This window comes from Panicum virgatum, chromosome 3N (assembly GCF_016808335.1).
Source record: "Panicum virgatum strain AP13 chromosome 3N, P.virgatum_v5, whole genome shotgun sequence".
Lineage (NCBI taxonomy): Eukaryota > Viridiplantae > Streptophyta > Magnoliopsida > Poales > Poaceae > Panicum > Panicum virgatum.
In genome coordinates, this window is record NC_053147.1 from 17,513,445 (window position 1) to 17,579,666 (window position 66,222).

The following is a 66,222-nucleotide window of genomic DNA, read 5'->3' on the forward strand; positions in this document are numbered from 1 at the left end:
CGATTAGAGATGCTCCACGAGCTAAACATATACAGAAGCTAGCTACTAGGATCCCAACCATTCTAGGGCCAATAACAAATCGTATCCACGACCTCTTTTTTTTTTTGGACAATCACCATTCTTCAGGGTCTAGAGCCAACGCTGTTTTTTTTATATATACGGAAAGACTCGCCTTCAAACTACATGTGCTAGATCGCGCGAATATAGAAGTATAAACAATTAAGCTGAATGAACGAGTGCCGAAAATGTAGGACCCGATTTTTTTCTATTTTTTAAATTCTTATACGGAGCAAATACAACTAAAAGATACATGTTGACATCTTGCGGTGCGTCCTTGCCACTATAAGACTTAAAAGGAAGGTTAATAATACAGCCGGCTGCTAGCTGCAAAGATCCTTACATGCTATCTCTCAGCTCAATAGTTAGTCCTTCATCATTAATATATAACTTATTTGTCTCTCATAAGTTTTTTTTAGTTTTGTGTCAAAACTAGCTGCAAACTACTTAGTTAGTCCGTTTTTCTTCTCTCTCCTCTCTCTTCCACCTCAACATTTAACCTATATATAACCTGTTATAATAGTTGCTCTTAGGAGTGCAACTACAACCCTATGTACATCAAGGAACGAACGGTGAAATAATCAATGGCCAGGAAGAACCGCAAGGGCAGTTGAGGGATCATCAGTCAGAGTAGCAGAGGAGCATGACGACGCATCGCCAGATGATGTGGAGCCTGGTCATCTCGTCCCTCGGCACCCGGCTGAGGCTCTCCGCAGTGGGCTCTGCATCCCGCTCTCTACACGTTTTAGAGTTGAAGATTGGAGAAAAAAATCCCCGCAGCGGCACTCTGTAAACGGCGCGGTAAGTTAGCGAGGCCAATATTTTGCGTCAAATCCAGCGCGGTAGAGAAGGAACTCCACAGCCGACGTGGTGCGGGGCCCGCGCATCCGCGCGCCGAGCTCGGATCCCGCCGCCGTCCGCCGGCCGCCCGCCATGGCCGCCAGATCCAGCCGAGCTCGAGCGGGCCCGCCATGGACCCGTGCAGCTGCGCGCCTCCGCCCCACCTCGCGCTCGAGGCCAACGCCATGGACCCGTGCTCGCGCTCGAGGAGCAGAGCAGAGGAGGGCTGCCCGGCCGCTGCTGCCTCGCCGCGCGCGCGGTCCGGGCGCCTAGCCATGGCCGCCGGGGAGGGCAGACTAATCGAGCCGCGGCGGAGGGGAGCTCGGCCATGGCCTCTGCCGCGTGCGGATCCGCGCCACGGGCCGCCGCGCCTCGCCATGGCCCGCTCCCGCGTCAAGGTAGGGAGGGGGGAGGGGCATGCGCGCGGCCCCGCCGTGGCCGACCTCGCGCCGTCCCGCCCTGAGGCCGGCGCCGGCGGCCGGGGACGCGACGGCGAGCGGGGGCCGCGCCGCGCCGCGCTCCGCCCGCCCCACGCCAGGGAGCCGAGGCCGAGCTCCGCCCGAGGCCTGAGGCGCCGCCGCCGCGGGCTCGAGGTCGAGGAAGAGAAGCGCCGCCGCTCGAGGTCGAGGAACAGGCGGCCCCGCCTCCGAGCGCCAGGGCCTCGCCGGCGCCCCTCGATCCGTGCCGCGGCCGCCTCACCGGCGTCCCTCCGCCCTGCAGAGCTCCCTCCCTCCCACGTCTCCGCGTTGCCGAGCCGCCCCGCCGCGGAGCTGGTGCCTCACCTCGGTGCCGAGCAGGGTATGGGGCGGCGGCGGCCTGGCGTGGAGCAGGGCCTCCGCCTCTCCGCTCGCCGCGCCGGCCATGGGAGGCGAGGGAGGCAGGGGGGCGAGGGAGGCCAGGGGAGGCGAGGGAGGCCGGGCCGCTCGGGCGGCGGCGGCGAGCTCGGGAACGGGCGGGGCGAGAGAGAGAGTGGGGAGGGAGGGCGGGGGGTAAAAAAAGAAAAAAATAATTATGATACGTGCGCCCACTCATGGTAGTTGGTATATAGTAGAAATTTAGAGAGTGAATAAACACGGAGAAACTGAATATAGAGAGGAGAATCTTGATGATCAAGTAGGAATATTCCTTTTAGAGAGTGACGAGTGCGGAGAGCCTGACGCTGTCTGCACGTGGTCCTTTATATCTCTATTTTAAAAAGAATATTTTTATTTGGTCATCGAAATTCTCCTATCTAGTTTCGATGTACCCGTTCATCCTCTATATCTCTACTCTATACCAACCACCAACTGCGGAACCCACGCATCAGATTTTTTTTTAATCCCCCATCCTCTCTCTCCTCCTCCCCCGCCGCCCTCTGCATCTCCTTCCCCCTGCGCTCGAGCTTGCGCCGCCGCCCCTGCAGCTCGCCAGCCTCCCTCCATCCTCGTGGCCGTGCGCCCCTCCGCCGCATCCCCGCTGGCCGCCCGTCCTCCCTCCCCCGTCGACGAGGCGTCCCTCCGCCCCAATCCCTGCTCGCTACGGCGGCTGCAGGCGGCGCGGCGAGAGAGCGGCGGTGGATCCGCGAGCTGCCGCCCGCCACCTGGAGCCGCCCCTGCTCCGGCCCTCCTCCGGCCACGGTGCACACCCGTGGAAGAGGCAGCCCGCGCGGCGGAGTGGGCACTGCGGGGCGAGGGAGGAGGGGGCTGCGCGCGCCGCCGTTGCCGCCATGGGCCTGTGTGCGTGCCGCCGCCGCCACGAGGAGCAGAGCGCCACGAGGAGGGTGGGGCACGAAGGAGGACCTCGCGGCCGGAGCTCTTCGGCCGCCCGCTGGGAAGGTGGGGGAGAGGGAGAATGGCGAGCACAGAGCCTCGCCGGCGGTGGGGCAGAGGGTGCGCGTCGGTCCGCGGCCGCGCCGCCCTGCCTCGCCGTGCGCCATGCCGGCCGCCGGATCGCGGAGGACCCGCCATGGCCGCTGCCCAGGAAGGAGGGGGGAGGACGAGGAGGCGCCATGGCCGCGGGATCTGCCCAGCCGCGCGAGCGCGCGCCGCCGCGGCCGCCCCGCCGCGCACGCCGCGCCACGCAGGCCCAACCTTCACAGAAACACCATCAGAAATTCTAGGAAGTGTTCTCTTTTTTTGTTGTTGCAGTACTTTTAATTTCTATTTATGACTAGTGATTTCACCATATATATGACACTGTACGAGCATGTATCCCAATTATGAAAAGGAAAAAAAACTATATTATTACTAGCTTCAGTTGCGTTGTTCATCATTTATGTGCTTCGATCCATGTGTAACCTTGAAATACACTGAACATTTAAGTGCCGAGCCAGAAGAAGATATTTTGGTCTAGTGCAACAGATTGTCTAATAACTTTGTGAATAATTCTAAGGCATATAGTATTCGATTAAAGCTACATGCTAAACGTATAGGAGTATTCTAATCATCCTAGGGACAAGAAATCATATCCATGATACCTGAAACAATAGTATATGTTCCGTGACAATCTGTTGGGACAATCTCCAACCTCAGGCTCTAGGGCCAAAACTATTATCTTTTTTTTTCTTGCTACTGTGCATTATAGACTTAGGTGACTTTGTGACGTAGCTGATGAACAATACAGCTTTGGAACCTATGAATATGAACACCCTCGAGATTTCCTTCCATGTAGTGTGGGAGAAAACATTACAAATTACTTGAGGGTTTGATGCCCCCAAACTAATTAACCCCATGCGAAGAATGCATGCCTGATGCATAAATTGGAGAAGGATAATTAATCTCTCTAATCACAAGCGCTTGAGTTTTTAACAAGAATGTGTTTTCAAAATGTAATATAAATTTGACCTCTATTTCCTACTCAAATATTTTTACAAAGTACAATAACTATCTTTTCAAGACAACTCTAAAAGTACACAGCCCATGACATTAAAGATTAGTTAGGTAGATTGTCCTTTAGGCCTATTGTCATTCCTGTTTTTCTTGAATCAGTATCCATCCCTTTCCTGTTATGTGTCAGTAAACAGCAAAAACATGAGAAAATCTCAGAACTAGAAACTTTGGATCAACATAATCAATGATACCAACACACCAATTTGAATACAAGACCCACCACAAATTGACCCGGTAGGATTTCAAAGAAGAAGAAGAAGAAGAAGAAGAAGAAGAAGAAGAAGAAGAAGAAGAAGAAGAAGAAGAAGAGGAGGAGGAGGGAAGGCCTTCTTAGCAGAGATTCAAGCACCAGGCAGAACTTACCTAAGATCAAACGTTTCATTGATGACATAGAAGGCTGAGGCTCTAGAAAAGCATTTAGAGTCATGATGGTGGGCAATGATATCATTTTTCTCACTGTCAGCTAGATATTCACCATTCGATACATCTATGATTCTGGAAGAACGTTTTCTGCAAAGCTAAAAAATGTTGACAAATACTACTGTGCATCAAATATCTGTGTATTTTAATCTAAATACACAAACATAACATTATAAGTACATTCAGAGTGATATAGTTAAACAAGCAAGGCACATTGGACTTGTGCAAGCAGATGAAAACAAACAAGACGTGTTTGTGGTATTTTCTAGAGACATCTAGCATAGAAACGGGATGATTGCATTATGAGGGTAATCTTCAAAATTTATGAAGATACTATTTATGAGTTTGTACCACTGCAAAGGACAAGTTTGTTATCTGCACAAAAAGGAGTGTCAATTGAGCCTGCTGTAATGAAATATACTGAAGGAACCAAGTTGCTTGGATTCTGAACATCAAAAGTGAAAAATCTGTGAGAAGCATACCACAAAAAGATACAGGAACCACACCAAAAAGTTGGATCCACCTCTAGCTATCAGCATGCCAAAATAAATTACAGATATGCCAAAATAACAACAAATGTTAATAGAGTACTGATTTCAAACACAAAGTTCAGTGCCGTATTTCAAATATAAGTGTAGAACAGCAAAATGTTCGACAACATCGTTTATGTGTTCCTCACATTTTTTATCATCTTTAAGTCGTACACAAAATATGTGCATTCCCCTAAATGGCCTGACCACTAAAAAAGGACGTACCCAGTGCCGTAGGCTCCCACTCATAAGAGAAAATTTATAGTGCAGTGGAATATATGTTGGTGAGGAGTTATGACATATTTGATAAGAAGTCTGAATGATATTACATCACATAAAGCTGCAGCATAAAGCTAAAAAAGATATGGTATAAACGCAGAAAATTCCCATGTTTGACATCCCCTCATCAACTAATAGGGAACCCATCCCAGGCTTCCAGATCCTATAAGTTTGGAAAATGGAAAGTTTATTTTATTGGTTAGCCTACTCTCACTTGACATCATTATTTTAGCAGTTTAATGTCATATACATCACTACATCAGTATGTGCAACATTTTGAATATAATGAAGGGAGTAGGAACTTACTAGTTCAGCAAGGTAATTCGCGCAAGACACATGACTAAACCAGTCACAGCATGGAATTACATATTCATCCGAATTTCTTTGTTCACGCAATGATCCCTGTCATGGTAGAAAAAATAAACAATGAAGTCCAAATGCATAATTAACTCTGCAAAATTGTCATTGAAGTTTGAACAGTTATTAATATCTAATAAGCTTCATCGTTACACTAAACATTTATCGTTTGCAGGTTCAACATTGCCATATTTTTTATACATATCCATTGCTGTTGTGTATTGTTCACATTTTTGTATATGCACAGAACCAGATTGCAAGTGGCAAGCTTGTCGTCGCTACCACACCCACCATGTAAAGATGCAAGAAGAATTTTTGTGGAATGGTGAACCTCTGCACTTCTGGAGAAGAGTTTTAAGTTTGAGCTTCTGAGAGTAGAAAAATTTTGATGTTCAAAATAACTGTTTGAGGAAAATTGATGTTAAATCTTACTGCTGACATCATGCAGTATCAAATTTTTGTCATGGAACTAATTCAGCATGTGGTTTGAATATACCATATAGTCAAACTATCATACCAAACCTCAAAATTGACATAATAATCGCCTACTAGCTAGTTAACAGACGCTAATTACCATGTTTTAGAAGTGCATGTCTTAGAAGAGATCCCTAATTGACAGGTCACAAAGTGTAGAATGCAGCAAATTCTCGAATCTGAACTACATTAGGTTAAATTTTACCAGTTTTACACTGTTATTCAATAACAGTCAGGTTATAGCAGCTGGAGATCAGTAATTTACAAGGCAATACCACCAGTCACCAGATATCATCAAAGCAATCTAAATTTGCTTGAAATTCTATCATTTGATCTGCTATCCTGCAACCTCTAGCCTGCAACAACACAGCTATGTAGCATATAGGGGCATGGTGATCTACAGGTCAATTGGTCAAAAGGCACCACCTCTAACCAAACATGCATGAGCTCCATTGATTTCCGACTACTCCAAAGTTCAGATGAAATTATACGAAGTTTTTCAGAAAAAGAACCTTATTTATCGACACTGTAAAATGGCTTCTAGAATTGAAAGCTAATCCACGATTAAGCTTGGACACTAAGGCACTTGACGTAAGCACCCTTTAAACCATCCACACTTCTAGCCGTTTCTAAAAGAATAAAATGCATCGGTGGTCCTTAAATTTGTAAGGGTATATCACTTAAGTCCGCCAATTTTAAATTGCATTTCTGGATACATAAACTTGTTAAATTGCTCAGTACAGGTCCATACATATCCACATGTGCATGTAATGTTGACATGGCATGCTGACTGTACATCTCCCGTCTCATTTATCTCACTCTTCTCTCACTCTCTCCAATCCAACCCCGCTCGGGCCGTGGGGCGGCCCTGTCAAATGGCGGGATCAACAAATGACCTACCAGGCAAGAGGAAGACCAAAGAAGGAAGATAGCATGGTGAAGGAAAAAGCTAAGAGCAAATATCTCAAATCTCATCATAATCCATGTTGGCAGCCTCAGAAACGTACAATCAATTTACCATGTCAGTGTTACGTGCATAGGTGGATACAGATCTAGGGGGCCTACCCTAAGATTCGGCCCAAAGAGGTTCATTCTCTCATTTTTTTCATATTTGGTCCTATTTATTGCTAGTAGAAAAGTTACTAATTATTTTCTTATATATAGCAATTGATAATTGAATTGAGAAGGTGAAAAGTGAGAAATTATATCTTTATAAGATTAGATTGATATATTCACTATAATATTCAATAATATCGTTTTATTGGACCACCCTAATCTGAAATTCTTTTTTTTAGATCAAACCTGAAATTCTAGATTCGCTACCGTGGATATATATATATGGATCTGCTGTGAACAACTTAAAATTTTATGGATCTAAAAATGCATTTCCGGAGTCGATAGATCTAGTGCATTTTACTTTTTCTAAAACAAGCGATAACCAAGCGGAAATAACCGACTTAGCGTGAACATGAGGCGAAGCATGGGCAGTTCTGCCAGAAATCTTACCTCCTTGGACGAGGAGGAGGAGAAGGCCCTGAAGATGCCGCGCGAGGAGACGGCGCATAGCACTTGTTGGAGGAGTAGGCTGATCGTTGCATTTTATTAGGTTTTCTGCCACCATTGCGCAATGTCAATGTGCCAGTGTCAATTGTTTAAGTATTTGACCAACCATGAGCAGTCGCATACACAGATACACTGAACCACAGACATGTACTATGAGCTGTGTCAACCATTTTTATACTGTGGAATGTGAACAATGCAGATCCTCTGTAGTTTGCAATCCTCACCATAACTCACAAAAGCATCGCGTCAAGGGGTGGTAAAAGACCTTAAAATTTAACTTAAATTATATAAGGATCGGGATCTAGTCTTATACAATTTTGAACTAAAAAAATATAAATGTCAACTTGAAATGTGAAGAGGCCACTAGGGTTATGGCCCATTACCACCCCTAATCGCATCTCATATGCCATTCTGCCGTATCACATCACATTTCTATGGCAACGTCTGAATCTCGTCAGCATATTTACATCATGTTTTCAGGGTTTGAATAGCACTTCTAGTTTGCATGCATATATATATATATATATATATATATATATATGGCAATCCAAGGTTATTATACCTAAATGCATATTAACACATACTCCATCCGATCCGCTCTTAAAACATTACAATTAATTAGGACAAACAGATTACTTTAGTTTTAGGAAACGTACAATTTACATCCTCAAAAAATCACAAAGTATGATTTTCAACATTCACTACAAAATTGGAAAACAGAGGCTATCCATCTGGACTTTTATGATTGTTTGAGTGTGTCAATCGGACTTTTCCCTTTAGTTTTAAACTTATTAGCTTGTCCTATAAACGATAAACGCGATGGCTTTCTTTATCTTTGATCTTTTGTTTGCAGGTAGAAACTACCAAGCTTCGGAGCTAGTGATCAGGTACAGCAAGTCAGCAACTAGTGCTACAAGTAAATGGCTTTGTGGCTGCCTCCACCTGAGAGTAAGCAAGCGAGCTGGCTGTTGTAAACTCTTTATTGCAGCGATGGCCTGAACTTGGACATGTTTCTTGAAGCAAGTACAACAAGTGGTTGTAGGATACGCGTTTCTGTCGCGACCTCCATAGCGGGTAAAGCGCTGGTTTTTGCCGACCATCGGTAATTAAAAAGGAACAGCGTGTTTGGAACCGACCCAATTTGCACTAATCTAAGTTGATCTATGTACTATACTATAAAAGCGTCCTACACTCTCGTTTCAGGTTGAAGTGTTGAATCGATCCAATGCAAGAGCAGCACTAGCTAGACTTTCTGCATGCCACTTCATCAGAGTCAAGACATGCTTTGAGGTCTCTATAGTGCCTGCAAATGTATGATGCAACAGATCGAAACTCTTTTCCTCTTGGTACAAAGATCATTTGATCAGCGTTTTAAGCAAAATTTAGTGCCTGGAAGTTTGCTGAAACATCTGAACGCCCTTAGTGGCCATGCACAAACTGGCATGTTCAGTTGATAGAATTTTTATAATCCGCGCCTAGTCATTCATATTAGAAAACACTTTTCGATTCAACCATCTAGTCAGTTGCCAAATGCTGAAGATAAGGACGTATATGTGCACCTGGCAAGATCCATGCCTTTTTTTTTCGCAATGGGCTGTGAATATCAAAACTCAGAATTTAAGAACGGGAGGCAGGTCATTTACAGCTCAGTGCTGCGAGTGCAAGTACCTTGAAGCTTCTCGTTTAATTGTGGTCCAGTGCTTGCTGCCACTGTACCTAGTTTTTTTTTTTGTTGAAAGTCGACCTGGTTGTACTGTCAGGTTATTACCTAATGGTTGCACAGATTTTAATGATGCATTTTTTGTAGTTTAAGCTGCATTTTAATTGCTGCTTGGAAAACTAAAAAGTACCATGGGCAACTTGCCAACTTGATGATTTATTTACCAATTTGTAACTTGAAGTTGTAAGGAATCTATTCTTTCACTAATAAAAATAGCGAGGAATCTGGATGCTCGTTACTAGTTGAAAAAGAAGAGTACCACTACCACCTGAAAAACTGGGAAGGCTATGTGTCAATGTGTATCAGTAGTGGCATTTCCAAACAGTATTCAAACGACTGAAAATTTGTAAATTGCAATGATGCGCGTCATTTTTTCAGAGGAAGCATCCATCATTGCAATTTCATCTTCAGAATTAGTAGTATGTATATCTGCCTTGCTTGGTGGTGTTCACAAAGCTTTTCTTTTTGGCACATGCAAGTTGCTTTATCTGGATGTCAGTACAAACTCCACACCTTCAGATGGTTACAAATTCAGGATTGCTGGAACAGCTGTTTTGAAAGTGACTCTGAATGCAAGACAAAAGGTAGATACCAAAAGACAACTTTTCTTTTTTTTTTCCTGATCTTGCACTTCTATTTATAAAAAATTCACACGATAACACCTAGCAGCACATCCTTGCCATTGTAGGACTTAGGAGTAACAACCACTAACACAACACAGGAGACGTTAAGGATGGGAACGTCAGTAGCTACCAGCTGAGAACTATCCCTATATACACCAAAGAATCGTCAATCCTAGTTCCTAAAACTCAAGAAACTGAAAGATCAAAGCAACACCACCACCTAGATTCAGTCAACGGCCACGAAGAACAGCAAACACCGAAGCAGCAGATCAGTCATGGTAGCAGAGGAGCATGACGACGCATCGCCGGATGATGTAGAGCCTGGCCTTCTGCTCCCTCAGCACCCTGCTGAGTCCTCCTCCCCTGCGCTTCCCCTGGCTCCATGGCTTGTTCATCCTGGCCGAGTGAACAGAGGCTGCTGGGGACCTGCGAGCTGGAGGGCTCTGCGCCACTGCTGCTGGATCTGCTTCTTCTGCAATGGCGTGGTCAAGCGAGGGCATCTGGCAGGCTTATATAGGAGGCCAAGGCTTTCACATCTTTGCCGCCCATCGCCTCTACTTGTGCATACAATAAACAACACATTGGAAGGGGCATATACCCCTTCTTGGAAGTGGGAGGCTAGCTGCAGGGGCTAGGGTGTAACACCCTGCCTCACGGACAGTCCGCTTGGGGCGGCGGACGGTCCGCGACGCACTCTGTTTCACTTGCTCCGTGACCGAGGATCGTCGGTCGCCGCCACGTGCCGGCCATCGAGCCTTCCCTGGCCATCCCGTACGCCGAATTGAATGCGAGCACATCCCTTCACCCACCCCGCGCCCAAGCCCTCGTTCTCTCTCTTGGTTCACCCCCCTCTCCCTCCCGACGCCATGGACGAAGCTTGAGCGCCTCCCGCTCACCGGCCGAATCCGCGCGCTGCCCTCCATGGATTTCAAATCCACCGCACCCAAAGCTCAACCACCTTCCTAGCTTCCTTCTCAACCCCTCCAACCACCGCCACGACCTCCACCGCCACCGCCAGTTCGAATTTCGCCCAAATCCGACCTCACCGTGGAACTCCATCGCCCGGCCACCATTTCTTTCGTCCAAGAGCTCGAATCGACTGCAAGTAAGCCGCTAATGCTCATGCTCCCCTCGTTCCTCCACGTTCTAGTGGTTTCCACGCACGTTCTCGAAGAAGTCATTTTTACCGCCACGGGCCGCACGTCGCAGACTAGGTTTGGCTTGATCTCTTCGCGTGGGTCACCCATGCCCGTGTGCGCCTCTTCCAGTAGATGGTGTAATGCTAGCCTCGCCGTCGGTCGGGCCACCGTCGGCGGGAGCGGCGCACCACGGCGCCGCGCCAACCTCACTGGTGGCGGTGCGCGGTGTCAAAAGACAGGAGTCGCGGACGGTCCGCCTAGGAGGGCCGGACAGTCCGCAAGTCAGGTTAGATGTTGTCCAGAGAAGTTGTTGTCTCTGATGGTTTCACAGAATTGAACTGCGGACGGTCCACTATTGGAGAGCGGACAGTCCGCCGTAGAGTCTAGAATTTTGTCCAGAGACGTTGTCATCTCTGGTGGATTGGCAGAGTGAACTGTGGACGGTCCGCCAAGGGGGGCCGGACGGTCCGCCGGTAGGATTAGAAATTTGTCCAGAGACGTCGCTGCCTCTGGTGGACTGGCATAGGTGTATTGCGGACAGTCCGCTAAGGGTGAGCGGACAGTTCGCCAGCCAGTATAGAAATTCTCCAGAAACATTGGTGGTTCTGGTGGGTCTGCCGAGTTGAACCGCGGACGGTCTGCCACTTGGGCGCGGACAGTCTGCAGTACATTTCATTTCGAAGTATAGTAGTTATATAGTTGGGTTGCACTCAATTATTTCATATGCATTCGTGTAGCATCCGCAGTTGAGAACGTTGTGTATGAGGTGATTGCGGCCCCACAGGAGCATCCGGAGCAAGCCCAAGAGGAGAGGCGTGAGAAATCGGCCCAAGGCCCGTCTGACCCCTGCTCTGAGCAGCAGCCCGAAGGCAAGCCCCGGTGCACAACCCATTATTTTTAAATTATGAAACCTTATTTATGTTTAGTACTTGTGCATTACGTTCAGGTATTGCTTGAAACCTTAGATGCATAACCCTTAGGTACCATGAGTTCTATACTAGTATAGGTCAGACGAAAGATGTGCTATGCTAGATAAGGTTCGGTAGAAGTCGAGTAATTTCCCATTACTCGCGAGATATAGGTTATTTTATATTTCTATATATGCGTTACTAATCTTGAAAGGAAAGGAAAAATAGAATTTGAGACCGGGCGGAGAAAAGTGTAGCTCCGTCTGTGTCGGTTAAGGACCGTACCATTGTCGGCCCTGCTGATCATGTTCGAATTGTACTAACCGCATACCAGGAGTAGGAGGTAGTCGAAACCGGTAAGCCTAGTACTGCCTCACTTCGAAAGTACAGGACTCCTTCCCACCCCTTAGGGCAAGTCGAGTAGTCGCGGAGAATTGGGATGCATGTATTTACTTTTGATGGTCTCTCATTGAGCTCGACTGACTATACGCTGGTGGGGCGGTCCTGTAGTTTGAGACGGGGAGGAGAATGGTTGGCTCGTATAGTCCGACGGGGCATATGCGTGCCGTGTTGGTTAGGTCCACCTTGCAAGGTTAAATCGAATCGATTCGCCGTCAGTTGCTCTCGAACATGGGCACCTTGATCACTGCGTCACTGCGTAGTAACGAGTTGGAGTATGTATGACCTATGGTTATAATTACTTGGAATGTTATTATTTGTCTCACTGCGTAAAGTTCATCCGTCGGGACGCCGAGTGATGGGAGGTTGTGGAGCCAGACGCTTAGTTAGGGGACTCCTCAGTGGACACTTGTGGTAGTTGTAGGCCTTTTTCCTCTGTTCGAACCCGAATTTCAGTAATGCAAAGTTTGTAAATTATGTATGTATTCAAACTTGATTTGTAAAACTTATGACAGAGTCTTGTGTATATTGCTATATTTTCAAATATGTGTCGTGCTTGTACCATCTGCGCTCACCTTCGCGTGGGACTATCGGTGTTGTTTCGATCGGGACGTGAACAGAGAAAGGACTGTCAAATTAAACCATTAACCTAATGCGCCCGATGTGTTCAAATGACGGCCATTACGCTTAATTGAGAGTTTTAATTTGGCGGTTCCGTCACAGCTGGTATCAGAGCCGAAATGCACCGAGGGTGGTACAGGCATGACTAAGGACCTATGTAGATGAAGTTCGGGTCGTAAGATTTTATAGGCGTGGCGTGAAGTGTTGCGGAAGTGTCGTCGGCCGGACCGGAGACACTGTCTGGTAGTTCAAAATGTGTTCAGCGGACAGTCCGGTAATGACACGCGGATGGTCCGCCGGCCGTTAAGGAAAATGTGCAGAACCATTTGAAACTGAGTTGGGTTGATATATTATGAAGCGGACAGTCCGCTGAATGGTAGCGGACGGTTCGGTGAACTGAAATCCTTTCAAAGCGGGCGGTCCGCCATATTGCACCGGACAGTCCACCATACGTTTTTTCGGCTGGACCAGGGCAGCCCTGTCAGACCGATTGAACTGAGCCGGTCGAACCGCCTGGCCCCGCCTGCAAGCATCACACAGAATTGTTTTGAAGCTCTATATTCTGCAATGTGCTATGTATAGAAAGATTTGTTACTATCGGGATTGTTTTAATTAATCTGGATGATGGAACTAATCTTGTCATGGTTAAATGCAGAATGGCAGACGATGCTGCCGGAGCACCACCGGCACCTCCTAATTTGGCCCAGGACATTGCGGCCATGCTCACCGGACGCGATGAGCAGACGACACTTCTCCGGGAGATTGTGGAGCAGGGCAGAGCGCAGTGGCACGAGCATCACCATCAGCCAGCTGTCTCTGGATATGAGCAGTTCCTAAGCACCCAGCCGCCGCTGTTCCACAAAGCCGATGAGCCACTGGAAGCAGATAGCTGGCTCCGGACCATAGAGTCCAAATTCACCCTGCACCCGTACAATGATGGGGACAAGGCAGGATTTGCAGCCCAGCAGCTCAGGGGTCCCGCACGCACCTGGTGGGACAATCATGTGGCCATGTTTTCCGCCGGCACTCGGTTCACCTGGGCACAATTCAAGGAGGCTTTCAGGGCACATCATATCCCTGCAGGGGTCATCCGCAGGAAGCTCACCAAGTTCTTGGCCCTGAAACAGGGTAACAACAGTGTCCTATAGTATGCCCAGGCCTTCAACAATTTATCGCAGTATGCGGGCTATCTCATGGACACAGATGAGAAGAAGCAAGCTTGTTTCAGGCAGGGGCTTAGCATCAAGCTCCAGGATCGCCTGGCCATGGTTAAATTTGACACTTTCAGTGAGCTTGTCAATAGGGCTATCATTCAGGAAGATGCCCACTTGGCTCACAAGGCAGAGAAGAAGAGGAAGGCGCCGTCAGCGGGATCTTCGAGCAGCGCTCCTCAGAGATTCTGTCTGGTACAGTCGGGCCCACAGAGAGCCCCTTTTCAGCACCAGCCACAAACAGCAGTAGGGATACAAGCCCCCTCAATACGCACCGTCACAGGGGACAGCCAGGCCTCCTGTTCCTCAGCAGGGTAAGCAGAAGGTATGGGTGCAGCAGCCGGGGATGCGCTCCAATTTGTTTCCATGGTACAACTGCGGACAGCTTGGACACATTGCACGTAGTTGCCCCATGCCGCCGAAGCAAGGTCAGCAGTCCGGTCAACAAAATCAGAAGAACAAAGTGATTCACTTCAAGCCGGGACAAGTGCACTACACCACCCTTGAGGAGATTCCAGACGGAGCTCCAGTGATGACGGGTACATTTTCAGTTAATAATCATCCCGTTGTGGTACTATTTGATTCTGGTGCATCCCACACATTTATTAGCAAGGATTGTGCAAGTAGACTTGGGTTGGAAGTGGAAAGTATGTCGAGGTCATGCCATATTAATTCACTGGGGGGGATTAGTTACGAATCATATTGTCAGGCGAGTTCCTCTAAAGTTGCAAGGGAAGATTTTCCACACGTCCCTTATAATTCTTCCAACTCAAAAGGTGGATATTATTTTGGGCATGAACTGGATGGAAGATCATGGAGTTCTTTTTGACACTCTTTCACAATATGTGCACATCAATTTTTCTCCTCATGGTTCTATGACTCTGCATCTTATGGACCATGGATCATTGACCCATGCGGTGAATCAGGTTGAGGGCAAAACTTTAGTTGACATACCGGTGGTATGTGAGTATCCGGATGTCTTTCTAGACGACTTGCCAGGCATGCCACTTGATCGCAATGTTGAATTTGCTATTAAATTGCAACCGGGAACGGCACCAATTTTCCGAAGACCTTATCGGATGCCACCAAATGAACTAGCTGAGTTAAAGAAGTAGCTGCAGAAATTGCTTGATAAGGGGTATATTCGTCCTAGCACTTCACCTTGGGACTGTCCGGCGCTCTTTGTTAAGAAGAAAGATCAAAGCCTCAGATTGTGTGTGGACTATAGACTTCTGAATGCCGTTACAATCAAGAACAAATATCCCCTTCCAAAAATTGATATTTTGTTTGATCAGCTATTCGGGGCCAAGATATTTTCAAAAATTGATATCCGCTCTGGTTATCATCAGATAAAGATTAGAGCTGAGGATATTCCCAAGACGGCTTTCTCCACCAGATACGGGCTCTATGAATATCTGGTCATGTCGTTTGGGTTAACAAATGCCCCTGCTCACTTCATGTATCTCATGAACTCGGTATTCATGCCGGAGCTAAATAAGTTTGTCATGGTTTTCATTAACGACATTCTTATATATTCCAAGAATGAAGAGGAGTATGCAGAGCATCTTCGCATTGTGCTTCAGCGCCTGCGGGAGCACAAGCTATATGCCAAATTCAGTAAGTGTGATTTCTGGCTCACGGAGGTCCAATTCTTGAGGCATATTATTTCAAAAGATGGAATTTCTGTTGATCCTAGCAAGATTCAGGATGTCCTGAATTGGAAGGCTCCTACCTCCGTTTCAGAGATCCGGAGTTTTCTTGGACTGGCAGGTTATTATCGCCGTTTTGTACCGGACTTCTCCAAAATTGCTAGGCCCATGACAGAATTGCTTAAGAAAGGGGTAAAGTTTGTTTGGGATGACAAATGTGAACAGGCTTTCCAGACTTTGAGAAAGTTATTGACGTCGGCCCCTGTTTTGGCTCAGCCGGACATTACTCGACCTTTTGGTGTTTATTGTGATGCATCAGGTACGAGTCTTGGCCGCGTTCTCATTCCTGCCTTTGGTTTAGCCAGATATTGCTCTGGCCTTGACATTTTTGTGTAATGCATTAGGTACGGGCCTCGGCTACGTCCTTATGCAAGATCAGCGGGTGATTGCTTATGCTTCCAGAGCTCTCAGGCGGCATGAGAAGAATTATGCTACTCATGACTTGGAGCTAGCAGCAGTGGTCCATGCATTGAAAATCTGGCGACATTATCTTCTTGGTAATCCTATTCATATATATTCAGACCACAAGAGTCTCAAATATATTTTCACCCAGAGCGAGCTGAATTTGCGCCAGAGACGGTGGTTAGAGTTAATTAAGAATTATGACCTGGAGATTCATTATCACCCGGGTAAGGCAAATGTTGTTGCCGATGCATTGAGTCACAAGGCAAGTTGCAACTGCGTCTCAGCTACAGTTTTACATGAAACCTTGTGTCAAGAAATGGAGAAGATGAATTTGGCTATTGTAGCTGAGGGTACTCTTGCTAACATTGTTCTCACTCCAACTCTTCGAGACCAAGTTATTGCGGCTTAGAAAGACAATATTGGCATAGAAAAGATTAGGCAAAGGCTCAGAGAAAATGACCCTCGAGTGGCATGCTTCCATTTAGATGGCGAGGGTGCTTTATGGTTTAAGAACCGGCTGGTGGTGCCTAAGGATTTAGAACTCCGGAAATAAATTCTTGATGAGGCTCACCTTTCTAGGTATTCCATCCACCCTGGTAGTAACAAAATGTACCAAGACCTCAGACAACGATTTTGGTGGACCAGGATGAAACATGAGGTCGCCAAATATGTGTCTGAGTACGATATCTGTCGAAGGGTCAAAGTAAGTCATCTCAGACCTGCTGGCATGCTATAGCCTTTGGATATTCCTTCGTGAAAGTGAGAGGATATTAGTATGGACTTCATTGTTGGTTTGCCTCCCACGTCAAAGGGGTATGATTCTATTTGGGTTATAGTTGACCGCCTCACTAAATCCGCTCATTTTATTTCAGTGAAGACCCGTTATTCATCTCATCAATATGCTGAGATATATATGGCCCGTATTGTGAGTCTTCATGGCGTACCCAAGATAATCATTTCAGACAGAGGCTCACAATTCATTGCACGTTTCTAGGAATAATTGCAGGCCTCTCTGGGTACTCAGCTTATTCGCAGCTCAGCCTATCATCCTCAGACCGATGGTCAAACTGAGCGAATCAATCAAATTCTGGAGGATATTCTTAGAGCCTGTGCGCTCTCTTATAGCAAGAAATGGGATGAATGCCTACCTTTAGCGGAATTTTCTTATAACAACAGTTACTAAGAAAGCATCAGAATGGCTCCTTTTGAGGCACTATATGGACGAAGGTGTAGAACTCCAGTGAATTGGTCAGAAGCCGGGAAAAGGAATGTGTTCGGCCCTGATATAGTCAGTGAGGCGGAAGAACAAGTCTAGTTTATACAAGAAAATATGAAAATAGCACAATCCCGGCAGAAAAGCTATGCGGACAAGAAACATCAATCAGTTTTGTTCCAAGTGGGAGACCATGTTTATTTGCGGGTATCTCCAATGAAAGGAGTCCAACGGTTTGGAGTGAAGGAAAAGCTCGCCCCTCGCTATGTTGAATCTTTTCCTATCATTAAGCGATGTGGGCCGGTAGCATATCGCCTGGAACTTCCTGTCCAATTATCCACGGTTCATAATATTTTCCATGTTTCTCAGCTCCGGAAATGACTCCGTGTTCTAGAAAAGGTGATTGACATAGAGAAGTTGCAATTGGAGCCCGATCTTGTCTATCCCGAGTTTCCAATCAAAATTGTGGATCGCAAGACCCGGGTCACTCGGAATCAAACCAATGATTTCTATAAAGTGCAATGGAGTAATCACCCTGAGCGGGAAGCTACTTGGAAGACGGAAGAATTCGTTCAATCCAAGTGTCATGAGTTGCTACAAGCTTATCGAGGTACCTAACTTTTCATTCCTGTCTCAATTAGCAACTTCACTCTAAATCTCGGGACGAGATTGCTTTTAGGGGGAAGGATTGTAACATCCTGCCTCACGGACAGTCCGCTTGGGGCGGCGGACGGTCCGCGACGCACTCTGTTTCACCTGCTCCGTGACCGAGGATCGTCGGTCGCCGCCACGTGCCGGCCATCGAGCCTTCCCTGGCCATCCCGTATGCCAAATTGAATGCGAGCACATCCCTTCACCCACCCCACGCCCAAGCCCTCGTTCTCTCTCTCTCTTGGTTCACCCCCTCTCCCTCCCGACGCCATGGACGAAGCTTGAGCGCCTCCCGCTCATCGGCCGAATCCGCGCGCTGCCCTCCATGGATTTCAAATCCACCGCACCCAAAGCTCAACCACCTTCCTAGCTTCCTTCTCAACCCCTCCATCCATCGCCATGACCTCCACCTCGCTGGGAATCCTGGTTTCCCCGGTCGCCAGTTCGAGTTTCGCCCAAATCCGACCTCACCGTGGAACTCCATCGCCCGTCCACCATTTCTTTCGTCCAAGAGCTCGAATCGACTATAAGTAAGCCGCTAATGCTCGTGCTCCCCTCGTTCCACCACGTTCTAGTTGTTTCCACGCACGTTCTTGAAGAAGTCATTTTTACCGCCACGGGCCGCACGTCGCCGACTAGGTTTGGCTTGATCTCTTCGCGTGCGTCACCCATGCCCGTGTGCGCCTCTTCCAGTAGATGGTGTAGTGCTAGCCTCGTCGTCGGTTGGGCCACCGTCGGCGGGAGCGGCACACCGCGGCGCTGCGCCGACCTCACTGGTGGCGACGCGTGGTGTCAAAAAACAGGAGTCGCGGACGGTCCGCCTAGGAGGGCCGGACAGTCCGCAAGTCAGGTTAGATGTTTTCCAGAGAAGTTGTTGGCTCTGATGGTTTCACAGAATTGAACTGCGGACGGTCCGCTATTGGATAGCGGACAGTCCGCCGTAGAGTCTAGAATTTTGCCCAGAGACGTTGTCGTCTCTGGTGGATTGGCAGAGTGAACTACGGACGGTCCGCTAAGGGGGGCCGGACGGTCCGCCGGTAGAATTAGAAATTTGTCCAGAGACGTCGCTGCCTCTGGTGGATTGGCGTAGGTGTATTGCGAACAGTCCGCTAAGGGTGAGCGGACAGTCCGCCAGCCCGTATAGAAATTCTCCAGAAACATTGGTGGTTCTGGTGGGTTTGCCAAGGTTAACCGCGGACGGTCCGCCACTTGGGCGCGGACAGTCCGCAGTACATTTCATTTCGAAGTATAGTAGTTACATAGTTGGGTTGCACTCAAATATTTCGTATGCATTCGTGTAGCATCCGCAGTTGAGAACGTTGTGTATGAGGTGATTGCGGCACCACAGGAGCATCCGGAGCAAGCCCAGGAGGAGAGGCGTGAGAAACCGGCCCAAGGCCCGTCTGACCCCAGCTCTGAGCAGCAGTCCGAAGGCAAGCCCCGATGCACAACCCAGTATTTTTAAATTATGAAACCTTATTTATGTTTAGTACTTGTGCATTACGTTCAGGTATTGCTTGAAACCTTAGATGCATAACTCTTAGGTACCATGAGTTCAATACTAGTATAGGTCAGATGATAGATGTGCTATGCTTGATAGGGTTCGGTAGAAGTCGAGTAATTTTCCGTTACTCGCGAGATATATGTTATTTTATATTTCTATATTTGAGTTACTAATCTTGAAAGGAAAGGAAAAATAGAATTTGAGACCGGGCGGAGAAAAGTGTAGCTCCGTCTGTGTCGGTTAAAGACCGTACCATTTGTCGGCCCTGCTGATCATGTTCGAATTGTACTAACCGCATACCGGGAGTAGGAGATAGTTGAAACCGGTAAGCCTAGTACTGCCTCACTTCGAAAGTACAAGACTCCTTCCCACCCCTTAGGGCAAGTCGAGTAGTCACGGAGAATTGGGATGCATGTATTTACTTTTGATGGTCTCTCATTGAGCTCGACTGACTATACGCTTGTGGGGCGGTCCTGTAGTTCGAGACGGGGAGGAGAATGATTGGCTCATATAGTCCGATGGGTCATATGCGTGCCGTGTTGGTTAGGTCCACCTTGCAAGGTTAAATCAAATCGATTCGCCGTCAGTCGCTCTCGGACATGAGCCCCTTGATCACTGCGTCACAGGGTAGTAACGAGTTGGAGTATGTATGACCTATGGTTATAATTACTTGGAATGTTATTATTTGTCTCACCATGTTTGCTCTAGATATGCCAATATAGTTGATGGTCAAGATATATAGAATCATGAGCTAAAATATTGAACATAAGGATTCACTTTTAGACGCTTTTCTACAAAATAAACCACCAACCAAAAGTTTTGCATGTCTAGATATGTGAGCTACGTATACCCAGAGTCGGGTAAGGCTTGCTGAGTATTAGTTGCTCAGGGCTTTTGTGGAAACATTATTTCAGGACACACAGACGTAGACTTATGTCCTTGCTGCGTTAAGTTAATCCGTCGGGACGCCGAGGGATGAGAGGTTGTGGAGCCTGACGCTTAGTTAGGGGACTCCTCGGTGGACACTTGTGATAGTTGTAGCCCTTTTTTCTCTGTTCGAACCTAAATTTCAGTAATGTAAAGTTTGTAAATTATGTATGTATTCAAATTTGGTTTGTAAAATTTATGGCAGAGTCTTGTGTATATTGTTGTATTTTCAAATATGTGTCGTGCTTGTACTATCTGCGCTCACCTTCACGTGGGACTATCGGTGTTGTTTCGATCGGAACGTGGGCTGAAAAATGACTATCAAATTAAACCATTGAGCTAATGCATCCGATGTGTTCAAATGACAGCCATCATATTTATCTTGAGAGTTTTAATTTAACGGTTCCGTCACACATAGTACACATGCGGCATCCCGTCAAGTGGGCACGAATTCTGACGACGCTCCCGGGGACAATGCCTCTGGAGCATGTAGACCAACGGTCCCTCTTGACACCGAATCGATGCCGCAATTAGGAGGTTTGATCTCGAGATGCCTGGTGGCGAGCTCTAGCTCCCCTCTCGGATTCTTTATTTTCTTCATGTCCTGTCCTGTCCTGCTAGATATTCCTAACCGATACGCTAGTGGCAATTTCGACATGAAGAAATGGATTCCATGGGGACGGCGGCAGGAGCAGCCTACCTAGTGGGTAGGCGCCTTCGTCTGCGGAACTGTCTTGGTCGGCTGCACAGTGTGCACGCTATCCTGGTTGAGCCCTCAACTTGCTGGAAGAAAGATGGTATGCTTTTTTATCTGGGGGATAATGGCATGCTCAGCATATGTAGTGTCACATTTTTCCATCAGAAATTGGAGGGAGCAGTGCTTCATAAGAATTTGATTTCTTTTTCTTTTTTTCTTTTTGCCCCCGGAACGCGCAAAAGGTTGGCCCATCTTTGTATTAAAAAAGAAAGGAGTTCATGAGCTAATGATTTCGCTGAGCTATCAATGGTATGGTATGGGACCGTACAGGCATGCTAATGAACTGCAGTGCTGAACTGTGAACTGCTCATCATTTGTGTGCATTGTGAAGAAGGCACTGACAAGACAAACACAAGGACAGCCCTTCCATACGCTGATGCTGAACCAAAATGTTGAAATGCAGACCAACCTGCAAGTCCTTGCATCAGGACTGCTGCATTTTTTCTTTTCCTCTCTTCCAAATGCACTGGAATGACTTGCAATTCCCGTATTGCAACTGCTGTACAAAACTTGGAATATGGCCTTGTTTAGATGCATGCTGTAAACTTTTTGAAAGAGAATCTTTTAACATTTGAAGTACTAAATATAGACTAATTACAAAACTAACTGCAGAACTTGTTTGTAAACTTCGAGACGAATCTATTGAGCCTAATTAATCTATCATTAGAGCATGTGTACTGTAGTCATTACTGTAACAATTTAGATTCGTCTCGCAATTTACAAGCAAACTATACAATTCATTTTTTATTTCGTCTAGATTTACTACTCCATACATATAAAATTCTTATTCAATGTGATAGTTTTGAAATTTTGAATTTTACATCTAAACAAATGGTACGTCAGTAAACAGAGAACTGGTGCCCAGCCCAGCCCACTGAATGAGCCCTTGGGACTGCACGAATTCCTGAATGCTGATGCAATCGAGTCAAGGCCCCATCTGCTCGGGTCATGTGACAATCACATGCTCGGATTCCAGGCTCAGCCTGCGTTTTCGGGGCACGGAAAGGCCGCTTGCAAACGTATTATTGCCGTTTCTTTTGCGGGTGGCCGTACGGCAGCCTTCGAAAACCACAAGCGACACGTGGGAGCCGCGTCTGAACACAGCCGGCCTTCGCCACCTCAAAGGTTCCTGATCGGTGTTGGTGCTATCTCATTATGGGAGCAGGCAGGAACATGGTTGCTTCATAGAGAAGGGTTAGTCATAGATCTTGTCGTGGTGTGTAAATCCATAGCCAGATGACGTAGTACACTCGTCTAAACCCAGAGGGTGAGTACTCGAGGGTTAGCTAGGATTAGCCCAATCTCGGTGGAAGAACGCGATGAACACAACAGGTTTAGAGTAGTTCGAGCCGCCGGAGCGTAATACTCTACATCCACTGTGTGTTGTATTGCTTGCGCTCTCAAGAGGTTGAGAGCAGGGTTGCTCGGACTGAAACCGAGCTTGTGTTGTGAGAGTCTTGGCGTGTCTTAAGTGTGAGCTTGTGTTGTGAGAGTCTTGGCGTGTCTTAAGTGTGCAGCGAGCGCCTCCCTTTTATATCTCAAGGGAGGCGCGTACATGGTCGTTGAGTCCCCGACAGGTGGGCCCAACGATGTAGTATAAAATAACATATTGTACAGATATTATGGCATTGCAGGCGACAGAGATCTTGTTCCTGGATTTCCTTGCTCTGCCCGTGGGAATCTTCCGTCCGGCATAGCCATGCCCTGTCTTGTCGAAACGGCGCCAAGGTGTAGCTTGCGGCGTTGCCTGCAGCGTAGCTGAACGGGCCGTGTAGCTTGCGGCGTAGGCGGTATGATGAAAAGGTGCCGTGCCGTCGTATCCATTTAATCCGGCAGACGGGCTCTGCGCGGATGCGGCGCATGCGGCTGCACTATGTGCCTCGGTAATATGCGGTCTACAGTGAGGCCTGACAAAGGCTGCCCCACGTGCCGCGGCGGCAGAGCACGCCTCAACCACCCGCATTGAATGCGGTGGGTGTGCGAGTCTTCCAGCGAAAGACTCGCGCCCGCGCCTGTGCCTGCGGGACACGTGGCGCCCACGGACCCCGCCCTGGCGGTATGTTGGTTCTACACGCGTGGGAGGTCCGGACGGACGCGTCCGAGCCCTCGGCTGTTGGCGCAGAGCTTCTCCTCCTCAGGGACACGTGGCGTCACCGGACCCGTCCCAGAGCGGGGAGCGGGTCCGGGGCTGTTGGCCCGGTGAGGTAAGAGCCTGACCTGTAGGGCCCGGCTGCTCCGCCCCTTATGGTGTAGTTACGGATGACTACGCGAGTCCTGCTTTGCTGCAGTAGGAGTGGGTATCCCTGCTATAGGGTACCGACAGTGGCCCCCAGGCCCATTTCGGGAGAGGCGACGAATCTGCAGGTGGGGCCACTACTGTGATTTGGCTCTGCATAAGTTGAAGCCTCTAGTGTTGGACTATGCACACTGCAGGAGTCTTGTCCGGCTTTGACCATCCATCGGGTTTTCACTGCCTCGTCACATCGCAACGGTTTACTGACTCGGGCCCCCACATACAGTGGTACACCTAGTCACGCGAGCGACGCTCGGCATTGTTGCGGCCGGGGTAAATGGAATTTTTACCACTAGCGCAGTTCCCGTAAAGCCTGGTCATGCCAGCGCTTTGTGCGCGTACGTCAGCTCAGCTTCCGCCTCGCTTCGCGCGCGGGTGACGGATCAGATCCCACCTTTTCACACCTTTGTTTGTTACCCGCCCTCCCTGACAGGCGGGCCTGGGCCCCCTTGTCATGGACTGGGCGGCTAACACCAGTCGTGAGCGTCGCTTGGCTTCCAGCGACGGTTCCGGGACGCGCCGGGTGGGTCAGGCTTCATAAAGGGCCGAACCGCTTACCACGGTTACTTTTCCGCATTCGCCTTCTTCCTTCCAAACCTTGGCGCCCCTTTGCCTTCGAGCCTCCTCGCCACTTGCTCTTCTGCGCAGATTGTTCCTCGCCTCGATAGCAAGATGGCATCCCTCGTTCGTCCCTATCGTTTCCAAACCGAGAAGGAACTGAACACGGTGAGTCACCTACTTGGGTGGAGTCCACAGGAGACTGCCTGGGGGATTCGAGCAGGCTCGGTTCCCCTCGGCGATCTGCGCGCCGGGGAATTTGTGCTGTTTATTTCGCACATTTCCACCAGCTTGGGGTTGCCAATCTCTTCGTTCTTCCTGCTGCTGCTGGAGGATTTCGGCCTCCAGCTCCAGCATCTCACACCCCACTCCATCCTCATGACGTCAATCTTTGTCCACCTATGTGAGATGTTTGTGGGGGTGTGGCCCTGCGTCATTCTCTTCCGCCACTTCTTCGTCCTGGTGAAGTCCGGGAAGGGCAAGGATGAACTGGGGGCGTACTACTTCCAGACGAGGAGCGATTTGCGGACGCCCTACATTCCCGGGCTTACTGGCGAGAAGTGGGAGGATTGGCGTAAGGAGTAGGTGATGGCCACCACCGAAGCCAACGAGCGCCTCGTCATGCCGACCGGGGGACCCGCCTCCAACCGCCAGTCCTGGAGGGCCAAGTCGTCCATGCCGTCGGAGTTTGATCCCGTGCTGAGCAAGATCAGGGCGCTGGCGGAGAGCGGCCTCACCTCGCTGCACGTGCTCGGGGACTTCCTGAGGCGCCGGATCGCCCCTCTGAAGCAGTGGCCGCGTCCTGCCTGGAGCTTCACCGGATTCCAAGACTGTAGCAGGACCCACCGCGGGGAGGGCAGCGATCTGACCCAGGAAGGCCTGGAGGTCTTGGTGCGGGCGGTGACGGGGGAGATCTTCGTCCCGGAGCATCTGATCCTCCCTCAGGGCGTCGTTCCCCTCTACGAGAGGCTCTTGCAGGGTCCCCCAGAGGAGGATGCGGTTCCCCTCCCCCGGGTGCTGGTTCGGGTCCGGCGAACGATAGAAGAGGCGACCTCTACCGCCGAGGCTGCATTCCGGCGGGAGTGGGCAGCTCTAGAGAGCGAGCGTCAGCGCCTCGGCGACTGGCATATCCGCCTGGAGGAGCGCACGAAGGCCGAAGCCTCCCGTGCCACCACCGCCCGGTCCGAGCTTGAGGCTGACCTTGAGTCCTACAATAAAGGGCTCCGGAAGGTGTTCGACCGGGAGTTCGCGGCGTTGGGACGGGAAAAAGCCCTGGCGCTGCGGGAGGAGGCTATTGCCAAGGAGGAGGCCAGCCTCGCGGCCCAGCGATCCAAGTTCGAGTCTCGCAGCCAGGGACTCGAGGTCCGCAAGCTGGAGCTCGACAAAACTCTCCGAGTCCCTGCATCAATGGCGCCAGGAGCTGCAGGAGACTGCCAGCCGGCAGGCTGTTGCCGATATAGAGCTCGAGGGGGAGAGGAAGTCCCTTGCCCGGCGGGAATCCCTCACTACCAGCATGGAGCAGGCCCTTGCGCTCCAGCGCGAGTGTCTTAAGACCCTGAAGGAGTCAGCGGCGCGGAAAGAGGCCTCGCTCCAGGAGAAGGCCCGCCAGCTGGAGGCGGCTCAGGCGGCACTGGATGCCCAGGTGCAGGAGGCTGTCTAGGAGGCAGTCCGGAAGCTGCAGGAGGACCAGTGCATGGGGGCCCAGCGAATCATCGACTGGACGAGCGAAGCAAGCTCAACTCTGGTGCCACTTGGAATGAGTCCAATCCAAGTGGCGGAGCCGCCAGCTTCAATTGCTAACGCCCTCCCAGTGTTGAACTCTGCTTCAGATAGACTCCGGTGCCTGGAGCCGATCCTTGCTGGCCACCTTGAAGCCGAGGGCCGCGAGCTGTGCCGGATGGTGGCGGAGTACATTTTGACCTGCCTCCGGAGCCACGACCCTGCCATCTCGCTAGCCCCCGTCGTCGATGGTCCAGTGGCAGAGACGGAGGCCTCCGCTCGAGAAAGTGTGCGGGATGTCGTCGACTTCGTAGCTGCTTATTTCAAGCGGGAGCCTGCAGATTCCTGAGCTGGACCATCACAGCAGGCGAACTTTTGTTTTTTGTGTTATGTAAAAATTTTGTACTTGCTGAAATTTTAATAGAAGAAATTTCAACTTAGCTGTTTGTCAGTTGCTCTGGTTGCGGTATGCAGCACCCCGGCGCCCTGGCCCCCTGGTAGATAGGTTCAGTTGTTAGAACCTATCTGCCATTCAAGCCGAGAAGACGCTCCGGACCCCCATATGAGGTTGAGCAAGTGTCCTTGGGCATAGGTGTAGAATAAATTGCAAGTCGAACGAGCGACTTATTCTCTGTATAGCAGAAAAACTACAGAGAGGAAAATCAAACTCGCTGGGATGGTAGTAATGATACTGCAACTTAGATGTTTGACGCATGCAGAATCGATCCTTGGTGTCTGGCTCAAAGCAAACGCTCCGGGCCCCCTGGGAGACAGGCTCAGTTGTTTTGAGGCTGTCTACCACTGAGACTGGACCTCGATCTGCATGAAGCGTTAAAGCGGATGCCGGGACCCCTGGTAGGTAGGCTCAATGGTTTGAGGCTAGCTACCACCAGTTAAGGCCTAACCTGCATACCACTCAAAGTCAAAGTTTAGTAGCAGGCCCGCGAGACTTATTCTGGACCGGCCCCCAAGCTAGTACGAGGTCCGAGGCTTCGGATACGCAGCTCCAGGCAGCTCAATGCTTGTTACAGAGTGGTGGAGTGTGTAGGCTTAGGGTACGGAACCAGACTAAGCCGCTACACAGGGCTCCGGACCACTCCAGAAAACAAGCACGACTGTACCAGACCTGGCTCCGACGTTCCGGACCCCTCCCTTGCAGTGGGTGAGGCCATTCTGTCATACTCGATCCTTTGATATATGGAGCTGGACCTGCCGTGTAGGACTTAGGAATCCAACCCTTGAGCTAGAACGAGGTCCGGGCCCCTAATTACCCAGCTCCGGGTACTAGAGCACTCGTTACAGGGTGGTGGAGCGTGTAGGCTTTGGGTACGGAACCGGCTAAGCGGCTACACAGGACTCCGGACCACCCCAGGAAACAAGCACCCCCTCTCCAGAGCAGGTCCCTAGGGGTCCAGACTCCTCTCCCAACAGCAAGGGGGTCCGGACCTGTACGGCAGTCCGACAACTCAATACAGATCTTAGCTGTAGCGACAAGAGTGGAAGTCCACGCGGGGGTTAGAAAGGTAAAAACTCGAGAATCGAAATGCAAAATAAAATTTTGACACAAAGACAGAACTGGGGGCAAATCTTTCCTTTGCAACTTGATATACATGGCTTGCGCGATAGATGCCAGAGGCCGGGTTTATGAGGGCGGACCTCTACCACTATGGGCCGAGCGTTAATGCTAGCCGATGGTGCGATGGATGCCAGAGGCCGGGTTTACGAGGACGGACCCCCACCGCTCTGGACCGCATGCTAATTCTATCTTATTACAAAGGAAAATTTCATTTCCCTACTCTATCTAAGTGTAAAACTTACGCAGATGCTCTATATTCTATGGGTTGGGTAGCGGCACCCCTTCTTCTGTGGCAAGGCGAACGCATCCGGGCCGGCATACTTCTGTAATCTTGAAGGGACCCTCCCAGCCGGGAGAGAGTTTGTGGAGCCCTGCTCGGTTCATGATCCGCCTTAGGACAAGGTCCCCAGCCCGGAGCTCCCTACTGTGCATGAACCGTTGATGATAGCGCCTGAGCTCCTGGTTGTAGCGTGCATTTCGGATTGCTGCTCGCCACCTTCGTTCGTCAACGAAGTCCACACCGTCACGCCGCAGTTGTTCCTGCATGGATTCGTCAAAAGCCTGGACCCGTGGTGAGCCTAGGTGAATTTCTGGGGGAAGGCATGCTTCAGCCCCGTAGACCATGAAGAATGGGGTCTCCCCGGTGGCTCGGCTGGGTGTGGTCCGGTTGCCCCATAGTACGCACGGAAGCTCATCAACCTATTTTGCACCATGCTTCTTCAAGCAGTTATAGGTGCGGGTCTTGTGTCCCCTAAGGACCTTTGCATTCGCTCTCTCGACCTGTCCATTGCTGCGGGGATGTGCCACGGACGCAAAGCATAGCTGGATGCCGATGTCCTCGCAGTACTCTTGGAAGAGTCTGCTTTTGAATTGGGTCCCGTTGTCCGCGATGATGTGGTTTGGGACGCCAAATCTGCACACAATGGACTTGAGGAATGCGACTGCTGATTTTTTGGTGATGTTCACCACAGGGGTAACCTCCGGCCATTTTGTGAATTTGTCAATGGCGACGTAGAGGAACCGGTACCCGCCGACGGCCCGGGGGAACGGCCCCAGGATATCCACGCCCCATATGGCGAATGGCCATGAGGGCGGGATCATTTGCAGAGCTTGAGCCGGTGTGTGTATTTGGTTTGCATGGAACTGGCATGCTTTGCAGGACCTTACCAATTCAGCCGCATCCTGGAGTGCTGTCGGCCAGTAGAAGCCATGCCGAAAGGCCTTACCAACAAGCGTGCAAGATGAGGAATGACTTCCACACTCGCCTCCATGGATCTCTGCGAGCAACTCGCAGCCCTCTTCCTGGGAAATGCACCGCATGAGGATACCATTGGCGCCACGGCGGTAGAGATCCCATTCTACCACCGCGTAGCGTTTAGCCAATCGTACTATGCGCTCAGCGGACACATCGTCATCAGGAAGGATATTGTCTTTCAGGTAGTCCCCGATCTCGGAGATCCATGCATCGGGACCTCCCTGAGCAGGTGGGAGTGTCGCTATGAGGTCTCCAGGGTCCTCAATAGCACACACAACCCTGGGCGGGCATCACGGATGGAATGCCGCCGGGACCGCTAGCTTCGAGGTGCTAGCTTGATCCCCTTCACCCAGTTCAGCAGGCTGGGCGGTAGGTCTCAGCAACTGTCTTTCAAAGACGCCCTTGGATACGGATGCCCAGGTAGATGCCCTCGCGGAGAGATCATCTGCTGCTGAGTTGAATTCGCGGGGAACATGTTGCAGTTCCAAGGCGTCGAAGTCCTTCTCGAGCTTTCTCACGTGAATGAGGTATGCCGCGAGCTGGGGATTATTGCAGCTGCAATCCCCCCGGACCTGCTTGATGATTAGCTGAGAATCTCCCTTCACCAGGAGTTGCCGGACCCCCAGAGACAGGGCTTGTGTCAGGCCAAACATCAAAGCTTCGTACACTGCCATATTGTTGGTGGCCTTGAACTCAAGGTGCACCATGTAATTCAGCTGATCTCCGTTTGGGTCGATGAGGACCACACTAGCTCCAGCCCACTGCTTGCGGACGGACCCGTTGAAGAAGAGTGTCCAGTGGGTCTCGGTGAAGACTGGTGTCCTGACTTCCGGCTCCGGGGGTCCGGCGTTGAAGTCCGGACCCCCAGAATTGTTTGGGGAAGGAGTCCATTCTGCTATGAAATCAGCCAGAATTTGGGTTTTGACTGCATGGCGGGGCTGGAAGTCCAGCTGGAACTCAGCCAACTCTGTTGCCCACTTGGCGATGTTGCCCGTGGCGTTGGAGTTATGTAGGATCGCTCTCAACGGATAAGAGGTCAGTACGACAACTCTGTGTGCCTGAAAATAGTGGCGCAGTTTCCTGGACGCAATAAGTATGGCATAGATAAGCTTATGCGTCTCAAGATACCTGGCCTTTGCCTCGTGGAGGACTTCGCTGACATAGTAGACTGGCTTCTGGATTGTCCGGACCCTGGCCACCGGGTCCGGCTTGCCCTTGTCCACCACGTCAGGTCCTTGGGCCCCTAGCGGTTCTGGGTTCCCACTGGGTCGAGGCTCCTCCGGACCCCCTTGTACGGGGTCCGGACCTTCAGACAGAGGAGTTGTTGCCGGACCCCCGTGTTCGTGGCCCGGCTCACCATCCTTGGCCGGAGGGACCCTGGTGTCCCCCTAGTGAGCTTGCTCCGTCCTCTCGGCGACCAGCACCATGCTGACCACCTCTGCAGACGCAGCAAGATACAAAAATAACGTCTCACCTGTCTCTGGAGCTACCAATACTGGCAGTGAGGTGACGTGCTACTTCAGTTCCTGGAAGGCTTGTTCAGCCTCTTCAGTCCAAGTGAATGGACCGGACCTCCTCAATAGCTTGAAGAAGGGAAGTGCCCTCTCAGCCAGCCTCGAAATGAAGCGGCTAAGAGCGGCCAGAGATCCAGTAAGCTTCTGAACGTCCTTGATGCGGCCGGGAGGCCTCATCGCCTCGATCGCCTTGATCTTGGCTGGGTTTGCCTCGATGCCTCGATGTGAGACCAGGAAACCCAACAGCTTCCTTGCCGAGACACCGAAAATGCACTTCTCGGGATTCAGCTTCGTGCGCGTGGCGCGCAGTCGATCGAAGACAAGGGACAGGTCCTCAACTAGTCTTGACTACAATATCATCGACATACACCTCAACTATATCTCTAATTAGATTACAGAAAGTTTTGTTCATAGCTCGCACAAACGTGGGTAAGGCATTCCGCAGACCATATGGCTTGACAATATAGCAATAAAGTACATCCACTGTTACAAAAGCAGTATGTTTCCTATCATCTCTAGACATCTGAATCTGGTGGAAACCAGAGTATGCATCTAGGAAAGACAAAAGGTCACACCCGGAGGTGGAGTCCACAATCTGATCGATACGTGGAAGAGGATAGGGGTCTCTAGGACATACCTTGTTGAGGCTGGTGTAGTCGATGCACATCCGAAGCTTCCCGTTGACCTTTGGGACGACGACCGGGTTGGCCAACCACTCGGGGTGGTGGACCTCCTCGATGAAGTCAGCGTGTAGCAGCTTGCAGACTTCTTCACGAATGAAGTTCTGCCGCTCCACAGACTGCTTCAGAGATTTCTGGCGTACCGGCGTGGCATCGGGGTAGATCCTCAGATGTTGCTCGATCACTTCCCTGGGGATCCCGGGCATCTGTGACGGTTCCCAGGCAAACACGTCCACATTTGCCTGGACGAAAGTGATGAGCGCGTCTTCCTATTTCTCCACCAGGTTTCCCGCGATGCGGGTGGTCCTGGAGGAGTCCGCTCCGATCTGCACGGTCTTCACGGGAACATTGTCCAGATCAGACGACTGAACCTTAGGTGCCTTTGCAGGCGCCCTGGCTCGCAAGGTGGATGGGTCCTCCTCGGAACGTGCAGTCTCTGCCGCCAGAGCATGTAGTTTCTCAACTGCAGCGACGGCAGCGGTGCGGTCACCCCGCACGGTGAGGACACCGGCAGGGGAAGGCATCTTCAAGACCAAATACCCGTAATGGGCAATGGCCATGAAGCGGTAGAGAGCCGGCCTACCAATGATGGCATTGAATGGGAGGTTCACCTCCGCAAAATCGAACTGGACGCTCTCTGTGCGGAAGTTCTCCTCGGTCCCGAACGTGACCGGCAGAGTGATGCTCCCCAGAGGGAACACCGGATGTGGGCCCACTCCGGAGAATGGGCGAGAGGGAGTCAGCTTGGACTCCGGGATCTGCAGCTGCTTGAACGCTGCATAGCTGATGACGTTGAGGCCAGCCCCACCGTCAATCAGCACGTGATAGAGCCTGATGTTGGCTATGACAGGGGTGGTGACTAGAGGTAGTACATCAGCCCCGGCCATGTTCTCTGGGCAGTCAGATGGCCCGAAAGAGATGGTGGTGTTCCTCCACCTGTGGTGCGGCGCCGCCTTCGGGACCCCCAGCTTCGCCGAAAGGACCTCTCGGCGAAGGGTCTTCACGTCCTGCTGGGAGACAAGCTCCCAGCTTCCGCCGTACATTATGTACAGCTTCTTGCAGCGGTCCTCGTTGTCAAAGTCGGAGTTGTCGTGGCTGTAAACGCCCTTCAACTCCCTAGCGGAGGATTGGTACCCCAGCTCCTTCTCCCCGACAGCGGTCTCGTTGTCGGAGGCTTTCTCCTGGCCAGACCGCTGGCGAGGAGGGGGTAAGCCGTCCTTGGAGGCCTGCTCACGCCGCCCACTGACCCGCTTCGCGATTTTCTGGATCTCGCAGCAGTCAGCGGCGCTGTGGCGAGCGGTGGGATGAACTGGGCATGAACCTCCATTGCCACCTTGCGGGCGCGGGCGCTTGCCATGCGCATTCTGGCCCCCAGCCGCTGCCGCAGCAGCTGGTGTTGTTGCTGCAGCGACTGGACCGCCGGGATGTGGCTCCCCGCGACCCCGGTTCTTGTTCTTCTTTTTCTTGCCACTGCCCTGGACGGTAGCCCCAGAGCCACCAACCTTGGCGTCTCCGTCTTGGGGGGCTGAGTGCCATGCGCGTCCCTCAGCGGCCCTGGCACACTTGTCAACCAGGGAGAAAAGCGTGGTAACGCTTTCCACCTCGTGCGTCACCAGTTTCTTGAGCATCTTCTCATCACGAACCCCCTGACAGAAAGCAGTAATGATAGATGCGTCAGAGATACGAGGAATGGTACCCCGTATCTTGGTGAAGCGCGAGATGAATGACCGGAGCATCTCTCCGGGTTTCTGCCTCACGGCGTGGAGGTGAGCCTCCACACCATGCCGCTGGTACGCACTAGCGAAGTTCACAGTGAACCTCGCACAGAGCTCCTCCTAGGACTGAATTATTCCAGGAGTGAGGTTCATGAGCCAAGTCCGGGCTGGCCCAGTCAAGGCTACATGAAAGTAGCTCGCCATGACAGCGTCGTTACCACCAGCTGCTGTGATGGTGGTAACGTACACCTGTAGGAATTCCGACGGATTAGTGGTACCATCGTACTTCTCCGGCAGGTGCGGACGGAACATGGACGACCATGCCACCGCGCGGAGGTGATCCGCCAGCGCAGCGCAACCCACCCCAGCCACCGGGGTGCCCACCTGTATTCGGGCGTTTCCCGGAGGCTTGGGTGCCGCTGCATCCAAGTCGGCGTTGAGGTTGCGGCCCTCAATGTTGAGGCGGCGTTCTCGTGCCCTTTCCACGGAGATGCGAGCGTCCTCACCCGCGCTCCTGCGGTTGAGCTCCGCCCGCAGGTCTTGTGTTCGTGCACCCCTTACCGTGGGGGAGTGCACGGACGCCGACGCACCGCCCTGGCGCTGGTGGTAGGGTACCACCACATTGCCAGGCGGAGGTCATTGCCCAGTCCTTGCAGAACTGGGGGAGGCCTAAGCCAGATGGAGGAGACGGTCAACGTCGTCCCGCCACTACCTCAGGGCGTCTGGCGAGGTTGCAGCAGCCGGAGGGTTGCGAAGCAACTCCCTCGCTGCTGCCAGCGCTCCGCCGCTCGCAGCTTGTGAGGGGGCCCTTGACTGGCGCCCTGACTCTTGCCGACGTGCAGCGTGCGCCGCTACCGACGGTGGCTGCTCCACGGGCACGGTTGCCCCTGGCGCAGGAAGGCGAGAGGCGTGTGGTGGAAGTGCTCAACCACCCGAACCATGGAGATGGGCAAGAGATGAGCTAAAACTAGCTAAAACACCCGCTACCTGGCGCGCCAAATGTCGTGGTGTGCAAACCCACAGACGGGTGGCGTAGTGCACCCGCCTAAACCCAAAGGGTGAGTACTCGGGGGTTAGCTAGGATTAGCCCAATCTCGGTGGAAGAACGCGATGAACACAGCATGTTTAGAGTGGTTCGGGCCGTCAGAGCGTAATACCCTACGTCCACTGTGTGTTGTATTGCTTGCGCTCTCAAGAGGTTGAGAGCAGGGTTGTTCAGAGTGAAACCGAGCTTGTGTTGTGAGAGTCTTGGCGTGTCTGAAGTGTGTAGCGAGCGCCTCCCTTTTATATCTAAGGGAGGCGCGTACATGGCCATTGAGTCTCCGACAGGTGGGCCCAACGATGTAGTATAAAATGACATACTGTACAGACATTATGGCATTGCAGGCGATGGAGATCTCGTTCCTGGATTTCCTTGCTCTGCCCGTGGGAATCTTCTGTCCGGCATAGCCATGCCCTGTCTTGTCTAAACGGTGCCAGGGTGTAGCTTGCGGCGTTGCCTGCAGCGTAGCTGAACGGGCCGTGTAGCTTGCGGCATAGGCGGTATGATGAAAAGGTGCCATGCCGTCGTATCCATTTAATCCGGCAGACGGGCTATGCGCGGATGCGGCGCATGCGGCTGCACTGTGTACCTCGGTAATATGTGGTCTACAGTGAGGCCTGACAAAGGCTGCCTCGCGTGCCGCGGCGGCAGAGCACGCCTCAACCACCCGCATTGAATGCGGTGGGTGGGCGAGTCTTCCAGCGAAAGACTCGCGCCCGCGCCTGTGCCAGCGGGACACGTGGCGCCCCCGGACCCCGCCCGGCGGTATGTTGGTTCTACGCCCGTGGGAGGTCCGGACGGATGCGGGGAGGTCTCGGACCCCTATGGGGGTCCGAGCCCTCGCCTGTTGGCGCGGAGCTTCTCCTCCTCAGGGACACATGGCGTCTCCGGACCCGTCCCAGAGCGGGGAGTGGGTCCGGGGCCGTTGGCCCGGTGAGGTAAGAGCCTGACCCGTGGGGCCCGACTGATCCGCCCCTTATGGTGTAGTTACGGATGACTACGCGAGTCCTGCCTTGCTGCAGTAGGAGTGAGTATCCCTACTACAGGGTACCGACAGATCTTGAATCATCAGGAGTTCAGGACGAGAACTTCATTGCATTGTGATGCTATAGGTGCGGTGGTATAAAACTGACAGATGAAAAATGGCATACTGGTAACCCTGTAAATTTTCAGGGCAGAGCTCTGACTTTTGCTCGATGGTAAGGGGAATGATTTTGGCATGGGACAGCGCCAAGATTGCTGAAGTCTAGAGGCGAAGCAGGGAGGATATTTTTGTCTAGTGCCCTAACAAACTGTATGATATCTTTGAATAATTCTAGGATAAGCATATGATATTTGATTGGATATGGTAGGTACAAGGTAAATGTTAAGAAGGATCCTAGTCATCTTAGTGACAAGATTCATATCCAGCTACCCGATCAACCATGACTTAATTTCGATGTATATTCAATAATTTAAAATGAAATGACATCATGAACCCCCTTTTTTGGACTACCTATATTCTTCTTGCTAGGCCAAAACTGTTTTTCTCTTCTCAAGAGATTATTATGGGTGTCAAAACAAATAGCAAGCCACGGGAAAGAAAGAAAGAATTTATCTATATGCTACTTTGCAGTACTTTATGGTTATAGTTAGGTGACCTTGCAATGTGGGGGGTGAACTATAGTATCCTGAAACCTCTTAAACAAGAACATGATCAAGATTAGATTCCATGTAGAGCAAATGATTTACGGAATTCACAGGACGCATGAACAGTGTGCACAAACTAGGAATTGATTCCCCCAACTCAACTCGTGCAGGATGCTTCGCACTTGGCAGTTAAAATGGGTTTCTCTGGATTTGATTCTTTGCAAGAACAGCTTAGTTACGGTTGACCATGATTAACAACTGCCCCAGCTACGCTATGCCCATGTTATGCAAGAACCCCACGATCAGCGAGATTTTATTCCACCGACTTTGCAATCAGGTTAGGGCAGACCGCATGTAGAATTTGGCTAAGATTAAGAAGACAATAAGGTCTTCTCCACCTCCCTATCAGTCACTCTTCATCGGGCAGCATCCTATTGAAGGGGCTAGGTTGATCCGTAAGACGCGTGCACTGTCTAAGTGCAAATTTTTCCTTTGGCTGGATTTACATGATAGGTGCTGGACAGCGGCTCGACGGAAAAGGCATGGATTACAGGATGATGATTTGTGTGCCATTTGTGCACAAGTATCTGAGACGATGGACCATTTTGCTTGTTCAATGCCTATACTCTAGAGAACTTTGGTTCTGTTTGTTCCCCAAGCTTGGGTGGAACTCTATTGCTCCTTCCGTTCAGGATTAGTGGTTGGTCGCCTGGTGGACTGGCGCAAGGAAGACCATTCAAAAGGATGAACACAGTGTTTCGATTCGGTGGTAATCCTAGTTTGTTGGATGATCCGAAAGGAGAGAAATAACAGAGTTTTTAATGGTTGCAGTAGATCCGTACCTGAAGCTCTACTTTGGGAGTTTGGGTCATAGATGAGATAGTGGCTTGGGCTCAGAGTGGGATAGTGGCTTGGGCTCAGAGTGGGTTTAGTTGTCTTGTACCTTTGATCTCTGTTCTAGGGAGATGGCCTGGTCGTGCATTGACAGCTATGTAAATAAGTTTTTTGCTACACCGGGTTAGTTTCATAACTCTGAACCCAACCCGTTTGTTGTACTTTTTTATTTATTTTTATAAAAACTGAGCACGGTCGCGAAGAGGCACGGTCGCGAAGAGAGAGAGTTCTGTTGAACATTGTGTTGGGCTCACCAGTCTCTAAAGGCCCACATTGAGAACTCTGATCATTCAATGGCCCGCTAACATCAGAACAGTAGTTGGCTGGCCCATGGGCCATGGAAACCCCACTTTGGTCCAGTATTCGAATAAAATTCTGTTTTTTTATCCGAAGTATATTCGAATAAGTTGATGCACGTGGCGACACCAGTCAACAGTAGTGGTGTGAGTACGTGTACGTGACCGCTACAGTTTGCGCCGGCCGGGCCGATAGATTTTTTTCACTGTCGAGCTCGACTACTACCAGTAGTCCTACAACGGAGTCCAGTCGCTGCCCAAGAATTGACCACCGTGTCTTCTTTCGGAGAGGTAGCCCGAGAGCCTGAGACAGGGCGGAGCGAGAGATGATCCTAGCCACTAGCTCATGGAAGCATCCGATGCTCCCACTCCACGTCTCTCTTCTCATATCCACAAATTATGCCTTCCTCGTTTCCGTATTTTCGACACACATAAGTAAACTTGAATTTGAAAGCATAATCGCAAGCGTATAAGCATATGCTTTTGATTAAGCCTCGTTTGAAATGCAAATTTTTTATCCGAATTTTATGGAACTTGAGCTAAATCATATGATTTATTTTATTAAAAAACATGGTGCTATTTGACAGCTAAACTTGTTATATTTCATTTGCACTGGAGCAGCTGCAAGCGCCCGGGCCACACGCACATTCAGCCACAGACAAGTGGGCCCGACGCCACGCGTCGAACTCATCCATCCCGCACGCTTGAATTATCTCGCGAACGATAATTCAAACTCGCGGGGGAATAAATGGCTCGAGCCGCATTTTCGAACCGCGAAAAAAGGAAAAAAGAAAAATCCGAAATGGCCGGTAGTGGCCTTGGCCTCTCCACCTCCTTCCTCCCCGCCCACGACACGCTCCTCCGGCGCCGGCGCCGGCGGCCGGCGAGCCCCGCCGCCGTGTCGTTCCGGCCGGTGACAGCGGAGCTCGGCGGCGTCGCGACGGCGCTGGGGCGGCAGCTGGTGGAGGCGGTGGGCGTGGGGCTCCCCTGCACCGTCATGCAGTGCGGCGACGTCATCTACCGCAGCACGCTGCCCCACAACGACGGGCTCACCATCACGGCCCCCGGCGTCGCGCTTGCTCTCGCCGCCGTATCGTACCTTTGGGCCACACCCGGCGTGGCGCCGGGGTTCTTCGACATGTTCGTGCTCGCCTTCGCCGAGCGCCTCTTCCGCCCTACCTTCCGCAAGGTGTGTTCGCGCTTTAGTTCCGAAACCTATGTCCTCTACAGCCACCATTTGTGCTGACTTGATGCTCGGGCAGGACGACTTCGTGCTCGGGAAGAAGCTTGGGGAGGGCGCGTTCGGGGTTGTGTGCAAGGCGTCACTCGCGAACCCCGAAGCCGCGGAGAAGGTAAAGGCTAATGTTGCATCCGCATGTAAAGGCTTCAATTCTGGTTGCCAATCGATACTTGCTCATTGGCTTGGACGACAAAGTGGAATAGCAGGGTATTGAAATGCTTAGAACCTGGGCATGTTCAGTGTGCATGCTGGATTTAACATCAGGAATGATCGGTGAATTGTGCTCCTGAGGGAAGTGATTTTTTTTTTAGGTATACGTTCAATATTGTGGCCACTGGAGCAAACTGTGCACTGCTCTAGTGGTTGTTATACTATATGTGAATCACTCGCAGAGATTACTGATAATGTTGGACTGAAGATTTCAGGATATCTAAAACCTGGAAAGTTTGTGAAACAAAGCTGTCACCAATGGATATCTAAAACTAACTTGTTTTGTTCACCTTGAAGCAAGGGGATGTGGTTGTGAAGAAGGCAACAGAGTATGGTGCAGTTGAGATTTGGATGAATGAGCGTGTCAGGAGGGCTTGTGCTAGTAGTTGTGCGGATTTTCTTTATGGATTTCGCGAGGTATATTTACTGACTCAATTATATGCTTGTGTTCAGTTTTTTTTATTATTTGGGGTTCTCCCAGTCTCTTCTCCTGTCTTAACATAAGATACGTCCAAAGACGGCTTTGGCTTTCTTTAATAGAATTTGACTGATTCCTGAAACTGGTTGCATGTTGCCTTTTAGAGCAAAGCGAAAGGGAAGGGGGCTGAAGAATATTGGCTTATTTGGCGTTTTGAAGGCGAGGATACACTTTATGATCTCATGCAAAGCAAGGAATTCCCTTATAATGTAAGTTCTGCCATCTGGCTTGAAAGATAGTGTCTTAAGTATGCTTGGTTACATAAACTCTAGTTGAACCAGTTTTTCTCAGGTTTGTCGTGATGTTTGCTTCTTTGACTGATATGCAGTTAATTTAACTGATGGTCACCATTCACTAGTTTGGTGCTATGTGAGATCTTCTCAGCTGTACTTTCTTGTGGCTGCGTTGACTTGCTGAGTCGAACTAGAATGATTAAGTTGATTAACCAGTTCCAGTCAACTTTATGTGTTGATCAGTTCTATTTGTTTGGAATTATGGTAGTTTAGTGCTATAAATATGAACTTCAGCTTATTAGGATCAACAGATAGGTAGACATGTCTTCCTTTTGTTAAGTCAACATTCTCATAGCATGGTAGATTGTGTACCATTTTATACTCATCTGTTGTTGATGAGATGAATTAAATATGTCATGTGATTTTTCAGCTTTTGAGTGAACATAAGCCATAACAAATTTACAGTAGCATGGAGTAGCCATTATCTAATTAACAGATGTGATTTTTTTTTGTCAATCAGGTGGAGACGAAGATTCTTGGTGATGTCCAGGACTTGCCAAAGGGAATAGCAAGAGAGAATAAGATCATTCAAACAGTAATGAGACAACTCTTATTTGCTCTTGATGGACTTCATTCGACGGGGATTGTTCACAGAGACATAAAACCTCAAAATGTGATATTTTCAGAGGGTGATAACAAAACCTCAATTTGCTTTTAATTTTATGGCAAAATATCTGCTCTGATTTTCCTCTTTTTTTTTTTTGCTCTGATAGGATCGAGAACCTTCAAAATTATCGATCTTGGAGCAGCAGCTGACTTAAGAGTAGGCATCAACTACATTCCCAAAGAGTTCCTTTTGGATCCAAGGTACTTGCAACTACCTTCATTATTATGAAGGTACTCAAACATTTCACCTGGCAAAGCTGTTTGTGCTAATGGTTTCACTACAAAGGTTGTTGAAGCTTTACCAATACTTTGCAGGTATGCTGCACCAGAGCAATATATCATGAGCACACAAACACCATCCGCTCCTTCTGTTCCAGTTGCAACAACTTTGTCTCCAGTCCTGTGGCAGGTATACTTCAAACTGATTTTTTTTTCATGTCAGTCCTCTGAAAAATGGATCCAACCAACATAACTGCTTTGAGCTGATGCAGTAATATTTACCTTTTACAGCTGAATCTTCCTGACAGATTTGACATATATAGCTTGGGCCTCATATTCTTACAGATGGTAAGTAATTATAGTGAACAAACATATTAGCATATACTTGTAGGTATATGTATTAAAAATTAGTACAAATTTACATGGCATGCTACACGCAGGTACATCTTAGAGCACACAACTAGGAAACATGAAACGATCTAAAGCTGTCATTTTTCAATTCTCCGCAGACTACTGTGATTCTTCTTGTTCGTTTTTTTTTTTTGAAAGATTCAGAACCTTGCGGTTCGGCATATATTAATAAGGAGAAGAGAATTGACCTTGTTTATAGGTAAACCGGGCCCAAAAACCGCACAAACGTAACTACAAAACCTAACACTACAACACCGGTCGGTTGGATTGGGACATCAACCGGAACTCACTCAACTCTGGCTGGTCGGATTGGGACCTCGACCCGAGCCACCACTACCTACACTTCGCCCGGTCGGATTGGGACATCGACATGAGCCACCACAACTTACACTCCGCCCGGTCGGATTGGGGCATCGACCCGAGCCGCCACGAAATCTACCCGGTCGGATTGAGACATCGACACGAGCCAACACTACCCTAAGGAACAGAGAAAGGAAAAAAAAAGAGAAGAAAGCCCTTTCGGAAGCCGCCAACGCCGAGAAAGCCTCCATGCCGGACATGAGTTAGGTCAGAGCCAGACATGCTCGACATCGCCTTCAGGAAAGAAATGACGCCGATGGGGCCATTGATGCCGTCCCAAGAAGGGATGGGTTTTCACCCGCATCGATACCGCGATGAAAAGAGACGGCCGGCGTCATCAGCCCCACCACATGGTGTAAATGTTGAACCATCGCACGGTCGCAGCCAACGACGCCACTGCGCGACGCTGGCAAACGCTCGAGCAAACCGCTCTCGGCACACACCACCACGGTGCCGCCGACACAACGCAGTGCAGGTTGACCAAACGCCGCCGGAGCTGCCGCACGGAAGGTGCAGCCATCCAAGTCACGGCACAAAGGCCGCGGCCGGCGTCGCCGCCGCGCACTGAACGCCAGCGCCGCCGTGCACCGGACGCCGGTGCCGCCAGCATCGCCGACCCCAAACAGCCGCGGGAGCCGCCGCCGCCGCTCCACGATGCGGGCCGGCCCCGGAAGGAGCCGCCACCGCCGCTTCACAGGCCGCGGCCGGCGTCGCCACCGCGCCCCGCCACGCACGCCACGCGGGCACCGCCGCCGCCGCCCCCCTTCGCGCCGAGGCCCGAGGAGGTAGATCCGGCGGTGCAGGGCACGGATCCGGCGGCGTAGGGCGCGGATCAGGCCGCGGAGCGGCGGAGCGGCCACCACCGCCATGGACGACGAGCTACCAAGAGAGGGCGAGAGAGAGGGAAGGAGAGGACGCAGGGGAAGGAGGAGCCCCGCCGCCGCCTTCCTTGCAGCCGCACGGGCTTCCGGCGGCCGCTCAGGCGGCGGCGAGACGGGCAGGGGCGCAGCCTGGGGGGGGGGGGGGTGGGCTGGTTCCGCCCGAGCCGCCCCAGGGGAGCGACGCGGATGGGAGGCTGTTTTTCGAGAGAGTGCTAGTCTCGGTGTCATTCTTCTTGTTCGTTGGTTTGAACCTCATAATGCTAATCTTCCCTCTGCATTACACTGCTGCTTGGATAGACTCTTCTACTCTGTCTCTTGTCAAAACACCATCCAGGTTTTAGCTAGCACTTGCTTGCTACAATGATCGTGTTAATTAGTACTGCAATGCAAGATGGTGGAATGTGCTCATCTGATTGTTATGAACACACTTGTATTTATTAACGTATGAGATCAGAGTTATATTTTATTGACATCGGAGTTACTTTTTGTCGTGACCTAACATATGGTCATGTGACATTGTTCTATTGCATTTGTGTTTTCTTCTCTTCATTCAACCTCCTTTTCAAGCTCCACCAGCCTACAATCTCAACAATTTTTCTTAATATACGTGGAATATGCTCTGCAGCTGGCTACATCTCCACACTCATCTTTTTAACCCAACATTCTTTTGCAGGCATTTCCTTCTTTACGAACTGACAGCAGCCTTATACAATTCAACCGCCAACTGAAGAGGTGTGATTACGACTTAGAAGCTTGGAGGAATCTGGTGGAACCACGAGCGAGCGCTGAGCTTCGGAGGGGCTTTGACATCATGGATCTAGACAATGGCATTGGATGGGAACTCCTCACATCGATGGTCCGGTACAAAGCGCGGCAAAGGATTAGTGCTAAGGCCGCGTTGGCACACCCATACTTCAACCGTGAAGGGCTTCTTGGCCTCTCTGTCATGCAAAACATACAACTGCAACTGTTCCGGGCAACCCAGAAGGACTACAGTGAAGCAGCTCGATGGGTTGTCGGCCTCATGGCAAGGTCAGGAACTGAAGATGTGGGAGGATTTACAGAAGCACAGCTTCAAGAGCTTAGGGTATGTATGGTTGCCTTACCTTTGTACCTTTTTGATGCAGTATGGTAGCATAATTAACCAGTGCGTAGACCACACAAAGATTACTTTGAAATACGTACTTGAGTGTTTTTTTGAAGGTCAAAATGTGGGGGAGTTCACCACAGCACTTCATTTTCAAAACGTATTGGAGTTGTTTATTTATTGCAGCAGTTTGCAGACAAACGAGCCTTTCATTTGAAATCACTAGTCTTACGTAGAGCACGCAAAGGTTTGAGTCTTTGAGATACTAGGAGTTGTTGACTTGTTGCAGCAGTTAGAACTTAGGATGCAGGGTTTCATTTCGTTATCTGAATGCTGATTCCAGGGATAAACAAACATATGATCTGTCAGGACAACACCAAAGGCTCACCACTTGTGTGCGTGTGTGTTTCTCTCTTTCCGTGTAGGAAATAAAGCCAAAGAAAGTCAGCGCCCAGCGGAACGTGCTGGCCTCTGTGCTGCGCGTGCAGAGGAAGATCGTGACAACGATCAAAGAGAGCATGGACGAGCTCACCAGCCAGCGCAAAAGCATCTGGTGGAGCCGGTGGATACCCAGGGAGTAGTAGGCCGGCGCACCTGTACATTGCCCTACTCTTCTGTATAAAACGTCGCCCATTAGCGCTGGACCACTGGTCATGGTACACTATACAATACCGCTTACTTCGTACATGCTGGAGACTGGTGAGTACAATTTGTCTGAAAGACTGCAGTAACACGATGTATAGATGTAAATATTTTGCTTTTGCACTGAAGCATGGTATAATTTTTTGAGATCCTTGTCACATGTACTCGCTGGTCGCCTGATTAACGTGTGATTGGGGTTTTCGTAGCTTTCTGCACTGGAAGAGTGAAAGGAGTCTTCGCCATGTCGTGTGCAAGATTCCATGGCAGGTCACTTGTGCCGTGGCGCCATGATTGGCAATGCAGTCTTTTCAATCGTAACCAATGTTGATGAATGTAGTTTATGACGCAGTTGGAGGGTTGGGGTGGGACTCGTGGGAGTACCATGTTGACCCTTCTCTGTCGTGGCATTTAGAGCCCGTTTAGTTATAAAAAAATTTCACCCAAAATTTTTTGCCTCACTTTTAGACACATGCATGGAGCATTAAATGTAGTTAAAAAAATAAAACTAATTGCACAGTTTAGATGTACACGACGAGACGAATTTTTCGAGCCTAATTAGTGCATAATTAGCCATAATTGCTACAGTAACCCCACATGTGCTAATGATGCGGTTAAATGCCTCAAAAGATTCGTCTCGCGTTTTTAAGTGAGTTCTGAAATTAGTTTTTTAATTAGTGTCCGAAAATCTTTCCCGACATCTGGTGAAACATTTGATGTGATCTTTGTACCAAAAATTTTCATCAACTAAACACCCCCTTACCCAAAGTGCTCCTCTAGTCTTGGCCATTCTGCTCAAGGACTCAAGTGTGCCAATGACTGGCTGCTTGGGCATGGCTATGAACTCCATTTATCTGAGATTCTGAGTACTGTGGCCTAGTGTAGGTGGTTGTTTTCCGTTGGATCATATTAAGGCCTGTGGCGCCGCGTGGAACTGAATCAACTGATGAGAACCCCATCCTGACCATTTTCCTCCATGTACAAGGTCCATGACCAATGGACCATGACTGTGCTGACTGAAATGGGTGGGGGGGGGGGGGGAGTGGAAGGAAGATCATGTGATTCTGTCAACTAAAATCCAGCAAAAGCCCACCAGAGCTCAGCGTGGAAGAGAAAGGGGACAGCCCAGCGGCCAGTAAGCCCGCAGCCGCAGGGCTGGAGTGGAGGGGATCGCCTGCCCAAGGGCAAGAACGCACGGCTGAGTTTTTTTTATTTTTATTTTTATTTTTTTTCGATTTTTCAAAAATATATGTCTTGTTTTTTTTTCAAAAATGTCACCCAGCCGCCGGTTCGTCCGGCGGAAGGTTGTTACCGCCGGATGAACCGGCGGTAGGATGGGTCCGCTGTGGGCCGTGGTGGGCCGAGACATACCGCCGGTTCAACCGGCGGTATGTGGAACCTACCGCCGGATCATCCGGCGGTAAGCACCTACCGCCGGTTGAACCGGCGGTAAGGTCCGCCCCTTAAAACGCGCCCCGCTCCCCCAGCGCCGCCGCCCGCGCCCTCCGCCCTCCGCCCGCCACGCCGCCCGCCCGCTCCACCCGCCACGCCGCCCGGCCGCGCCGCCGCCCGCTCCGCCCGCGACGCCGCCCGCTCCAGCCGCGCCCCCGCCCGCCCGCCGCGTGCGCGGCTCCCGCACGCGCGCCGGCGCTCGCAGCGCTCCGCCCGCGACGCCGTCGCCCGCTCAAGGTACAATTTTAATTTTATTAATAATAGTTTGTATATTAGAATTAGAAATATTAGTGTTTTTGAATATACTTTTATGTGTAGAAATAGTTTTTAGCGTGTAATTATTTGAGTATAGTTTGATTTGTAGAAATTATTTTTTTATATGTACAAATATTAGTTTATATGTAGAAATTATTAGTTTATAAAATCGTAGAACATGTAATTAAAAATATTAGTTTACATACGAATATAATTGAAAATATTAATGAGTTCAAACAGACATATTTGTCGCATAAAAATTAATATTATATTACAGAAAAATAGAAATTGTTGTCAGTAATAAAAATTGTAAAGAAATAATTAAGATATATGCAAAAATAGCAGAATAATTTTTTAGCGTTAATTAAAATCTAAGGAAGAGTAATTATTGTCGTAAATATTGGCAGGCATGTCAGATGATTTGTATTTTCAAGTGTTCTATGGGTCTGGAGAAGTTAGATATGGTCCTGAAGGGGTAGATTTGTCAGAGTTTAGCTCGATCACAAAAAAAATACCCCGAGCTAGAGAGAGGACTTGGATTTCAATATCCAATTGGCTATTTAAAACTTTCGGCCTTAGTCGAGATGAACATGAGATCTCTGTCATGGCAGTGGTTAGTCGAAGGGAACCAGTATTTTTGGAGCTATTGCCGCTTGAAGGGACGCAAAACTGGAGGAACTATGTCAATATAAGTAGTAGCCGAGGCTTACCGCTTGTGTTGTTTGTTCAAGCATTCGAGAAGATTAGTTTTAGAACTGAAGCGGGCGGGGATCATGAAGGCCAGGGAGATATAGTTTCCGAAGAAACTGAGACGATGCATGAATCTCATGAAGAAGATGGTGAACTTGAGATTTTAGAAGATGATAGACATGCCGCACACGAACCTCGTCAAGCAACTGGTCAGGCTGATGAAGGGGAAAACATTCCAGAGATAGTTGAAGAGTTTCAGAGGGAGAGTGAAGAACAGCACAATGCAATGAATGATGACTCCTCGGATGATGATGATGATGACGACGAAGATGATCATGTCCCACACAATTGGTCCGGTTATGAATTTTCAAAATTAAGTGTAAATGAAGGTGAAGCGGTGTCTTGGGAGTACAGACAAAATGAGGTATGCATCGGTTCGATGTATGCTAACAGTGACAACATGAAGGAAGCTATAAAACGTTGGTCGACTCTCTCTTTGCAAAGACAGTTCAAAGTTCTCAAGAGCAGTCCGAGAACATATGACGTGCGTTGTGTGAGAAGCGAATGTCCTTTCAGGGTGTATGCTTCTATGGGCAAGTGGCAGGATTTCTGGGAGGTTAAAAAAATTGTGGAGCACACATGCCTGCTTGAGCAATTAGAACCACAGCACCGCAACCTCAGTGCAGGTTTCATAGCTAACTACATGTACCCTTTGATCGTGGACAATCCTAGTTATGAACCTAAGTCAATCATTTGTGCTGTTGAGGAGGAGTTTAAATATAAAATTAGCTACAACAAAGCTTACAGAGCGAAACAGAAAGCGTTGCAGATGAGGTGGGGGACGTATGAAGCTTCGTATCATAATATACCGGCATTGCTGCACACTATATGTCTTAGAAATCCTGGTAGCTACTACGACTTGAAAACGTATCCATGTGCCCAGAAGCCTGGAAAGCAGGTACTCCAACGGTCGTTCTTGGCCTTGGGCGCTTGCATTGAGGCGTTTCCGCACTGCCGGCCAGTCATTTGTATAGATGGGACATTTTTGACAGGAAGGTATAAAGGCACAATCCTCACAGCTGTTGCAGCTGATGGTAACAGACAATTGTTGCCTTTGGCAATTGCCTTTGTGGAGAAAGAATCAGGGGATACTTGGTATTGGTTTTTACAGAGGGTGAAGCAGATGATTGTTAAAGATGTAGAGAACGTGTGTTTGATTCATGATCGGCACAAGGGAATATTACAAGCAATTGATGACATACAGAATGGTTCTACTGAGCGTAGTAGGACTGCACTTTGGCCGGACCTAAAGAGTAGGTGGTGCATGAGGCATATGGGGGCAAATTTTCATACCCAGTTCAAGAACAAAATCCTTATGAAGCTATTCAAGCGGTTATGCAGCCAGAATCAGGAAAGGAAATTCAACTTCCTATGGAAAAAATTGGATGAGCTAACAAAAAAGCAAACGGCGGAGCTAGCGAGGAGATCTGTCAATACAGAGGACGACGACCTGGTCTCGCTTGAAGATGTGGGCTTGGACGGTCCGAATGTCAGGCGCAAAAGGAGAAAGGCAATTAAGACATTCTCTGAGTGGATTGAGCACGAACCAAAAGAGAAATGGGCTTTACTGTTTGATGAAGGAGGTGCTAGGTACGGTTTAATGACTACGAACCTAGCCGAGGTATACAATTGGGTGCTGCGTGGTGTAAGATCATTGCCACTTGTTGGGATCGTGGAGTTCTTCTTGTATCGCACTTGCGAGTACTTCAGGGATCGTTACGCTGTGGCACAGAAAGATATGCTCGATAATCGCAAAATTTACGGATACAAGGTTACAGAGCATATGGAGAAAGCTTTCAAAAAGGCCCGTTTACATCGGGTGACTCCAGTTGGCTCTATGGAACGTCGGTACGAGGTGATGTGTAGGGACAAAGGCCGAATGGGGGGCCGGCGTGAGAAGCATGTGCAGGAGTGTGTTCTCCGTCCTGATGCTTGTATTTGCTCATGTCATAAGCCAAAGCTGCTGCACCTGCCGTGCACACATGTCATTGCTGCATGTTTTGAAGCTGGTGGACTACAGGCTCGTATGTATGTCTCAAATTATTTCATGAAGGAAACTATTTGGATGACTTGGAGGCACGAGATATATGGGTTTCGCATCCTTGGAGACTTCATAACTGATCCTGGACACAATGCAACTTACATTCCAGATCTAGATCTAGAAATGTTTCAAGGGGTGGGCCGACGCAAGAAGAAACGCATTAGAAATAACATGGATCGCTCGGAGGCTGGTCGAGATGTCCGCCTCTGCTCGAAGTGCCATGAGACGGGTCATACGTACAAGTATTGTACAGCATTGAGTTATGGTGGCCGCACAGATGGAGCGGGCCCATCTGAAGCTGCTCAAAATCGTGGCCGCCGTCCTAACAACGATGGCCTTATTTGATCGATGACGATTGTCATTTGTGTCATTCGCTATTCAATAATGTTCGATGTTAAATTATGTAATATTAAGAACTAATATGTCGTAAACTGAGTGTCATTCGTACGTGTTCAACTTTATTGCTGTAATTGGAATTTGAAGTTATATAATATGTAATTTGTTGTGCATCATTTATAAGTTATTACGTTATGTTTTATTTAGTATTTTATTAAAAATTTGTTGTATTACTTAATTTATGTTCTGAAATTTTATTTAGTATTTTTTTACATTAATGTTATTATGCTTAATATTGTTATTTGTGTTCTCATTATACAGGTATGGCGCACGAGGAAGGAGCTACCCCTGAGTTGCTAGATGCTCTTGTCGACAAGCGCCACCGGTCGTACATGTCTGCGGTCCGTGGCATCAGCTTAGGGACGTTTCGGGCTCGTGTGCCCATGTCGACGATGCCGATACACCGTCGCTGGGTTCCTAGGTACGGAATACATTTGTCACATATTTTAGTTGTTTCCTTAACCGTTTGTTCTAACTTGATTTTCATTTTCGCGATGCAGGTTACGCGCTTCAGGTCTTCTCCCGATTGCACGACTTGTGGAGGGAGATATGGCCGACCCTGCACGTCAACCTAGGGACAGGGCTCCACGGTTCCAGTTCGACATGTCCCTCCTCGCGGCACTTCTCGACCGTTGGCGTCCGGAGACGCACACGTTTCACCTACCGGTTGGTGAGATGACCCCTACTCTTCAGGACGTGGCGATGCTTCTAGGCTTGCCGTGTGCTGGACGAGCTGTGGGTGCAGAGGACGTGGGACTCTCGTGGCGCGACGACCTTTTGGCTCGGTTCGCCGGGGTTCAGCGCAACGAGCTAGCGTTGCCGTACCGGCCCTTGCCTGCGAACCACGCACACGGACCGACAAAGAGGTGGCTTCTACAGTTAAGTGTGAGTACATAAATGTAAATTCTTTCCGTACTTATATTGATACGTATTTGCATTGACGACTCGTACCAATTTTGAAGGCGGACTACATGAGGGCAGACGCAGACGACTTTACGGTTGCCAGACACTTCGAGGCGTACTTACTGTGGCTGTTCGGCTGGGTCATGTTCTGCAGCTCGCAGGGTGACTCGTGCCCCAAACAGCTCATTCCTTTGGCGAGGTCGATAGCTGACGCTCCACTTCACGAGATGCCACAGTTCAGCTGGGGTTCTGCTGTTTTGGCTGCGAGTTACAGGGGTCTTTGCACGGGCGTGACGAAGGTCTCAGCAGAGGAGCCCATTTTTGTTGGGTGTCCTCTACTGTTACAGCTCTGGTCTTACGAGCGCTTTCCCGTCGGTAGGCCAGAGATGAACTTCGAGTCGTACGTCCAGCTGTCCGCAGACCACGACGACGTCGACAGACCTACGATGGGTTCGTTGTGGTGCCTCAGGAGGGTACGTAACATCGTTTGTTTTACTTATTGTTACATGCGTGCACAAATGTACGATTTATTGGTTAACTTTTTTTCATTGTGCAGCCTTCTTGGGTCGGCGTGCAGACGAGGAAGTCGTACCACGACTTCGTTGGTCAGTTTGACGCTCTTGTGGACACGGACGTGAGGTGGACTCCGTACACTGCAGCCGACATTTACGCCCGGGCACCGAGCGGTCTTTCGTCCTTATGCCTGCGAGATCACGAGTACTGGATGACGAGGAAGCCGATCCTTTACGACATCCACGTCGAGGAGTACCACGTTGACCGGGTTATGAGGCAGTTCGGTCTCTACCAGCAGACCCCGGTCCCGATTGTGCACTCAGTGGAGGCCCACGTCCACAGGTACCGAATAAATAGTTTTGTTAATAATTATTCATTTTTTAACCTACCATATAGCATTGAATCGCTCAAACTTTCTATTATAGGTGGACACGGCAGGGTCAGCCACCAGGCTCGCGGTGGGCCGACAAGGTCCGTCCTTACGTCGACTCTTGGGCCGCGGCCCTCGACGACGTCGTTTTCGAGGATCGGCCGCACAGCGACGAGGCGTTCGCGGACTACCTACGGTGGTACCTGCCGAGGACGCGCACACGTGTCGTGCACGTTCCACCAGAGGCTCCGATCGAGGCCGCAAGGGTGTCGGAGACGTACCCCGTAGTTCGAGATCAGAACTTCGCCATAGCGGTACGTTTCTCTGATTGAATTTGCAGTAAAAAAACTGGTTGCATATGATGTTACTACTTTCTCTGTACAGTACGATGTCATACGAGCGATTGAGTCCGAGGCTTCGTCGAGTATGGGCCAGTACCATGACATGACGCCCGCCCAGCACCAGAGCACACTGCAGAAGATCGTCGATATGTGCAAGCGATTCCGACGAGCCGTGACCTGTCGTGACGACGACACCTTCCTCCCACCTCGCAGTTCGGGGCCGGTTCCTGTGACCGATCCATCGTCACGACGGTCTGCACCCGCGGCACAGTCAGGTCCACCGCCACCGCCACCGCCACCGCCACCTCAAACGATGACGACACCTTCGGGTTCTGCAGTTCGGCCCACGTACGTGCCGCGACCGGCACTTTTGTACTCGGCAGGTAAATCATACTCCAACCTCATGTCACTTACAATACCATATCATGTAAAACTTTATTTATTAATTTGTACTTCTTATTCGTGTAGCGCCCGGCTCGTCGCTGGATCCCTACGGCGCTGGATCTTCGTCTCTTCGTCGTCCAATACACGATTTAGGTACGTCTAAGACCAGTTGTTAATAGGCGGTAACAAGTGCATTTTTAATTGAATATTGATGGATTGAAGTTTGTGAATCAGAGTACCGGCAGGTGGGAGGGACAGACGACGATGACGAGATTCAGGAGGTAGACGACCTCTCGCAGATGGAGTGGGTGAACACGTTCTTCTCTTCTGCACCGACGCAGGAGGTCGTCGGCACTTCACAGCTGGGGGGTGCCCCACTTGCGACGCAGGACTACAGTCAGGTGGAACAGACGCCTGTTCCTGAGCAGGGTCGTCGGTCCACTCGCCAGACCATCCCGCCGGAGCCACTGACGTACTCACAGCACCACACTAGGGCGGGTCAGGCTGCAGAGCGACGTGGCAGGAGGAGAGGGGGCAAGCGCGGACGCATCTAGTTTACAGGTTGTAGCTTGTTAATTAATTTGTTCTGTCATACTATCTTATGTATGCATGTGCAGACTATGATTCGATGTGTCCATTGCGTACCATTATGATGAGTAGGCCGGTGTCGTGCAGTGTTTCGTGCGATTGGAAATGTCGGGGCAGTGCAATAATCACGAGTGAGCGCTGTGGAACGTGAAAGTGCTGAAGTCATGACCAGTGAGATGTCGTGTCGTTGTTTAAAGTGGGAGCAGTGAGCGGTGTTGAGCGTGCGAGGGTACAAATCAAGAGCAACGAGAGGTCGTGTCCGTGTTTAAAGTGGTACGAGTGAGCGCTGTGGAGCGTGCGAATACAGTAGGCTTTTCATGTGCATTTACACTCCACACTCCGGGTATCAGACATTTGTCCGCCTATAAATACTCACAAGGTTGTGAGCTCCCAGCAGCACTCAAACACCAAAGCTCATTGTATACCCGATGTCTGGAGCTGGGTCCAGCGGGAAGAATTACTACGGTTTTGGCAAAGGAAAAGGGGGAAGAAAGGGAGACCCCATAATATGGGAGGGGCCTCTTGGACCCGATTCCTTTCCAGAACCAGTGTTTGAGTTTCCGCCACAACACAAGAGTGAATTTACCAATGAAACTCCTCTTCGACAATACGATAACCGTAGAGAAACGTGGCCAAAATGCAGACATGGTGAGGACTGCTTAGTGCAGATGTGCACCGACGGGATGGATGGCGGTCGGCGTTTCTTCAAATGCCCTCACGCATGGGTAATGCTCGGTTGTTTTATTTCTTTATTCATTGAGACATCTTACATGAAATTTGTTTTGTAGTCTTCAGATGCTCCAGACAACTGTGGGTTTACCAGGTGGGTCGATCCTGCACCAATTGATTCTGTTCAGGAGTTCATCGAGTACCTCCAGATTAAGATATTTGATCTGGAGTGCAAGGTGAACCATTACGAGGAAGTAAGCGAGAGTAACAAAGACGGCGAAGATGATGATAACAGCAATGCTGCCCCTTCACAAGATGAACCATGCACTATTCCTTACTGCAACTGCCCTTGTCACAAGAACAAGGGCCCTGGCCCTCCGGCACCACCGCCTGCGCAACCTGCAATGGGTGGATACTGCGGAGAAGGCTCAACGCAGTTTGCTACGTGGGGGTACGGATATTAGGACTACCTAGTCCAAGTGACATGTTGCATCGTTGTATTTGTTGGGTTTTTTTTTAAATTACCTAAGGCATGTTAGCTTAGATCAAAATCTGTTTACCGTAGTTCCAACGGGTTCTGCCATGCCACTGCATTTCTGCTGTGTGTTTCATTATCGTTGTATTATGATGTAATTCCTATGGTTAACATTGTGACGATTACGCCGGTACCGTGTAGTGTTCCGGGCGATGGGATGTGTCAGGGCAGTGCAATAATCACGAGTAGGTCGATGCAGTGACAGTACGACGATCTTAAAGTGGGCGATGCGATGAGTAGGTCGATGCAATAATCCGTGTTTAAAATGGTAGCAGTGAACGCTGTGGAGCGTGCGAGTGCTGATGGTACGAGCAGTGAGAGGTCCTGTTGTTGTTTTTAGTGGAATGAGTGCGCACTGTGGAGCGTGCGAGTGCAGAACCGTGGACGACTATGGAGCAGTGAGAGATAATATCTGTGTTCAATGTGCTTGGACATGTAAGCAGCCATGCGTCTATAAAAGAGCACCTTGTGGTTTCTGAGAGCACAGACTTGCAATTCAGTTTCCACTTTTTTAATTAGCCCAACCAAACAGCTATGAGCTCCTCATTCTCCCGGGCAGCTTTCCGTCGGGAAATGGAGGCTAATTTAGGACCCTCTCCTAACGATCCCAACAGATGTATTACAGATTGCAAGGTATGGCCGAAAGGTATAGAGCCACCAGATTGCTATTGCCAAATGCGTTGTGTTCCGAACATATCTCGTGATTACGAGACTTTTGGCCAGAGATATTGGTGTTGCAAGAATATCGACGAAGTCCAAAAAAAAGGTGCAACATCACAGGTATAGATTAATTTGTAAATATGCTTTTATTATTTTTATTAATTTTGAATCGTTTCTTGTTTGCAAAAGTACGCTGGTGATGACATGCATACTCATTGGTGTCATTTCCATGAGTGGATTGACACGTGGATCACCCATCGTGATCAGCGATATATGGAGTGGTTAAAGAAGGTGAATGAAGATTTACGCAAAGGCGAGCGTGCAAAACCAGACATCGCGGGACGTGATAAGGGTACTGCCCGTGAATGATTGATGTTGTACTGCTCCATCTGAATAAATAATGTAACGTTTGTTCGAATTACCTAAGGCATGTTAGTTTTAGTATTGGACCTCATTACCGTAGTTTGCAACAGGTCCTGACATGCCATGTCATGTGTTCTGTGCTTTGAATTGTGTGGACCACTATTTAATTTGTGTTCAATGTTTGAACGGTGATTGTTTTTATTGTTTTTATTGTCTGCACTGGCCGATATATGCCAACGGAGTTGTTATCGCGTCGGTCTGAAAAGTTTATTTGTAGGGCAATGCTTCTGAATAATTTAATTGCAGCTAGTACAAATTACACAATGCCGATTAATTTGAGATTGAAATTACAATAACAATTGCACTGGCATGTACATGGAACACGCTAACGTCGTGTTCCATCTAGACCTAACATGCCTTAGGGAATATGAAATTCGAACATTACATGATAGTCAACTACTGAGTGCACCGAGGATACTTCCCCTTCCTAATAGCCTCGGGTCCCGCCTCCTTCGCACGACGGGCCCTCTCTCGCTTCCTCTCCCTATCAGCTTCACGCTCCTCCGCCTGCCGACGTTCAACTTTTGCGAACCTTTTTTCGATCTCTTCTTTATCTTTCTTGCGCTTCTCCTCCATTTTTTCCTCTTGCAGCATTCGCTGCCACCTTTCCGCAGCCCACCTTGCTTGGCGCTCAACGTGTTCCTTAGCTTCGGTCGATTGCTCCGTGTCCAGCCACTGTATGAAATCACAAAGAGGTGGTGGACTCTATTTCCAAGCCAAGTTAGAATTAACATACTGAACTCCGAAGGCGCAAACTAGATAGTGCGAGGTGATACCTTCGCTTTGTCCTTGCCGTAGCGCTTTGGCGGATCGAACTCGTAGTTCTCACACATGAAGAACCTCCTGCCGAAGTCATCGCCCAAAACTTTGGACTCCATCAGCTTGCAAAACGAACCGCAGAAGCACATTGGAACCTACACTCCTTGAGGCACATGTTCTCTAATTTTGTTCCACGGAATGTAGGTAGAACCAGAGGAAGACATGGTGGCCGTGCGTGGATGGCTAAAGACTCAGTATGAGATGGCTACTGACTTCATATGAGATGGGGCGATGTTTTATTTATAGATGGAGATATTTGGTCTATAGGCATGGTTCACGCATGTCTATCGCCGTTTGAAACGGCGGTAAGTACTCCCATATTTTTAATTATAGGGGGGTGCAGAAGAATCTGATGCAAGATGACAAGACATCGAAATAGTAATTGAAACTCATGAATATCTCATGAAAATATATTTTCACAGATTATTAGAGTTAAATCTAATTTGTATAAATTTTTAAAAAATATTTCCCCAACCTCCGCTATCTCTATTATTTTCTGAAATATCTCTAAATGTAAAGATAATAATTACAGTTGAGATAATCTTTAAAATAATTATACAAATATTTATAGCAGTGAAAGCTTATAAAACAATTAAAAAAATGGGACACCTACCGCCGTTTAAAACGGCGGTAGGGCACTGCACGCTACAGCCGGCTGTAGCAGCCGGCTATAGCCGGGCTACAGCGCGGCGGTAGTACTTACCGCCGGATCAATTGGCGGTAAGGAGGTACCGCCGTTTGATCCGGCGGTATCTTCCCTCGGCGCACGGCCCATGGAAGGTACCGCCGGATCAAACGGCGGTACCTCCTTACCGCCAATTGATCCGGCGGCATGGTGATATTTTTGAAAAAAAATTATACCCACATATATTTTTGATAAATCGACGAAAAAAAATATAAAAATAAAAAAAATTCCGCATGGCTGGACATGACCTAGTCCCGATTCCGGAACATGTCGACATGGCATGGCAACACGGGGGCCAGATGCCTGACATCTCTTCGGCAAACAATCCAAGACAAGACACAGGTACTACTAGGAACGTAGCAGTACTGCTGCTAGCTGCTAGCGGCTAGCTGCTACAGTACCCTGTATGCAGCTACAGATGCGTGGAGGCATGTCATCACGTGTGCGCCTGTGCCTTCTCTCTTCACGCAAAATGTTTCAGAAAACCCTTTGTATTAGTTTCCCGCTGTAGAAGCACACATGTATTAGGATTGGGTGTGTCATCGTGTATGACTAGGACTTAGAGTCCGATGCTTGTATCTCTTGTACCTTGTCCTACCCAGACTTGATCTCTGGGATATATAATGAACACGGGAGTCCTCATTGGGGCTAAGCCGTTCCAACATATTTTACATGGTATTAAGAGCCTCCTTCTCCTAAATACATCTAGCTACCAATTAGCGTTTTTTTTCCCGTCGACGACCTACATGGCTTCGACGAGCTCGGCTTCGGCAAATTTCTCAATCCCGGTTTCTGAGAAACTCAACCGGGGAAATTTCCTGGTGTGGCGAGCCCAGGTGTTGCCTGCCTTGCGAGGTGCACGACTTGTTGGCCTTCTTGATGGATCATCTGTGGAACCTGCGCCTATGATCACAGTCAAGAAAGCTGACAACACTGAAGAAAAGGTGGAGAATCCAGCCTATGTGCAATGGATTGCACAAGACCAACAAGTATTGTCCTACCTTCTGTCGTCCATGACAAGGGAGATTCTAGTTCAGGTCTCCTCTCTTGAGCATGCTTCGGAGGTTTGGAAAGCTGTTTTGGAGATGTTTTCATCCCAAGCCAAGTCACGCATTCTTCAGATCAAATCTCAGCTCTCCAGGGAGAAGAAGGGAGATCAATCTGCGTCGGCTTACTACACTAAGATGAAAGGGCTCGCTGATGAGATGGCTGCTGCTGGCAAGAAGCTTGATGATGATGATGTCATTGATTACATCCTGAACGGTCTAGATGCAGATTACAACCCTTTTGTATCCTCTATGTCCGTCAAAGACAATCTCAGCTTGACCGATCTATATGGTCAATTGCTCTCCTATGAAGCTCGTCTGCTCCAACAGAACCAAGATGGAGGGCGCATCTATTCCTCAGTCAATACTGCTTCTCGTGGTCGAGGCCGTGGTCGTGGCCGTGGCCGAGGCCCTGGACGTGGCACATCTAATTCTGGCCGTGGCTTTGGAAACCGCCAAGAGTATCGTCACAATTCTGAGGATTAGGATGACGGGCCCTGGTGTCAACTTTGTGAACGCTATGGCCATACTATTCATCATTGCTGGTATCGCTTCAACAAAAAGTTTGTTCCTCCTAGTGCTGGTTATGGTGGTCCTAAACAATCGGGCTCCCAAAAGTCTGCTTCCTCTGCTGCTCCGTCGTATGGAGTTGATACAAATTGGTATTTTGATTCGGGCGCCACTGATAAGAATGAGTTAGAGAAGCTTTCTGCACATGAACGGTACGCTGGTAATGATCAGATTCAAGCTGCCAACGGCAAAGGTATGAGCATAAGTCATATTGGTAATACTGTTATTCATACCCCCAAACGTGATTTTTCCATCAGTAATGTCCTGCATGTTCCTTCTGCAAATAAAAATCTTCTTTCAGTACATCAGTTCACTTCTGATAATGATGTATTCCTTGAATTTCATCCCACCTATTTTTGTATTAAGGACAAGGACACCAAGAATCCTCTTATTCGAGGTAGATGTCGAGACGGGCTCTATCCTCTTCCGACTTTTTCTCAAGTTCACCACATCAGCAAGCCCTCGACCACCAGATGGCATCACCATTTGGGGCACCCTTCCTCGGTCATTGTTAATCGAGTCCTTAGAGATTACAACTTATCCTTCATACCTGAGTCTAGTGAGTCTATTTGTGATGCTTGTCAACAAGCAAAAAGTTGTCAGTTACCCTATCCTAAGTCTGATAGTGTTTCCACTTTGCCTCTCCAACTTATTTTTTCGGATGTATGGGGTCCTGCGCCTACTTCGGTTGGTCGCTATCAGTATTATGTCAGCTTCATTGACGATTATAGTAAATTTATGTGGATTTTTCTTCTTAAGCATAAGTTTGATGTGTATGATGTGTTCCTTAAATTTCAACAACTAGTTGAACGCCTTTTTGATCGAAAAATTCTTGCTGTGCAATCTGACAGGGGTGGTGAATACCAAAAATTAAACTCTTATTTTCAACAAGTTGGAATCACGCATCATGTATCTTGTCCTCATGCCCATCAACAGAATGGTTCTGCTGAACGCAAACACCGACACATTGTTGAGGTTGGTCTATCTCTTCTTGCACAAGCCTCTATGCCTCTCAAATTTTGGGATGAAGTCTTTTTAACAGCTACATATCTTATCAACCGTACTCCTACTCGTGTCCTTGATTTTTCCTCTCCCTTCACACAGTTATTTAAGGAGAAACCAAATTATTCTTTACTTAGAGTGTTTGGATGTGCGTGTTGGCCTAATCTTCGTCCCTACAATAAACACAAACTCCAGTTTCGCTCTAAACAATGTACCTTTCTTGGGTACAGTTCTATGCATAAAGGTTATAAGTGCTTGGACATATCCACTGGCCGTGTTTATATTTCTCGGGATGTTGTTTTTGATGAGGGTGTTTTTCCTTTTTCACAACTTCATCCTAATGCGGGTGCTCGGCTTCGTAGTAAATTCTTCTTTTGCCCGCTCATCTCACTAATCATGCTGGGGATAGGACTAACAGTATCACTAATTTGTCTAATGCTTCACCCGAACTGCTTGAGCTATGTTCTGATTCAGATCCAGATGACCAAAGTTCAAGTGGTGCAACCAATGGTCTTTCCTTTCTTGGCAAGCACCCAGGATTCTCCTTCCAGTTTGGTGCATCCCGACACACCTGGTATGACGTCTGATGCTGATACGACGGCTGAGGCGGATCCGATTCCGTCTGCTGCTCCAACGGCCGCAACCGACTCCTCTTTGGCGAGTCCTTCCGCGACATCTGTCTCGCTATCACCCGTGGCTACTCCCCCGCCTTCTCCGTGTGCGCCAGCTATTCCGATAGTTCTCATCCAGCAGCTGGAGTCTGCGCCTGTGGGATCTTCTGTGGTTCTCTCTGGGTCGTTTGTGCCAGAGGCTTCTATTCGTATTAGGAGGCTTCCCCCTTCTCCGCCAGGACCACCACGTCCTATTCATGGACCTATTCCATCATCAGTACGCCGTCCAAGGACAAGGCTTCAAGACAATATACGGAAGCCTAAACAATTTACTGATGGTACGATTCGTTATGGCCTGCTCAGTGAAGTGGCTGAACCAAGTTCTTTTCGTGATGCTCACAATTCTCCAAAGTGGAAGGCAGCTATGGATCTTGAATTTGATGCTCTCAAGAAGAACCGTACCTGGCATCTTGTTGCACCTCAACATGGGCAGAATGTTATTGATTGTAAATAGGTTTACAAAGTTAAGCACAAAGCTGATGGCACAATTGACCGATATAAAGCACAGCTTGTTGCCAAGGGGTTTAAACAATGTTATGGCTTGGACTATGAGGACATGTTTAGTCCTGTGGTTAAAGCAGCTACTATTCGGCTTATTCTATCTTTGGCTGTCTCAAATCAGTGGAGTATACGGCAACTAGATGTACAAAACGCATTTTTGCATGGTGTTTTGGAGGAGGACGTCTACATGAAGCAACCTCCAGGCTATGAACATAAAGAATTCTCAGATTATGTGTGCAAGCTTGACAAGTCTTTGTATGGGTTGAAGCAAGCTCCCCGTGCGTGGTATTCTCGTTTGAGTAATAAGCTTATAAGTCTTGGTTTTCAAGGTTCCAAGGCAGATACATCGTTATTCTTTTTTCGCCAAGGTGCTGTTACCCTATATTTTTTGGTCTATGTCGATGATATTATTGTGGTCAGTTGATCACACTACCGGAAACCCGAACATTGCCGAGTGCCAAGGGGTTTGCCGAGTACAATTTTTCGGGCACTCGGCAAACAATCTATTTGCCAATTGCCATCGAGAAAACACTCGGAAAAAAGGCACTCGGCAAACAAGGTTGTTTGCTGAGTGCCTAGAGGTTGGCACTCGGCAAAGAGGTGTTTGCCGAGTGCCAAGGGGTGGGCACTCAGCAAACATCCCATTTCTGAATTTTCTAAAAATTTTAAAAATAGCAAACAAAGTCTAAAAATTATGAAATTTGGCAAGATGTCATAATATCATATGTGTAGGTTGTGAGAAAAGGTTGAGGAGGTTTCGCACACTTTTGCCATGTACGTGCTTACAAACCGATACATCTCCGAAGAAAAATCATAGAGTTGAGAATGATCCGATAAGAATTGGAGTCAAATTGATGGTCGAATTGTTGTTTGGGTTCAAAACTTTTTGTATAGGCAATAGATAACATAGATTGTTTAACGTGAAATTTTGGTAATTTTTCAAGTCCATTTGGTATTTTTAAATTTTTTTACTTAATTTTTTTTGCCGAGTGTATTTTATTGGCACTCGGCAAAAAGAGGCTTTACCGAGTGCCATAAAAATACACTCGGCAAAGCGTCTCGGATGAATTTTGAATTAGAATTTTTGGAGTATTTCAAATGACCTCGGATAAAGAAACTCACAACAGTAAAGTTGTAGATCTCGAAAAGTTAAGAAACTTTGTAGTTCACAATTTTTTTATTTGAATGCATTTAGGATTTCGAATATGTGTTTGAATTTCTCAAATTTGAAATTCAAATTTTGCAAACGACCTCGGATCAAAAAACTTACAACATCAAAGTTGTAGATCTCGAAAAGTTATGGAACTTTGTAGTTCAAAAGTTTTTTATTTGAATACGTTTATGGCCTCAAACAAGCAATTTTATCTCGAATTAGTGTAATATGTGGAGAATCAAAACAGAATCTAGACATATGTAATACAGGGTTGGAGTGGTAGAGGAGGCTACACGCGAAGTAAGAGGTCACGGGTTCGAATCAAGGCAGCCGCGTAGCGCGCGATTTAACGCGAAATAATAGCGAGACTTGTGACTTGTGACATTGGATGATTGGTGTGATTACCGGGTGAAAATAAAATGTTTTGCTATTTTTAAACGCTATTTTTCTAATCTGGTTTCGAAAAGTTTGCCGAGTGCTTTTTGACACTCGGCAAAGACTTTGCTGAGTGCCCGAAAAAAGACACTCGGCAAAGGTGCCTTCGCCGTCACTTTTTTTACCGAGTGCGGTTTGCCGAGTGCCACACTCGGCAAACCCTTTGCCGAGTACAAAAGGGCATTTGCCGAGTGTATTCGACACTCGGCAAACAAAGCCAGTCCGGTAGTGTCAGATTTGGCTGTTCAATGATTGCTACACCAGCTTCGTGATGATTTTGCTCTCAAGGATTTAGGTTCCTTGCATTACCTCTTGGGTATTGAAGTTTTGGCTGATTCAGAAGGTCTCTTGTTGACACAATCGAAATATGCCAAAGAATTGATTCAAAAATCAGGTCTGGCGAACTGTAAGGCTGTTCCTACGCCTATGACCCTTTCTGAGAAGCTCACGGCTGCTGGTGGAGATACTTTGGATGATGCTACTTCTACACGCTATAGGAGTATTGTTGGTGGTCTTCAATATCTTACTTTGACCAGACCGGATATAGCCTTTGTAGTAAATAAAGTTTGTCAATTTCTTCACTCTCCAACCTCTGATCATTTTACTGCTGTAAAAAGGATTCTGCGTTACATCAGTGGGACCATTGATTTTGGTCTGCGATTTACTCAGTCTTCTACTAATGTCATCAGTGCTTTCTCAGACGCGGATTGGGCCGGCTGTTCTGATGATCGTAGATCTACTGGCGGTTTTGCTGTCTTTCATGGGGATAATCTTATTTCTTGGCAGTCGAAGAAGCAGGCAACTGTTTCTCGTTCTAGCACAGAGGCGGAATACAAGGCTTTGGCTAATGCTACTGCTGAGGTCATATGGGTGCAATCACTTCTTGATGAGTTGGGTATCTCTCAGAGTCGGGTACCAATTTTTATGGTGTGATAATATTGGGGCGACTTACTTGTCTGCTAATCTAGTGTTTCATGCAAGGACCAAACATATTGAAGTGGATTATCATTTTGTCAGAGAATGGGTTGCTCGTAAACAACTAGAAGTGCGCATTATCTCTTCGGATGATCAAGTTGCAGATGGTTTTACTAAAGCTCAACTGCTTCGACAGCTTGTTGAATTTCGTCGCAATCTGAATGTTACAAGTGGCTAGCCTTTCTTACGTTCAGATTGAGGGGGGATGTAGAAGCACACATGTATTAGGATTGGGTGTGTCATCGTGTATGACTAGGACTTAGAGTCCGATGCTTGTATCTCTTGTACCCTGTCCTACCCAGACTTGATCTCTGGGATATATAATGAACACGGGAGCCCTTATTGGGGCTAAGCCGTTCCAACATATTTTACACACGCAAATTCCATTTTACCTTTCTAAAATTAGGGTGAAATTGGATCCTACTCTTGAAAAGTTTTAGCAGAATAAATCAAGCTCAAACTAGTAGGTTGTAGGTAGTAGCCACCGAACTGCATCCTAAAGGAGTTCAGACCAGATGCCACAAGTTACAAGTTAGCAACCGCCGTAGATTCATGGCTGCTTAAAACCTAAATCCGGGCAATAATTGGATACACCAGAAATCAATAATGGCAGTGGTGTCAAATTCTGCAGCCAACCTTTGTCTTCATTTAGCACAGTGCAATGATCACATTGGAAGGCTGGAAACTAATCATGTCCTTGATGCATCTCTTTCTTTTCATTGAATTTCATATTTTCATAACTGTGCTAATCATGACCAGGAAACATCATTAGAATTTAGAAACCGTTCGTTTTCTCTTTTCGGTGGTATAGACGTATGGTCGGAAAATGGGTCCACAGCCCAGCATCGTTTCGTTGGCCGACGGCCCGACGCGGGAAGGCGCCCGTTCCGAGTGTCTGACACCGAAGCGAGCAACCGAAAGGCAAGGAAGCATGACGCATGGTTCAGTTTCTTTATATTTCTTCATGCGGAACGAGACTGCCTTCACGTTGTTTATGTGGGCCTGTGGCGTGTAGAAAGAGTATCTGGCCAGCTAACCATGCGCGACATATCAGTTAGAGCAACTCCATTAGACGCTCTAAACAGTCCCTTATCCCAAGTTTAGAGGGCGAAGCTAATAAAATACACTCCAGCAGATCTTCTACTTCACCCTCTATTTTAGGAAGGCCTCCAAAATTCCTCCTCCACCCACCATTCCTAGGGGGTCTCTAAGGAGCCCTCTATTATATATTGGAATTGAGGGCTATTGTTGGAGTTGAACCAAATTTAGAAGCTCCAAAAAATTGAGGCAATCCCCATTTAATATTTAGGGGGTTTGATTTAGGGGCTATTGCTGGAGATGCTCTTAGTTTGCACATTAGTCCCTTCATTTTATGTGAATTGCCGCGCTATTTCGTATGAGCACTAACAAAAAAATGCCAAAAGTACTCCCTCCGTCCCAAAATAAACGCAATTTTTTTTACTCTTAGAAATAGTGTTTGACCGCTTGTATTATTCAACTTTCTTTTACAAATATTATCACTTTTGTTATAATTTATTACATCACTAATGATATTTTAATAATATTGTCGGGTGGTAAACCAAGCCGGGTGGCAGAATGCACCCGCCTAAACCCTGGGAGAGAATGAACTCGGGGGTAGCTAGGATTAGTCCGATCTAGATGTAAGAACACGATGAACACAGAAGATTTAGAGTGGTTCGGGCCGCCGGAGCGTAATACCCTACATCCACTGTGTGTTGTATTGCCTGTGCTCACCAGAGATTGCTCGAGAGTGGTTCTAGCTGGTGAGCTGAGAGTGTGAGGGAGAGAGTGCGAGTCAACTTGTCCTCCTACCGTGCGTGCTCTCCCTTTTATATGACCAAGGGGAGCACGTACACTGAGCGGGGCCCCGACATGTGGACCCGGCGATATATTATCTTACAATGTATGAATCTTCTGGCCAGGCGTGGTCTTTTCTGGCCCGGCGTGGTCTTGAGCTGTCTTGTCAGAGTAGAGTCTAGCTTCTGCAGCCGCGCGTCGAGGTCATGATGAAGCGTCGAACTACTGACTCAATCCACTGTAGCAGCGTGTACGGTTGCTCCAGTCAGTAGCTGATCATCATGACTCGTCGCCCATGCATGCGGCGTTGAGTCTTTAATGCTTGCCTTGGTAACTGACGAGCCGCCTCGATAACTGGCGGGCTTACCGTGTTGTCATTCGTGCCTGTCCAACCCGTCAGAGGGCGGCCCATGCCCTGCTCTGACAGCGCACGCCTCCTCCGCCCGCATTTAATGCGGCAGGGGGGTTGGCTTCCGGCGGAAAGCTTGCGCCTGTGGGACACGTGTCGGCATCGGACCCGGAGGTCAGCCGTCGCGCCCACAGGGACACGTGGCAGCGCCGGACCCGGGGGTCTGGCGGCCGCGCCTACAGGGGCACGTGGCGGCTCCGGACCCCTTCCCAAGCGGGGAGCGGGGTCCGGGTGCCCTGACTAGCTCGAAGGCTCAGGCCTCCTGGAGGTCCGGCTTCCACATGTGGGGTTCCAGGACCAGCCCACGGGGGTTCGAGACCTGTCCGCAGGAGTCCGGACCCGTTGAAGCCGGCCCTGAGCACTTCGTCCAGGTGGACACATGGCAGCGCCGGACCAACCACCTCGTGGGGAGCGGACCCGGAGGTCGTTGTCCCCAACTGTCAGGTTCGGGCTTTTGTGCCCAGCTGCCTAGAGGCTTAGTGCGAGGTTACGGATAACCTCGCGCCTCTTTGGACTTGTTGCTGTGGGAGAGGGTACCCCTATCTGAGTGTACCAACAGAGACCCCAGGCCCACCTATGGGAGAGGTACGAACCCGCAGGTGGGGTCAGAACCATGTCGCAGTTGTCGGGAAACGCCGTACATCCGGACACGCTTCCGGAGCCATGTCCCTACCACCTTCTTGGCTGATGACAAGCCGGACCTGCAGGGGAAGGAAGACCTCCGTCGGACCTGCCCACGACTTAGAACTGGCGTTTAGTAACGTACCCACGGGATCCCAAATCCTGTTGGCTGTGATCCTTTGAGATAGATAGCTAGGCTCAGTGAACGGAGCTCAAGGGGCCGGCCTTTAGGTTAAGAGAAAGTCCGGACCTCCAGGTTCCCAGTCCTAGGTACTACGGCACTCATTCACAGAAGGTGGTGCGTGCAGGCTTAGGGTACGGAACCAGGCTAAGCGGCTACACGACTCTGGACCTCCCCGGAGAAGGAGTGCACTTCCCTGAACCTGCAGGTTCCCAGTGGTCCGAACCCCTCTCTTCCATGAGGGGTCTCGAGCTAAGTCACTAGCTAGCCAACTCAATTCGGACCACAATCACCGCACAAGAGTAAGGAGCCACGTGGGGGTTAGTGTAATGCAAGGATAGAAGTTGGAATGTAACAACCTTAGGCACGAGCTGAGAGTAAACTTTTCATTTATAACATGGTGTGTACGAGACGTGCGATGAACGCCAGAGGCCGGGTTTATGAGGACGGACCTCCACCGCTCTGGACCACACGCAAGTACTCCCTAGCTACAAAGGAAAAGGTTAAGAGAAGGTCCGGACCTCCAAGTTCCCAGAACTAGGTACTACGACACTCATTCACATGAGGTGGAGCATGCAGACTTAGGGTACGGAACCAGGCTAAGCGGCGACTCGGCTCCAGACCTCCTCGGAGAATGAGTGCACTTCCCCGGGTCTGTAGGTTCACAGGGGTCCGGACCCCTTTGAAAGGGTTTTACTCTCGGTCGGGCCCCCAAGGATTAAACTTACGGGGATTGTCGCCGTTACCGGAGTTTAGCTTTCTGCCGGAGCGTGCTACCAGAGTGGGCTTGGTGCTACCGGAGTCGAATTTCCGCCGGAGCGGGCTTCCTCACAAGAGTGAGGTATGCTGCGAGCTGGGATTTGTTGAAGCTGTGCTCCCCCCAGACCTGCTTGATGACGAGCTGGGAGAGCATGACCCGTTGTCGCCGTCCTGCTGACGCGGGCGCTTGCCGCGCGAGTTCTGGCCCCCGGGCGCTCGCCACCTGAAACATGGTGATGCCGAGTCGATGATCAAGCAAAAGCCAAGCAGTCCCCTACCTGGCGCGCCAAATGTCGGGTGGTAAATCCAGCCGGGTGGCAGAATGCACCCGACTAAGCCCTAAGGGAGAATGAACTCGGAGGGTAGCTAGGATTAGTCCGATCTAGATGCAAGAACACGATGAACACAGAAGGTTTAGAGTGGTTCAGGCTACCGGAGCGTAATACCCTATATCCACTGTGTGTTGTATTGCCTGTGCTCACCAGAGATTGCTTGAGAGTGGTTCTAGCTGGTGAGCTGAGAGTGTGAGGGAGAGAGTGTGAGTCAACTTGTCCTCCTACCGTGTGTTCTCTCCTTTTTATATGACCAAGGGGAGCACGTATACTGAGCGGGGCCCCGGCATGTGGACCCGGCGATATATTATCTTACAACGTATGATTCTTCTGACCAGGCGTGGTCTTGAGCTGTCCTATCGGAGTAGAGTCTAGCCTCTGCAGCCGCGCGTCGAGGTCATGATGAAGCGCCGAACTACTGACTCAATCTACTGTAGCAGCGTGCACGGTTGCTCCAGTCAGTAGCTGATCATCATGACTCGTCGCCCATGCTCGCGGCGCTGAGTCTTTAATGCTTGCCTTGGTAACTGACGAGCCGCCTCGGTAATTGGCGGGCTTACCGTGTTGTCATTCGTGCCTGTCCAACCCGTCAGAGGGCGGCCCATGCCCTGCTCTGACAACGCACGCCTCCTCCGCCCGCATTTAATGCGGCAGGCAGGTTGGCTTCCGGCGGAAGGCTTGCGCCTGTGGGACACATGTCGGCACCGGACCCGGAGGTCAGCCGTCGCGTCCCCAGGGACACGTGGCGGCGCCGGACCCGGGGGTCCGGCGACCGCGCCTACAGAGGCACTTGGCGGCTCCGGACCCCTTCCCGAGCGGGGAGCGGGGTCCAGGCACCCTGACTAGCTCGAAGGCTCAGGCCTCCTGGAGGTCCGGCTTCCACATGTGGTGTTCCAGGACCAGCCCACGGGGGTTCGGGACCTGTGCGTGGGAGTCCGGACCCGTGGAAGCCGGCCCTGAGCACTTCGTCCAGGTGGACACGTGGCAGCGCCGGACCTGCCGCCTCGTGGGGAGCGGACCCGGAGGTCGTTGTCCTCAACTGTCACGTCTGGGCTTTTGTGCCCAGCTGCCCAGAGGCTTAGTGCAAGGTTACAGATAACCTCGCGCCTTTATGGGCTTGTTATTGTGGGAGAGGGTACCCCTGTCTGAGTGTACCGACAAATATTTTATTTGTCTGATCATTTACATAAAAAATT

General features: G+C 49.4%; 3 protein-coding genes and 1 non-coding gene across 6 annotated transcripts; 3 read left to right on the forward strand and 1 right to left on the reverse strand.

The window, feature by feature from the left end:
* Positions 1-9,722: 9,722 nt before the first annotated feature.
* LOC120667396 lies at positions 9,723-13,330 on the reverse strand. 2 transcript variants are annotated; one of them, XM_039947478.1, is made up of 2 exons: positions 13,285-13,330; positions 9,723-10,085 (listed from the first exon to the last, which is right to left on the reverse strand). In XM_039947478.1, exons 1-2 carry the CDS (start codon positions 13,328-13,330, stop codon positions 10,000-10,002), a joined length of 132 nt encoding a protein of 43 aa, XP_039803412.1. In that variant the 3' UTR covers positions 9,723-9,999. The 2 variants fall into 2 exon arrangements, with proteins under 2 accessions (XP_039803412.1, XP_039803411.1); XM_039947477.1 differs by lacking the exon at positions 13,285-13,330 and having other exon boundaries at positions 9,723-10,259.
* Positions 13,331-37,105: 23,775 nt separating this feature from the next.
* LOC120664744 (serine/threonine-protein kinase STN7, chloroplastic-like) lies at positions 37,106-42,977 on the forward strand. 2 transcript variants are annotated; one of them, XM_039944060.1, is made up of 11 exons: positions 37,111-37,534; positions 37,608-37,697; positions 38,093-38,212; positions 38,378-38,482; positions 39,027-39,195; positions 39,280-39,373; positions 39,488-39,581; positions 39,683-39,739; positions 41,717-42,130; positions 42,556-42,756; positions 42,811-42,932. In XM_039944060.1, the coding sequence occupies exons 1-10, from the start codon at positions 37,148-37,150 to the stop codon at positions 42,709-42,711; spliced, it is 1,686 nt and encodes a 561-aa protein (XP_039799994.1). In that variant the 5' UTR covers positions 37,111-37,147; the 3' UTR covers positions 42,712-42,756; positions 42,811-42,932. The 2 variants fall into 2 exon arrangements, with proteins under 2 accessions (XP_039799993.1, XP_039799994.1); XM_039944059.1 differs by having other exon boundaries at positions 37,106-37,534; positions 42,556-42,977.
* A 4,128-nt stretch (positions 42,978-47,105) lies between these two features.
* LOC120667621 (serine/threonine-protein phosphatase 7 long form homolog) lies at positions 47,106-54,090 on the forward strand. The gene is made up of 10 exons (XM_039947661.1): positions 47,106-47,160; positions 47,925-48,084; positions 48,164-48,458; positions 48,794-49,039; positions 49,123-49,421; positions 49,505-49,763; positions 49,834-50,173; positions 50,259-50,327; positions 50,409-50,575; positions 54,013-54,090. The coding sequence occupies exons 1-10, from the start codon at positions 47,106-47,108 to the stop codon at positions 54,088-54,090; spliced, it is 1,968 nt and encodes a 655-aa protein (XP_039803595.1).
* A 1,686-nt stretch (positions 54,091-55,776) lies between these two features.
* Positions 55,777-55,913, forward strand: LOC120668262. The gene has a single exon (XR_005672357.1). It is a non-coding gene; the product is annotated as a small nucleolar RNA Z247 (small nucleolar RNA).
* Positions 55,914-66,222: the final 10,309 nt, after the last annotated feature.

Bases quoted from the DNA above. Each gene is read 5' to 3' on its own strand.
- LOC120667396 (XM_039947477.1), bottom strand. From the start codon at position 10,230: ATGCCCTCGCTTGACCACGCCATTGCAGAAGAAGCAGATCCAGCAGCA.
- LOC120664744 (XM_039944059.1), top strand. From the start codon at position 37,148: ATGGCCGGTAGTGGCCTTGGCCTCTCCACCTCCTTCCTCCCCGCCCAC. The intron at 39,374-39,487 runs GTACTTGCAACT...AATACTTTGCAG, and splicing joins GAGTTCCTTTTGGATCCAAG to GTATGCTGCACCAGAGCAAT. The intron at 42,131-42,555 runs GTATGTATGGTT...CTTTCCGTGTAG, and splicing joins CACAGCTTCAAGAGCTTAGG to GAAATAAAGCCAAAGAAAGT.
- LOC120667621 (XM_039947661.1), top strand. From the start codon at position 47,106: ATGGGGGGCCGGCGTGAGAAGCATGTGCAGGAGTGTGTTCTCCGTCCT. The intron at 48,459-48,793 runs GTTCAGCGCAAC...CCACTTCACGAG, and splicing joins TTTTGGCTCGGTTCGCCGGG to ATGCCACAGTTCAGCTGGGG. The intron at 49,422-49,504 runs GTACCGAATAAA...TTTCTATTATAG, and splicing joins GTGGAGGCCCACGTCCACAG to GTGGACACGGCAGGGTCAGC.